The sequence below is a fragment of the Nyctereutes procyonoides genome, unplaced genomic scaffold, assembly GCF_905146905.1.
Source record: "Nyctereutes procyonoides isolate TBG_1078 unplaced genomic scaffold, NYPRO_anot_genome, whole genome shotgun sequence".
Classification (NCBI taxonomy): Eukaryota; Metazoa; Chordata; class Mammalia; order Carnivora; family Canidae; genus Nyctereutes; species Nyctereutes procyonoides.
The window spans coordinates 59,041,085-59,102,032 of NW_026575140.1; the positions used below are offsets into that span (position 1 = coordinate 59,041,085).

The 60,948-nt window shown below is 61.1% G+C and overlaps 3 protein-coding genes across 6 annotated transcripts; 2 read left to right on the forward strand and 1 right to left on the reverse strand.

Annotated features, from left to right (window-relative positions):
• Positions 1–17,072: 17,072 nt before the first annotated feature.
• Positions 17,073–21,769, forward strand: GGT6 (gamma-glutamyltransferase 6). Its single transcript, XM_055307176.1, has 4 exons — positions 17,073–19,228; positions 19,714–19,916; positions 20,005–20,118; positions 20,356–21,769. The coding sequence occupies exons 1-4, from the start codon at positions 19,092–19,094 to the stop codon at positions 21,387–21,389; spliced, it is 1,488 nt and encodes a 495-aa protein (XP_055163151.1). The 5' UTR covers positions 17,073–19,091; the 3' UTR covers positions 21,390–21,769.
• Positions 21,770–23,107: 1,338 nt separating this feature from the next.
• On the forward strand, positions 23,108–34,560 carry MYBBP1A (MYB binding protein 1a). The gene is made up of 26 exons (XM_055305049.1): positions 23,108–23,348; positions 23,541–23,636; positions 24,265–24,348; positions 24,432–24,506; positions 24,606–24,713; positions 25,534–25,709; positions 25,799–25,966; positions 26,089–26,206; positions 27,236–27,531; positions 27,741–27,851; positions 28,202–28,327; positions 28,449–28,616; positions 28,705–28,810; positions 29,582–29,678; positions 29,780–29,931; positions 30,207–30,287; positions 30,361–30,510; positions 30,584–30,760; positions 30,844–31,001; positions 31,642–31,879; positions 31,990–32,115; positions 32,200–32,268; positions 32,548–32,661; positions 32,837–32,938; positions 33,390–33,514; positions 33,682–34,560. The coding sequence occupies exons 1-26, from the start codon at positions 23,142–23,144 to the stop codon at positions 34,238–34,240; spliced, it is 3,987 nt and encodes a 1,328-aa protein (XP_055161024.1). The 5' UTR covers positions 23,108–23,141; the 3' UTR covers positions 34,241–34,560.
• Positions 34,450–60,619, reverse strand: SPNS2 (SPNS lysolipid transporter 2, sphingosine-1-phosphate). Of its 4 annotated transcripts, none has more exons than XR_008661841.1 (14): positions 60,194–60,619; positions 49,695–49,760; positions 44,243–44,365; positions 42,740–42,876; positions 40,215–40,366; positions 40,006–40,072; positions 38,729–38,871; positions 38,465–38,617; positions 38,191–38,380; positions 37,825–37,890; positions 36,557–36,655; positions 36,326–36,489; positions 35,947–36,107; positions 34,450–35,585 (listed from the first exon to the last, which is right to left on the reverse strand). XR_008661841.1 is itself a non-coding variant. In XM_055305050.1 (14 exons), the coding sequence occupies exons 1-13, from the start codon at positions 60,552–60,554 to the stop codon at positions 35,951–35,953; spliced, it is 1,764 nt and encodes a 587-aa protein (XP_055161025.1). In that variant the 5' UTR covers positions 60,555–60,591; the 3' UTR covers positions 34,450–35,585; positions 35,947–35,950. The 4 variants fall into 4 exon arrangements, 2 of the variants coding, with proteins under 2 accessions (XP_055161025.1, XP_055161026.1); XM_055305050.1 differs by having other exon boundaries at positions 35,947–35,993; positions 60,194–60,591; XR_008661840.1 differs by lacking the exon at positions 44,243–44,365 and having other exon boundaries at positions 60,194–60,590.
• Positions 60,620–60,948: the final 329 nt, after the last annotated feature.

Consider the following 60,948-nt stretch of genomic DNA (forward strand, 5'->3'; position numbering starts at 1 on the left):
CTCTTTTCCCGTCCTGTCTCCATCCTCCAACAGGCAACTTATGTGTGTCTTGAGTAGTGATTCCTGTTTGGGGTGTAGGGCTGGGGGCTCCTGAAAGGGCAGGACCCTGCCTCGTTCATCCTCCTGCCCCCCGCAGTCATGAAAGAAGGGGTTGGAGCTGGACAGAGGGGCACACAGGCCAGTGACTGGACAGAAGCGGACAGAACGGGGACAGAATGGAGGCTAGAAAGACCCCTCCTGTGTGCCCTGAGCCCTGAGCAACGGCCCGGCGTCCCCGGGGTGGGAAGGCAGCAGGGGCAGCCCAGGCCAGGTCTCAGTGACACGGCTGGGTCCTGGGCAGCAGCCAGATCGGTCACCCTCATTCTTTCCAGATCAAAGTTCCCCCAGGGAACATCCTGGAACCTGACACTGGTGCAGGGGCTGAGCCAGCTGGCCATGTTCAGAAGGAGGGCGCAGAGCAGCAGGGCACCTGTCCCCAGCCCCAGGGAGGCCAGGCCACAGCCCAGGGAGGGGCAGACATGCACAGGCACCTGCTCCAGCTCCAGCCCCAGCCTCCCAGAGGGTCCCAGGACTCCAGGCCCCCAAGGTCTCCAGCCCCCCAAGGTCTCCAGCCCCCCAGGACTCCAGGCCCCCAAGGTCTCCAGCCCCCCAGGACTCCAGGCCCCCAGGGTCTTCAGGCCCCCAGGACTCCAGGCCCCCAGGGTCTTCAGGCCCTCAGGACTCCAGGCCCCCAGGGTCTCCAGTCCCCCAGGTCTCCAGGACTCCAGGCCCCCAGGGCCCTGTGACCTCTTGCTTGTCCCAGAGGTTCCCGCCACAGACCCCCACCTCCCAGGCGCACCCTCCCCTCAGCCCTCATGTCTCTGTGTTTCCGGAACAAGGGGCAACTGCAGGGTGGGAGAGCTGTGAGCCATGGCTTCTGGGGTCGAGTGGTTTCCACATTACTCCCCATCGTCCAGTGACAAGGGGAGAGGGCAGAGCCGTGTCTGCTGCCTCCCGGCCTCTGGAGCCCTCAAGCTGCTACGTGTGAGGCACAGGGAGGAGGCAGGCAGAGCTGGCCTAGGGCAGGAGGTCAGGGCCAGGCCCCTTAGCCTGCTCCCGTGTCCTCTATCCTCCATCACTGTGGAATGTCCTGCCACAGTCAGTGTGTGGTTCACACCCCCCCATGTGCAAGTGCATGCTCACACACACTCTCTCACACATGTATGTGCACAGTGCTCTCACACGTACATAAGCACATGCATGCACACACACTCACAAGCATGCACACTGTCGCATGCACACAAATGCACAGTGCTCTCACACATGTGCGCATAAACACATGCACACGCTTTCACCTGCATGCACACACATGCACACAGACACACGTGCACAATGCTCTCACACATGTGTACATTGACACACGTGCACACATGCTCACACAAGTGCACACACATGCACTCTTGCACGCTCACATGCTAAGGAGTGGCTAAGAGCACAGCTCTCTGAATCTCACTCATGGCTTACTACGCTTTGTACCTCAGTTTTCTTGTCTGTAAAATGGCAATTATATCAACAGTACCTGTGGCCTAGGATTGTTATGAGTCATAAACTAATACACATGTGTAATGTCAGGCACTCAGTGAGCACTCACATAGGAGCTAAATAAAACCAGCAAAAATACATCCAGTCTCCGAACTTGAGTCTCAATAAACATGACAACGTGAGTCTACCTTTCTCTTTCTGCCCTAGGTGAGCCGGCCTCCTCACCACCAGGTCCAAACAGTGATGTGAGTAGCTGTGGGTCAAGTCCAGCAGTGGCATGCAGTTCCAGGCGTGCATAACAACCTTCAAGTAATAGAAGGTCCATCTCATGTAGAGACGTCACCTTGCTTGAAACCCTCAGCTCCGGAGCCGAGACATGCGATCTTCAAAAATTAATAATATGAGAGGATATGTTTGTAGACAAGAAACGGAGACCAGTCCTTCAAAGAAAGAGGACAGAAGGCAGAGGCTGGCAGTGTAGGGGTGCTGGGAGGAGATTGGGGCCAGGCGTGCAGGCACTAGGGCTGAGCCAAAGCCCAGCATGTCCACCCTCAGGGCCGTGGTGAGTGGCAAAGCCACACGCCCGTGGTTGGGCCTCAGCAGAGCCACCAGGCTCAGAGGGACTGTCCCAGAGATGCGATGCTCCTGTCAAGTGCAGGCCACAGCACACACGTCTTAGAAGACTGCGGTTGGGAGCCTGGCCAGATGCAGACCGAGCAGAGGCCATGGGCAGGTGGCCCTGGGTTTTGCAGAACCTCCGGAAAACCTCATAAGCAGGGACCGCAGAGCACTGGTGAGGCAAACAAATCTAGGGAATGTAAGGGCTGCTCACTGAGAAACTGGAGTCTTAGAGCAATTTGGAGAGCACTTTATTTTTTTTAAGATTTTCTTTATTGGAGAGACAGAGAGAGCACAGAAGGAGGAGCAGAGGGAGAGGAAGACACAGGCTCCCCAAGGAGCAGGGAGCCCCATGCGGGGCGAGATCCCAGCTCAGCGTCAAAGAGCAAGAAGAAACAACCCGGTTCTGACAACAGGAAGCAAAAGTGTGACGTCCGGGGTGTGCAGTGTGACACCACCACTAGAGCACTGTTTCCAAAGGTGGGGCCGTGCACACAGCAGTGCTGACTGAATAGCACTGGCAAGCAGGCTGTGTTTTCAGGCATCACCTAAGGGGAAAACAAACGTGGGACCTGGGAGGGAGCAGCACGCAGGCGAAGGTCCCAGCCGCGGTCACCCGAGCATGGGGCTCCTGCCCAGGCAGTGCCAGAGGGGGACCAGATGGCCTTGTCTGCGGGAAAGCTGCGATTTTCAAGACGGCCAGCCCTGACCACCCCCATCCCTCCAGCCCCTGCAGGCCCCCCACTCACTCTCATCACTCCCCTGGTCCCATTCGTCTAAGTGCGTCCCAGCCCTGCGTGTGACCTCCACCCCACCCAGCAGAATCTCTCAGCCACCCCTGCTCCAGGCCCCATGATTCAGTCAAATCTGTGTGGGTCAGGAGCTGTTTTCCCTCTGCGCTTGTAAAAGTTGGGAATTGAGATAGACAAAGCCTGCGATGCTTAAACAGATGTGACAGGATACGAGAATAGGATTGGTCTTGGCCCTGTGCTAAGTCCCAGGACAGCGGGTGCCAGGGACTCCCACACACCTGCTGGCACGAGGGCAGCCCACCGAAGCTGGATCCCCATGGAGGTGCTTGAAACCAGGTTCCTGACCCTGAGCTGACCCTCCGCCCCACCCCTTAGGCTTACAAAAGAGGTTCAAGAGGCTGTAGAGGCATTAGGAAGAATTAGAGATGAGTCCTTGTGAGTCCCACCCCAGCAGAGGGGACTGGGTGCAGGCATGCTTGGCCCTCGCCCTCATCCCGGGAAGCAGTTTCACTGGGATCATGGGGAAAGTCAGGATATTATTCCAGGAGTGGGAGAAAATGGAGAGAACTGGAAGATTGGTGTCCGGCTCATGCCTCAGTCATCCAAGGAGGAGGACGTCCTATCCTGCCCTCCAAGGATTATGGGCCTCAGGCCCTGCCCTCCTACTGTAAGCAAATAGGTGGCTGCAGGGATGGAGGGAGCACAGAAAACATTCTTTTTTTTTTAAGATTTTATTTATTTATTTATTTATTTTTTAAGATTTTATTTCTTTATCCATGAGAGACACAGAGAGAAAGAGGCAGAGACACAGGCAGAGGGAGAAGCAGACTCCCTACAGGGAGCCCGATGTGGGATTCGATCCAGGGACCCCGGGATCATGCCCTGAAATACATTCTTTGAGAGGGAACAACGGGCAGCACAGATGTCATGTGCAAGGCCTGCCCTGAAGCTGGTGGAGGGGATGGGGTGCCTAGAGCCCCCAGCCCCACGAAGCTGAGGCAGCTCAAATTCTCAGGGCCAAGGGCCAAGAAGGAAGGAGACTCAGAGAAAGAGCTCCAGGTGTCTGCAGAGCATCTCCTGGAGGTTTGCTAAGAACGGCCAGGCTTGTACACGAGAGCAAAGAACCACTGTGAAATAGCAGGCCCAGCAACCTACAGAGCCCACGCGGGAGCTCAGACAGTCCCTGCTTCCACCAGTCAGGATGGACAGACCTTGCAGGGTTGGACAGACTTCACAGAACACCAGGCCCCCAGGGAGAGCCATCGAAAGGGTCATGCATTTCAGCAGAATGAGAGGCAATCCACAGGATGGAAGAAAATATTTGCAAGCCACATACTTGTAATAAGGGGCTAATATCCAAAATACATGAGGATTTCAGTATCAAAGAAACAAGCCAATTAAAAACAGACAAAGAGGGGATCCCTGGGTGGTTCAGTGGTTTAGCGCCTGCCTTCAGTCCAGGGCGTGGTCCTGGAGTCCCGGGATCAAGTCCCACATCGGGCTCCCGGCATGAGGCCTGCTTCTCCCTCTGCCTGTGTCTCTGCCTCTCTCTGTGTATCTCTCATGAATAGGAAAAAAAAAAAAAAAGAATAAAGGTCACCTTAACAAAGCTTCAGGGGCACCTGGGTGGCTCAGCTGCCAGAGTCTGCCTTTGGCTCAGGGCGTGACCCCGGGGCCTGGGATCATCAAGTCCCATATGGGGCTCCCCATGGGGAGCCTGCTTCTCCCTCTGCCTGTGTCTCTGCCTCTCTCTCTGGGTCTCTCATGAATAAATCAATAAAATACTAAAAAAAAAAAAAAAAAAAAAAAGAATGGAGTTACAGAGAATGGATGCTTTTGGCAGGCCCCGCCTGATTCTTTGAACTAATCTATAAAATGAAATTCAGGGGATCCCTGGGTGGCTCAGCTGTTTAGCACCTGCCTTTGGCCCAGGGCGTGATCCTGGAGTCCCGGGATCCAGTCCCACGTCGGGCTCCCTGCATGGAGCCTGCTTCTCCCTCTGCCTATGTCTCTGCCTTTCTCTCTCTCTTATGAATAAATAAAATATTTTTTAAAAAATGAAATGCATAAATCCCCCCAAGACACGAAGTGTCAAAATTCACTTCAAAAAGAATAGCTGATCCTTCTTAAAAGAAATCTCCAGAGCAGCCCGGGTGGCTCAGCGGTTTAGTGCTGTCTTTTTGGTCCAGGGCATAATCCTGGAGACCAGGGATCAAGTCCCATGTCCAGTTCCCACCATGGAGCCTGGTTCTCCTTCTGCCTCTCTCTCTCTCTCTCTCTCTCTCTCTCTCTCTCTCTCTCTCTCATGAATAAATAATCTTTAAAACAAAAAAACAAAAAAGAAATCTCCAGGCACCAATTACTTCACTAATGGAGTCTACCAAATATTTAAGAAAGAAATGTTAAAAATATATATATTTTTTTAAATGAAGGAAATTTTCAAAGGACAGGACCTGCTCCTGGCCTGGTTTTTTCCTGGCACTCAGAGTAGATAAGAACATCACAACAGAACTTGAGCAAATTGAATCCAGGTAACACACAACGAGATAATGCATCGTGACCATCAGGGGTTTCCGTCACAAATGCAAACTTAGTTTAGCATTTGAACATTAAGCAATATAATCCCAATTAACAGTGCAAACCAGAAGAACTATAGGATTAGCTCAATAGATGCAGAAAAATCATCTGAAAAAATGCAACATCCACTAATGATCAAGTTTTTTTTTTTAAAGACCTTTTAGTAAATAAACTAGGGACAGAAAGGAACTTCCTTAATCTTACAAAAAGCAGCCAGGGTAAACCTACAATGAACATCGTTCTTGACCATAAAAGGCTGACTGGGTCTCCTCAAAGATTAGGGGATTGGCATATCTTGTCTCACCTCTTCAATTCAAACTTGTGCTGGAGTTTCAGCCCATGCAATAGACAAGAAACAGAAGGTGTGCATGCCAGATACCAAGAAAACCCTTTGTTCACAAGACATGGGTGTGCATGGAGAAAATCTTAAGTAATCAAAAAAAAAAAAAACTACTGTAATCAATGAACTTTGTGAGGTCTCAGGATACAATGATCAAGGTCAATCCACAAAAATCAATTAGATTTCTCTACCTGAGCAAGACATGAGTAGGACACTGGGATTTTTAAAAATCCCGTTTACGATAGTATTTACAATAGCAGAAAGCCCAGTACCATTCAGGATTGCAGAGCACTTAAAAATGCCCAAGGAGGGATCCCTGGGTGGCGCAGCGGTTTGGCGCCTGCCTTTGGCCCAGGGTGCGATCCTGGAGACTCAGGATCGAGTCTCACGTCGGGCTCCCGGTGCATGGAGCCTGCTTCTCCCTCTGCCTGTGTCTCTGCCTCTCTCTCTCTCTCTCTGTGACTATCATAAATAAATAAAAATTAAAAAAATATTTTAAAAAAATGCCCAAGGATATATTTAACAAAACATACACCAGACCTGTATGCAGACAACCGCAAAATATTCCAATATCCTAAATAAATGGAGATATACGAGTCTTCACAAATTACAAGAATCAATATTACTGTTGATTAACTTCACTATGGGTCTGCAGAGCATCACCACCCCAATCAAAGTTACTGTCCCCATGCGGGACTCGGGACTCGATCCTAGGACCCCCGGGTTATGACCTGGGCGGAAGGCAGAGCTTTTAAGATTTATTTACTTATTTATCTTAGAAAAACAGGGCAGCCCGGGTGACTCAGCGGTTTAGCGCTGACAACTTCAGCCCAGGTTGTGATCCTGGAGACCCAGGATAGAGTCCCACATCGGGCTCTCTGCATGGAGCCTGCTTCTCCCTCTGCCTGTGTCTCTGCTTGTCTCTGTGTGTCTCTCATGAATAAATAAATAAATAATCTTTTTAAAAAAGAGAGAGAGAGGGATCCCTGGGTGGCGCAGCGGTTTGGCGCCTGCCTTTGGCCCAGGGCGCAATCCTGGAGACCCGGGATCAAATCCCACGTCGGGCTCCCGGTGTATGGAGCCTGCTTCTCCCTCTGCCTGTGTCTCTGCCTCTCTCTCTGTGTGTGACTATCATAAATAATAAATAAATAAATAAAAATTAAAATATATATATATATATAAAATAAAATAAAAAATAAAACGTAAAAAAAAAAAGAGAGAGAGAGGGGATCCCTGGGTGGCTCAGCGGTTCAGCGCCTGCCTTTGGCCCAGGGTGTGATCCCGGAGTCCCGGGATCAAGTCCCGCATGGGGCTCCCTGCGTGGAGCCTGCTTCCCCCTCTGCCTGTGTCTCTGCCTCTCTCTCTCTCTCTCTCTCTCTCTGTCCATCATGAATAAATAAATAAAATCTTAAAAAAAAAAGAGAGAGAGAGAGAGCACGCGAGCAGTGGGAGGACGACCCGAGGGAGGGGGAGAAGCAGACTCCCTGCTAAGCCCCACACAGGACGTGGGGCTCCATCCCAGAACCCTGAGACCATGACTTGGGCCGAAATCAAGAATCAGATGCTCAACTGAGTGAGTCCCCAGGTGCCCTGGCCAAGAGTTCTTAGGTAACAAAATCAAAATGATAAATAGAACTTAATAAAAAATAAAAAGTTCTAGGGGTGCCTGGGTGGCTTAGCCAGCTAAGTGGTCAACTCTTGATTTCAGCTCAGGTCATGATTTCAGGATCATGAGATTGATCCCAAGTCGGGCTCCATGCTCAGTGGTTAGTCGGCTTGGGAATCTCCATCTCCCTCTTCCCCTCCCCCTGCTCAAATGCTCGCTCTCTCTCTCTCTCTCTCAAATAGATAAAATCTTAAAAATAAATAAATACAAAGTTTTGATCTGCAAAAGAGGCCATTAAAATATGGAAAGACAAGCCACAGACTGGTGGGGGGGGGAACGTTTGCAAAACAGGTTAGTTCATTTACTTAGACTTGAATCTAGAGTGTACTGTACAAGGAATTCTTAAAACTTAATCTTACCTGATTTTTTTTTAAATCAATAGATTTGAACAGATACTTCACCAAAGAAGATATTTGAATGGAAAATAAGCAAATGGGGACGCCTGGGTGGCTCAGTGGTGGAGCATCTGCCTTTGGCTCAAGGAGTGATCCTGGAGTCCCAGGATAGAGTCCCGGATCGGGCTCCCTGCAGAGGGCCTGTTTCTCCCTCTGCCTGTGTCTCTGCCTCTCTCTGTGTCTCTATGAATAAATAAATAAAATCTTAAAAAAAAAAAAAAGAACACAGAGCAACTGGAATTCTCATTCATGTCTGGTGGGAATGCAAAATGGTGCCAGGACTTTGGAAGGTAGATGGGTAGGTCTTCCTGAGTCAGCCCTACACTATGTGGCCCAGAAATCTCACTCTTGGCTATTCACTTAAGACAGATGAAAACGTGTGTTCGCACAAAGATTTGTGCACAAATGTTAATAGCAGCTATGTTCACAGCAATAAAACACCAAAAACAACCCAATCTCCACTGGTGAGCAAATAAATTGTCCTCTATAGATGCAACGAACACTGCTCATCAACAAAAAAAGAAAAAATACAAAATACATGCAACAACATGGATGCCTTTCCAAGGCTTAACTCCACATGGAAGGAGTCAGATGTGAATTATGATATATTTTAAGATCCCATCCTGATCTGTAAATCCTCAAAACAGGAGCCCTTTGGAAAAGACAGACGCATGAGGGCCAGAGGTAAACAGTGAGACTGAGAGGGAAAAGGAGACTTTCAGGGAGATAAAAATGTTCTTTGTCTTGATTGTGGTGTGGGTAAACGGCTGTACGTGTTAAATTTGGTGAATATCACTTTATATACATTATACCTTAAAAAATATCTGATTTTTAAGAGGGAATGCACGGCAGACCTGCTGGCCAGCGGCGGTTTTGAGAGCACTGTGGTGACAGCTCACTGCATGGGAAGCTGACACCCCTAAACCTATGGGGGGAGGGCCTGCCTCCCCCGGGACAGGTGCACACACAGGACCCAGGGTGCCCCTGAAGCCTGCCCGCGCGCGCCCCCTGGCGGGAAGTGACACCCTGACAGCCGGAGCGCTGGAGTGGAGGTGGCGGGGGAGCGCAGGGGGCAGGGCCAGCGGTGTCCCCAGCAGGCCCAGAACAGATCCAGAAGGCGCAAGGGAGAGGATTTTTTTTTTAATTTTTTATTTATTTATGATAGTCACACAGAGAGAGAGAGAGGCAGAGACACAGGCAGAGGGAGAAGCAGGCTCCATGCACCGGGAGCCCGACGTGGGATTCGATCCCTAGGCTCCAGGATCGCACCCTGGGTCAAAGGCAGGCGCCAAACCGCTGCGCTACCCGGGGATCCCAAGGGAGAGGATTTTAACCTTGAACAAACTTTTACGTTTTGTTTTGTTTTGTTTTGAAATCTATCCAACGTAGAAAGTGCTGCGTGAGCCGTTGTCAAGTGTATGACCTGGGGACCTGGGGGCACTGAGTACCCTTACGGGGCTGCGCATCGGTCCCGGAAACTCCCCCGGAAAGTCCCTGCCGGCAGCCCCGCCCAACCGCTCGGGACTCCCCATACCCCTCCTTGCCTCTGGGACCCCCTGGCTTGATGGAGCTCTGCCCTGCCAGCCAGCCCATGTGCCCAGAGGAGGTGCCCATGCACACCCGATAAATGTGTCTGTGGGAGCATAAACGTAAGCAGCAGTTCTTTGGGGCACTCGCTTGCAGAGACACTGATTCAGTTGGTGTTTGATGGGGGTGGACAGGGGAGACCAGGATAGCAGTATCTTAAAGCTTTGATGGAGTGTGAAGAACGAAGGTGAATGGGAGTTTGAATCGCTGAATCCCACACCCAAAACTAGCACACACCATATGTTAACTGACTGGAACTTAAAGACTTTTTAAAAAATGGACAGGGGCCACCTGGTGGCTCAGTGGGTTAAGCGTCTGACTCTTGACTTTGGCTCAGGTCATGATCCTGGGGTCATGGGATGGAGCCCAGCACAGAGCCCACTTAAGATTCGCTCTCTCTCCCTCTGCTCCCCTGTAGGCACGTGCACACATGCACCCTCTCTCTAAAAAAATGGGGGGTGGGGGATCCCTGGGTGGCTCAGTGGTTTAGCGCCACCTTTGGCCCAGGGCGCCATCCTGCAGTCCCGGGATCCAGTCCCGCGTAGGGCTCCCTGCATGGAACCTGCTTCTCCCTCTGCCTGTGTCTCTGCCTCTCTCTCTCTCTCTATGTCTATCATGAATGAATGAATGAATGAATGAATGAATGAATGAATAAATAAATAAATATCTTTTTTAAAAATGGGGGGTGGCTCAGTGGTTGAGTGTCTGCCTTCAGCTTAGGGCGTGACCCTGGGGTTCTGGGATCGAGTCCCACATTGGGCTCCCCACAGGGAGCCTGCTTCTCCCACTGCCTGTGTCTCTGCCTCTCTCTCTGGGTCTCTCATGAATAAATAAGTAAAACCTTTAAAAAAATTTTTTTTTAATTGAGAGTGATTCCTGTTGCAAAAATCACTAGAGCCCTAGATAGGGCAGCTGTTATCAACCGTGGCTACACGTTGAAAACACCTGGGAAGCTTTATACACACTGATTATCACCAACCTAAAGATTCTGATTTAATTATTTGGTCAGCTTCAGTATTAGGAGTTTAAGGTTGCCAGACTCTAAGGTGATTCTAACGTGTGTCTAAGGCCAAGAGGATGAAGGAATGAATCTGCAGTCCTATCCCAGGTGACTCAGCACCCCCTGTGAGTGTGTGCACCAGCGTGGGTGGTTGATGGGTGTGAATGACCCCGACCACTAGAGTATCACAGGACTGAAGCCCTAAAGTGGTGAGGAAGTAACTGCTTCCTGGACCCAATTCCAATGGGGAGGGGCTCCCCCACCCCCTCCCCGCCCAGCAGGCCTCTGGCACCAGCCAGCTCTCCAGCCCTCAACTGTGTCTGTGGAGGTAGGGTCAGAGTCCACAGGGTAAGGGCTCCATCCTACAGGCCCTCACCCCTGCGTCTGACCCCAAGAGGAAGTCAGCTGTTACCCATTCTTCTGACCAAATGGCTCCGAATTGGAGGTTCCCATGACCGCATCCCCAGGTTGATGCGTCAGTGGGAGCGGATCACAGGCCTCATCCTCGGGTTATTATAGGAGGACACGACTTGGGAGCAGTGGGTGGAGAGATGCCCAGGACGAGGTGCAGGGAAGGGGCAGCGCCGCCACACCCTCCCCAGGGCCCGGCCAGCACCCCCCGGGCTCACTCTGTCCTTCTTGGCTCCTACTGAGGCTTCATTACTCAGACACGATTGATGATTGATTAAACCATTGGTCGCAGGTGATTGATTCGACCTCCTGCCCCCTGTCGGTACCCAGAGGTCAGGAGGCAGACCGGGGGTGGTTCTCCTGCCACCAGCCCCCTTACTGGAGTCCCAGTGCCACCTTGCTAACAAACAAAAGACACTTTTGGGGTCTCTGTACCAGGATTTAGGACATTCTGGGGGTTCAGGAGCTCGGTATGAAAATAGGATAACGAAAGACACATTTCTGATATAAGTCACACAGCCGCAGGCAGGAGCTCCTGTCTGTGGAGGGCCCGCCGTGGACCTGCCCCGGCCTCAGTGTTTGCAACATACATCCTCCCTTGACTCACACATTGGTTCTGGGAGGACAGATGTTGCCGCTCTAGTTTTGTATAAGTGGAGTCAAGGCTCCCTCCAGCCGTGCATGCAGTGAGTCAGCAGCACACAGCGAACCAGTTCCAGGGTCTGCAAACCGGCGCCACTCCCAAGCCCTGCGGAACCCCACCCTCCTTGCGCCACCCCAGCCTGTCTAGTGTCTAACTGGAGCTTGGCTGACAGGCACCTGTGGGGCATCGGGGGCAGTGCCATTTGGGCCCAGGGCTTTGGGACGAGGAAGACACAGAAGGGAAGTTTCCCCAGGATTCGATCGGGGGAAGTCTTGGTCCCAAAGAGCTCATCAGGCTCTGTCTGGCTCCAGGAGCAGAGAGATGTGTGTTCACAGGGGCCAAGGAATCACATCAGCTGAGCAAAGGGAGCCAGTGCTAGGAGCCCAGGGCCAGGCCAAGGCCACTGCAGAACATGGGGACACCACAGATGCAGCGGTCCTGACTGCCTTCCCACTGGGATTGTAACCGCCCCTGAGTTTATGAAACAAGAGCACGTGGTCTCTGTGAACCCCCCCTCCACACACACGCGCACACACACATACCCTTGGCAAAATACAAAGGTGGTGGTCCTCTGCTGGTGTCTCTATTCAGTTGGTTGCTTTTCAATCGGAGGAATCAGAAACCCCAGAGACCAGCTTAAAGCAAGCTGACAGGAAACGAGAGGCAGGGAACTGGAGGCAGCAGGTCAATGTGATTCTTTGTAGGTCAGCGCTACTGCACATGTGGTTCCAGGTCTCCTGGGACTTAAAAAGCCGATTCCCAGCCGTAACCCAGCCCCTCCGGGTCAGAACTCCAGGAATGATGTTCTGATTTCACAAACTCCCAGAGTGGCTCCAATGCTCCCAAAGGTAGAGAATGCCCCACCTTTAGGGGATGAGGCAAGAGAAAGGGCACCAGACGATTTTTGAGTGTTGTTCCAGTGCAGAGAATACTCAAGCTTCAAAAATAAATAAATAAATAAAATCTTCATTTTGAGATAAAATATCCCTGCAGAGAAGTGCATGTGTCATACACACACAGCTGGATATATTTCCACGATCCCACGTTTGGGGACCAGCGTCCCAGAGGCCCCCTCTGCCTCCCCGGATCACCAACTGACTTTGAGGCACACAGAAGGTGCCCTTCCCCGCCGGGCCCTGGCCCTCGTCTCTGTCTGTGAGAGGCTACCTGCATCCCTGCGCTCACCTGAGATGCCCCTGACTCCCAGCTGCAGAGCATCTGCAGGGGCGACCAGAAGGGGTGAGGGGAGAGACCCCACAGGCTGTGGCGCTGATGTCAGTGGCAGGTGTGCATGTCTGTTGGCTGCATCCCTAGGACAGAGCTGCTACTCAGGCGTTGTTAAGAAGGAACCAGTGGGGAGTCAGTGAAGCTGCAGAGGGGGCCACCAGTGGGAGCACAGGGTCCTGGGGAAGAGCCAGGTGGGGGCGCGGGGTGGGGGAGATGGCTATGCGCCCTCGGGCAGGAGAGTGTTGTGCCCAAGATCCGGAATCCAAGAAACCGCCAAAGAGCCGACACCGATGCAATCACACGAGGGTTTATTTATAAGCTCGAGCCTGGGCCCAAGTATACCCGACGCAGCGGAGCAGGGACTTGGACCCAGACTCCAGCTTGTAAATAAACCCTCGTGTGTTTGCATTGGTGTCGGCTCCTTGGCGGTTTCTCGGATTCGCGATCTTGGGCACAACATTTGGGGGCTTGTCCGGGATCCAAGAAACCTCCAGGACCCCATCCAGAGGGTTTCACGCGTGGTGAGTGCACTCAACTATTTCCACCTTTTGCACGCATATTTTCTGAGAGCTCTGAACTGTACTGTACCTGTAGGAATTCCAATCTGTATTGGGTCGGCTTTGGCTTAGGTGGACGCGCTGGCGGGCCGTCGACTGGGGGTCTTGAGGAGACGTCCCTTGCCCCTGCCTGGAGGACGGGGTCCTCATCTGTATAGAGGACGGGGTCCTCATCTGTAAGGAGGACAGAGGTCCTCATCTGTATAGAGGACGGGGTCCTCATCTGTAAGGAGGGACGGCTGCCAGCCCTTCAGGTTACTTTCTGTTTTGTTTCCGCGGCCGCACGGAACGTTTGTCTGTTACCGTTTCTTGTTAACCATTTGCACGTTTGTCTGTGTTACTATGTCCTTGCTAACTGTTTGTGCATTTGTCTCTGTTGTTGTGTCCTTGTTAATCGTCTCTACTGTCTGTGTCTTGGTGTGGATTTGGGACATAATGGGGGAGACAGAAACCACTCCCCTATCTCTTATGCTCTCTCACTTCTCGGATATTAGGGAAAGAGCTTGTATTCTGAGCATAGACATATGGAGAAAGAGGTTCCAAATTTATTGCATATCAGAATGGCCAACCTTTGGCATGGGATGGCCCAGAGAAGGAACTTTTCACCTACCTATTATCTTACAGGTTAAGGCCGTGGTCTTCAGGGACAAACCGGACGGCCACTCTGACCAGGTGCCCTACATCCTGATCTGGCAGGACATGATCGAGAATCCCCCTCCTTGGCTAAAACCATTTTTACCCCCCAAAGCAGGACCCACAGAGATTCTAGCCCTGCAGAAAGCCAAAAAGGAGACCAACTCTATGCCTGAAGCACCCCTTCATCCAGTCTTCCAGGATTCCTCCCCAGAGGACCTGATTCACCCACCACCCTACTGGGCATCCCTCCCTGCTTCTGCTCCTCCATTGGAGGCATCAGGAGCTGCAGAAGGGGCACCACCCCTCCCTGACGAGGGAGTCCCTGTGCGCGGGCCAGCAGCAGGGACACGTGGTCGGACCCACCGGATGGCCCCACCTCCGAATGTAGGGCCAACTGATTCCACCACCCTTCCTCTCTGAGCCATGGGGCCCCCCGATGAGACTGGCGAACAGCTAATGTTATATTGGCCGTTCTTCACCAGTGATTTATATAATTGGAAAACCCAAAATGCAAAGTTCTCTGATAATCCGAGAGGTCTAATCAGGCTTTTAGATACTGTTCTCTTTACCCACCAGCCTACTTGGGAGGAGTGCCAACAGCTTTTGCAGGTTCTCTTCACCACCGAGGAAAGAGAATGAATTCAGGTGGAAGCCCGGAAGTCTGTCCTGGGAGAGGACAGACAGCCGACTCAAAACCCAGACCTCATAAATGCTGCCTTTCCTTTATCCCGCCCTGGGACTACAACTCAGCTGAAGGTAAGGAGAGACTCTGGGTCTACCGCCAGACTCTAATGGCAGGTCTCAAGGCTGCCGTGCACAAGCCGACCAATCTGGCCAAGGTATATGGTGTAAGACAGGGCAAGGATGAGAGTCCAGCAGCCTTCTTAGAGAGAGTCATAGAGGCTTTTAGACAGTACACCCCTATGAACCCAGAAGCCCCAGAAACAAAGGCCGCAATTATCATGGCTTTTGTTAACCAGGCTGCTCCGGATATTAAAAAGAAATTGCAATGAGTAGAGAGACTGGGAGAGAAGAGCTTGCAGGACTTAGTGATAGTGGCAGAACGAGTCTATAATAATAGAGAAAGTCTGGAAGAACAACAAACCAAACTAAGTGACCGGCAGACCCGAAATCTGGCCAAGATCCTGCTGGCCACAACCATGGACGACCCACAGGAAAGACAGAGGCACCTCAAGAAGCTGGCTTCAGGGACAGTTAAGGAGGATGGCCCTGGTCCCCCTTGGGAACGCCCTAAGATGAACAAAAACCAATGTGCCTATTGCAAAGAGGAGGGCCATTGGGTAAAAAACTGCCCTAACAAAAGATCTAAGGCCCTTGCCAAGATCTTAGAAATGGAGGACCAGGATGATTAGGAAAGCCAGGGTTTGGCATCCCTCCCCGAGCCCAGGGTAACTCTTAAAGTGGAGGGGCAACCTGTTGAATTCCTAGTGGACACTGGGGCACGACATTCAGTTTTATTACAACCCCAAGGAAAATTGGCAAACAAAACATCATGGGTGCAAGGGGCCACGGGCACCAAACAATACTCATGGACTACCCAAAGAACTGTGGATCTCGGCACGGGCCGGGTAACCCACTCCTTCATGGTCATCCCTGAGTGTCCCTACCCGTTGTTAGGTCGGGATTTGCTCACCAAGATGGGGGCGCAAATTTGCTTCCACCTCGAAGGAGCAAAAGTCCTAAACAAGAAGGGCACCCGATTCAGGTGCTTGTCCTGAGTTTAGAAGACAAATATTGTCTCCACCAAATGCCCTCAGCCCCAATGACTGACATTGACCGTTGGCCGCGGGAATTTCCCCAAGCGTGGGCAGAAACTGGGGGAATCGGGCTGGCCCAACATCCAACGGCCATATACATAGAACTAAAGCCGGGGGCAGACCCTGTCAGGGCCCGCCAATACCCCATGCCTCTGGTAGCACGAAAGGGAATCACACCCCACATACGGCGACTACTGGACTCGGGCATATTAAGGCCTTGCCAATCGGCATGGAACACTCCCTTGCTGCTGGTTCAGAAACCGCACTCTAACGATTACAGGCCAGTCCAGGACTTGAGGGAAGTCAACCGGCGAGTAGAGGATATGCACCCTATGGTCCAAACCCATACACCCTCCTCTCCACCCTGCCTCCAGACAAAACTTGATATACAGTATTAGATTTAAAAGATGCCTTTTTCAGCCTGCCTTTAGCACCCAGGAGCCAAGACCTCTTCACCTTTGAATGGATGGACCCTGAGAAAGGCATCAATGGCCAGCTGTCTGGCAGAGCCACTGGCAGCCGGAATGTCGGCTCAATGGGCAGAACTGATCCCACTGGTCAAGGCGCTGACCATGGGGGAAGGTAAATGAATAAACATCTACCCCGACAGCAGGTACGCCTTTGCCACCGCTCACATCCATGGAGGCCTTTACAGGGAGAGAGGGCTTCTAACAGCAGAGGGAAAGACTGTTAAAAGCAAAATGGAGATTCTTGAACTCCTAAAGGCCCTCTGGCTGCCCAAGGCCCTAGGCATCATCTGTTGTCTGGGGCACCAAAAGGCAGACACGCCAGTAGCCAGGGGAAACCGGCTAGCCGATTTAAAAGCAAAAGAGGCAGCCCTTCTGGTGACCCAGGTCTTAGCTACCACTCTACCCGGAACCGGGGGCACCGACCCTGCCTGACACCCCCAACTATACTGATGCTGACTTACACTGGATCAAACGCTAGCCTATGACCCAGTGCTTGCGTGGCTGGTGGAGGGCCGCAGACTCCAGCATCATCTTGCCAGAGGAACTAGGACGGCGAGTCCTATCCCAAATGCATCGGAGTACTCACATGGGCACGAGGAAGATGGAAGACCTCATACGACATGCAAAGATCACTATTAAAGACTCTCGAGGAAAGATCGAATAGATTGTGGCACGCTGCCACGCATGCCAATTAACAGATGCCTCTGCCCGTGGATTTAACCCAGGCACCCAGCTCCAAGGGGACCGCCCAGGAGCCTACTGGGAAGTGGACTTCACTGAGGTAAAACCTGGAAAATACGGGTATAGGTATTTACTAGTGTTTGTAGATACTTTTTCAGGATGGACAGAGGCATTTCCCACCAAACATGAAATGGCACAGACCGTGACCAAGAAACTGCTGGAAGACATCTTACGAGGTATGGTTTTCCTGTTAGGATCAGATCAGATAACAGCCCAGGATTCATCTCTAAGGTAACACGGGGAGTGGCCCTAGTACTTGGGGCAGATTGGAAATGACATTGTACATATATGTCCCAGAGCTCAGGACAGGTAGAGAGGATGAACAGAACATTAAAGGAGACCTTAACTAAATTAGCCCTGGAGACTGGCGGGGACTGGGTGACTCTCCTCCCCTTCACCCAATACAGGGTGAGGAACTCCCCATATAAGATGGGACTGACTCCCTACAAAATCATGTTCTGTCTTCCTCCACCTGTTATCCCCAATTTAAAACCTGAGGTGCTTGCTGAATTTGATGATCACCAACTTCTTTTCTCCCTCCAAATGTTACAATGAACCCATGAGCAGGTGTGGCCTAAGCTGAGGGCCCTCTATGAGACTGGGCCACCCCCGGACCCCCATCGATAGCGGCCAGGTGACTGGGTGTACGTGCGGAGATACCAACACCGGACACTTCAACCTCGCTGGAAGGGACCTTACACCGTGATCCCGACCACTCCCACCCCTCTCCAGGTCGACGGGATTACTCCCTGGGTCCACTACACCCACGTCCGGCCGGCCAGCTGACCCACACACCGTTCTCACGGACTTTGTTCCAGAATGGAAAAGCCAACCGGACAAGGACAATCCCCTAAAGCTAAGACTGCGCCGTTCTCACTTATTTCCCACCTCCAAGACTCCCTAGTCCTAGGTTGTCCTTCAAAATAGAAAGGGATTAGACTTAGTCTTCTTACAACAAAGGGTGGGGGGGTTATGTGCTGCCTTAACTGTAAATAAGAGCAAGAACAGCAACAAGGTTGGTGAGAATCCTGGTTTAATCATTCCCCTGGCTCACTCTGAGAGCAACCTGGACCCATGATTGGGTCCTGTATAGGATCCTCTGAAAAAGGAGGGAATGTGGGACTCAGGAAATTTAACAAAATCCCCTACCCCTGGACAAGCAGAGCAGGACTGACTCTATTTTGGGCTGCACCCCCCCTTGTGCTGACTGCTTATTACTTAGGGCACTGCCCCGCCCTAGTCAAAGACCAGGGCACACCCTAACCCGAAATCCAGTTCAGTGGACCAGCACGACTGTGCGACTTTCTGCGTATCCCATTGGCCACTGGCTCCTATAAAGCTGCTACACCTCTTAGTCTCGGGGTCCAAGTCCCTGCTCCGCTGCGTCAGGTACACTTGGACCCAAGCTCGAGCTTGTAAATAAACCCTCGTGTGTTTGCGTCGGTGTCGGCTCCTTGGCGGTTTCTCGGATTCGCCATCTTGGGCACAAGAGAGCACACAGGGGGGGTGGCCTTGACCCGGCCACGGGAGGCGGGGACATGTCTGGGAGTCAGGATGTGAGGCTGGCAAGATGGCGGTGCGCCGTGATCACGGGGGACAGGTCAGCACAGGTGTGTAGGGAGCAGAGGGCCCCCCCCCACCCCTGTGTGTCCACGTTTGGGCCCCCGGAGGCCTGCAGTGCCACCTGCTGGACAGGAGCCCCACGACGACACCCCAGGGAGTCCCACCCTGCAGGCTGCTCCCAGAGAAGGCCCTGGCTGCCCACACCAGTGCCGAGTCGCATGCTGAGCCTGACCCACACCACACTGTGTCCCCAACGGGCAGAGGGATCCAGGGGCGATCCGCGAAGCTCAGGGGGCCGCGGGGGTCCCGGCCTGGTCTCAGGCCTGCGGTGCCTCCCCGAGGCTGGGCTCCTCCCACCCCTCCGGGCTGCACGCCCTCCCGAGCCCCCAGCCCCGTGAGCCCCTAGGCCCCATGCCCTGATGGGGCAATCGCTCGCAGCCGCCCTGGCCCTGCGCTCTGCCCAGACCTGTTCTAGATTCCACACCACCTTTCCCCGGGGCTGCTTCCACCTCCCCACCCCCCACCCACCGCCCAGTGCAGGCGAGGCGAGGCCGGGACTCAGTGGGGGAGGCTGACCAGCAGGAGAGCTGGCGTGAGCACCGCGGGGTCATGGAACCCGCCGCAGGGCCTGTGCTCTACCAAAAGCTGGCGCTCTGGGATCCAAGTTTGGGATCTGAGGAGGAGGAGGAGACAGAGACGTTGGAGCTGGTCATTCCCAATTCCTGGAGCCCCCAGGACTCCTTGAGGTGAGTCAAGGACCAGCCTGGGCACCTGGCAACTCAGGCCCAAGGCCAGCGTGTCCCCCCTTCTGGAGCCCCAAAGGTGGGGGTGGGGGCAGGCCCCCCATGCTTGGCTGGGCTCCAGGAACGTTCGGGGTGAACGGGGAAAGGCTGGGAGGTACAGGAGGCACCTGCTCAGCAAGTTGGAGCCCGGCAACACCTGGCAGGGCTCACTCGTCCCACCAGCCAAGCCCACAGGACTCACGCCGGCCTGGCCCAAGCCTGCCTCTCCAGCGTCCTCCTCAGAGATGCCCACCCCAGCAGCCCTGCTCCCCCAAACCCCTCCCGGGCACCATGTCCTGTCTGCACTGTGCCAGGAGGACCTTCTCCTTGGCCGGCTTGAACTCCTCTCCCAAGTTAGACCAAAACTTTTGGGAAATATTCCCAGGGTTCTCTTGGGATTCTTGGCTGTCCCCGACCCCAACCTCAGCTCAGGACACCTGTCTCGGCAGGAGAAAGGTTGACAGGCTGCCCGGGGCCTGGGCTCGCCTAGTCGCTGCTCTGCTGCTGCTGGCCGTTGGCCTCTCACTGGCCGCCAGGCAACTCCATGCCAGGGGCGACCCCACAGGAAGCCCGGGCTCAGGAGCAGCCCCGCCCAGTGGGCACTCCCACACCCCCGGCGTGTACCACCGCGGTGCCACCATCAGCCCTGCAGGTCAGTGCCGGGAGGTGCTGGGGAAGGGACGGTGGGGGGGCCCTGGCTGCGGACCCTCCCCACCCAACACCGTCTCCTTCTGTTGCAGCCATGTGCTCCCACCTGGGCCGAGAGCTGCTTGCCGCGGGTGGCAACGTGGTGGACGCCGGAGTGGGAGCAGCTCTGTGTCTGGCAGTGGTGCACCCTCACGCCACGGGGCTAGGTCAGTGACCCTCCACCCCAGGCCTGCTCGGTGCCCGGGAACTCGGGCCCCAAGCTCAAGGCCGGTTGGTGGCAGGACCCAGGAGAGTTAGGAGCCTCCACTCTGGGCTGTGGCCCCTGTTCCAAGGTCCGAGGGATCATGACCCCAGGCCTGGTTAACGACCCCTGTCTCCAGCCCAGGCAGTGACTCCCGACCCCCGTGTCACCGAGTCCTGTGTGACCCCTTTCTCCCCTGCAGGTGCCATGTTCTGGGGTCTCTTCCATAACGGCACCTCGGGCAGATCGACCGCCCTGACGTCGGGCCCAGCCCGGACCCTGGCCCCGGGCCTGGGGCTGCCGTCTGCTCTGCAGACTCTGCGCTTGCTGCACATGCACTTCGGCCACCTGCCCTGGCCACAGCTGCTGGCTGGCCCCAGCACGCTGGCTCAGGAGGGCTTCCTGGTAGACACGGCCCTGGCTGGGGCTCTGGCCGCGCAGGGCACAGAGGGCCTCTGTCCGCTGCTATGCCACAGTGACGGGACGCCCCTGGGCCCTGGGGCCCGAGCCACCAACCCAAGCCTGGCGGCTGTGCTACACAGGGCAGCACTGGCCCCCACCCCAGACCTCGCCGGGGAGGCCCTACTGAGGCCACTACTCAGAGACCTGGGGCTGCAGGCACCCTCCGTGGGGCCCACACCCTCCCTGGAGCCGGCACTGCAGCTGGCTGTGCCCCAGGGTGTCCTGTCCACCACCCGCAGCCCCTCTGCTGGCCCAGAGCTGCTGGCCATGTTGCAGGCAGCCCTGCATTCTGGAAGGCCCCCTCCCGACCTCTGCCCACCACTCCCACAAACTCCTGTGACCCCTGTGGGCAGTGTCCTGGCCACCATAGACAGCACTGGCTCCATGCTCCTTCTAATCTCCTCACTCAACAGCTCCTTTGGCTCTGGACACCTGTCCCCAAGCACTGGGGTTCTACTTAGTGATCTGGTGGCTGCACCTGCCACTAGTGCCTGGGCCTGCCCCCTTGTCCTTCACAGCAGCTTGGATGACACAGATGCTGATGTGCTGGGGCTGGTGGCTTCAGGAGCTCCTGATGTGGCCAGGGTCACAACTCGTGCCCTGCTTGGTCACCTGGCTGGGTCCCAAAACCAGGCCCAGCACTGGCAGCACCAGGGACCAACACAGAACACTAGCATTTGCGGCCAAGGGATCCTGCTCCAGGTGGCCGCTCATGCAGAGCACGCCCACGTCTCCAGCATCCCCAGTGGCTGCTGCACCTTCCAGGGCTTCTAAGCAGGAGGCAGTGTGTAGCAGTGAGGGTGGGGTGGGGGTTCTCAGGTCTGCAGGCCCGGCAGGGATGACGTGCATGCAGAGTGTGCACAAATTATGTGCTCACAGCCTCTGACCTGGTCACCAATCTGGACTCCAGATCTGGGTCTTTTTTCGCTTAAGGATACTGAGGGTAATGGGGTAAGAGCACCAGGCCGCAGCGTCAGCCCTCAGTTCAGATCCAGCTCTGAGAAGGACAGGTAGAAGGGTGCCAAGCTTGTGCCTTGGCCGCAGGCCCCATGGGAGGGGCAGGAAGACCTCTCTGGCCTCCTCTTCAGGACACCCACCCTCTGCTGACCTCTGTCAGCTGATCTGGAAACAAAATAAATATCAAATCTCCTGGATGCCTGTGCCAATTCTGCTTCCCAGGTTCCCAGGTGCCTGCCGTGGCTTCCCCCTCGGGCAGCACAGCAGAGCCCTGGCTAGGGTCCAGAGGCTTGCCCCTGCCCCGCTCAACCCTCTGCCTCCTGGGGCGGCGTCTACACAAGGTACACGTTTTCATATCCCGAAAGCAGCAGAGCAAGGAAGGGGTTGAGAGGAGGGATAGGAGGTGAGGTTGTGGGATCTAAGGAGGGGGGTATTGACCCTGACATGGCCCGCCCCCTCATCCCCCAGGGCTGGGGTCCCTAGGGCTGCTACCCTCCAGAGACTGCATCTCTAGTGCAGGCACAGGGGGGCCCACCTGGCTCCTCCCTGCCCTCGCAGAAGTTCCCTCTGATTCCATGGACCTTTTTTCTTTTTTTTTTTAAAGATGTTTGTTTATCCATGAGAGACATAGAAAGAGGCAGAGACACAGGCAGAGGGGGAGGCAGGCTCTGTGTAGGGAGCCTGATGTGGGACTGGATCCTGGGACTTCAGGGTCACGCCCTGAGCTAAGCGGTGCCTCTGTCTACCTGGCTGGGTTAGCCCTGTCTCTTCTTCCCTACACCAGCTCTGAAGTCTAAGTCGCTGGACTGACCTATTACTTTGCTCCACCCCTGCCCGCCAGTACCCATTGGGTAGATCCTCCCCCTGCAATCCTACAATCCTCTCCCCAAGTGGCCGAGGAATAAGCTTTCAAGAATGTAAACAGCATCAAGGCTTGCAATCCCTCCGAGGACTTTGTAGCCGCGCTCAGATTAAAACCCCAGCGGGGGGGGGGGGGGTGCCTGGAGGGCTCGGTGGGGTAAGGATCCGGCTCTCGGTCTCGGCTCAGGTCCTGATCTCAGCGCAGGTGGTGGGATCGAGCCCCGCATCAGGCTCTCTGCCCATCGGGGAGTCCGCCTGAAGCTCTCTCCGCCTCTGCCCTCCCCCTGCTCGCTCGCTCGCTCGCTCGCTCGCTGTAGAATAAGTAAGTCTTGGAATCAGTCAACCCTGGGCAGCCCCTGGTGCACGCCCGGCGGCCCAGCGGTGTGGCGCCGCCTGCAGCCCGCAGCCCGCAGCCCGGGCGTGATCCTGGGGGCCCGGGATCGAGTCCCGCGTCGGGCTCCCGCACGGAGCCAGCTCTCCCTCCGCCTGTGTCTCTGCCTCTCACTCAATCTCTGCCTCGGTCATGAATAAGTAGATAAAATCTTTAAATAAAAAATAAATCAATCCGCCCCGCGCGGACCGCGCGGCCCGCCCCGCCCCGCCCGCCCGCCCGCCGCCCGCCAGGCGGGCCTCGCCCCCGGGTACCCAGTGCGCAGGCGCCGCGACCTGACCCGGAAGAGGCCGCGCCGGGCCCACGTGGTCGGGAGCATGGCGGAGACGGAGAGCCGCGCGGCCGCGGAGCCTGGGAGCCCCGGGGGGGCGGCCGACAGCGGCGCCCGGCCCGCCGATCGTGAGGGCCTGCTGAAGCAGAGCCGCGAGTTCTTGGACTTCTTCTGGGACATCGCGAAGCCGGAGCAGGAGACGCGGCTGGCGGCCACGGAGCACCTGCTGGAGTATCTGCGCGCGAGGCCACAGGTGCGGCGGCGGCGGCGGCGGCGGCGGCGGCCGCGGAGGAGGGCGGGGGAGGCGGAGGGGCGGGGGGCCGGGGCCGCGGAGGAGGGCGGGGGGGTGCACGGGGCGGGGGGCCGAGGGGCCCGGGGCGGCGGCGGGGGGCCCCGGGCCAGCGCGGCACGACCGTTCTGACCGCTGCACGCGCTTGCTGGGCAGGGGTCCGAGATGAAGTACGCCCTGAAGCGCCTCGTCACCGGGCTCGGGGCCGGCCGGGAGACTGCCCGGCCCTGCTACAGTGTGGCCCTGGCACAGGTGAGGAGGCGGCTCCTGGAAGGGGCCCAGCGGTGCAGGTCGGAGCAGCGGGGACAAGGGAGAAGCTGGGGGGGTGCTCGTCTCAGCAGCATGCGGAGCCGGTGGTCCGGGCGTTGGTGGCATCCGAGCCGAAGCTGGCGTCCCCGCAGGCCTGCCGCCCGCAGAGAAGTGCAGGCGGTGGAGGGGAGGGCGAGCTGGTTTCCTGCTTGGGCCCAGGGGTTGGCTGGTCTCAGAGGTGCATTTAGGGGGTATTGTGAGCTCCGGGGTGGGTTGCTTTGTATTTTCAGGGATCAGGGCTTTTTCTCTTCCAGGGGTAACTCCGCTGGGTATAGGCCACCCCTGAGGCACGAGGGCATGTGGGAGGGCATGTGGGAGGCCGTTACAGACCCAGTCCCTCAGGAACCCCCTGTGGGCAGCTCAGAGCAGGCGGTGGAGGTAGAGTGGGTGGGCATGAGCCAGGGAGGCTAGATTGGGCTGAGCAGCAGCGTTTCACACCAGCGCTGCTCGGGCAAGGGCAGTTTCAAGGGGCACCAGGGCCTCTGGGTACTAGTTGGAGGGAGCCGTGGGAGGAGGCTGGACCTCCGCCCTGAGCCCCTCTCGCCCTCCTGCTCCCCCCTCAACCCCACAGCTGTTACAGTCTTTTGAAGACATCCCCTTGTGCAGCGTCTTGCAGCAGATACAGGAGAAGCATGACCTGCAGAAAGCGAAGAAGGTGAGAGCTAGTGGCTTTAGATCGGCAGCCCCAGAGTGGGGTTACTCAGGCCCTTTTTATCTCAGCCTGAAATCCTTCTTTAGGCCATAATGAGACCTGCTCTTTTTGCAAACCTGTTTGGGGTGCTCGCCCTCTTTCAATCAGGCAGGCTAGTGAAGGTAAGCGCTTTGGGGGTAAGGGTACGTGGAGGGGCTTGGGAGTGCTGGGGGTCCGTGGCATGCTCTGCTTATATATCCTCTCCCCACTGTGGGCACCAGGACTCAGAGGCCCTGATGAAGGCGGTAAAGCTGCTGCAGATCCTTGCCCAGCACCACAACCACTTGCAGGAACAGCCTCAGAAGGCCCTGGTGGACATACTGTCTGAGGTATGGGCTTAACAGCCACAGGACCTCTGGCATCGCTCCCGATGTGGAAACACTGAAGAGAGCAGAGGAAGACAGATGTTCTAGGGAGAGCTATGTCGTAGATAGGTGTTCAGTCTAACGTACTTGGAGCAGTATTTCAACACAAAGTTAGTGTAAAAACGTGCAGAGTGTCTTTATGTTCTTTTCACATCAGGTTTCTAGAGTCTGTTGTGTGTTTTGTACCTAATAGCACATTTCCAGTCAGGTTAGCACGTTCCAAGAGCTCAGCGTTTGCCACATTGGACAATATGATCCTAGAATAGCACCTAATATGTGGCAAATACATTAAATGTGTTGTTTTGGATGGAGAGGAACCCCCCAGGACTCCTTGCCCTGCTTGGGAAATGGAGGTGTGCTCGTATCTAGAACCCTTTGCTCTTGAGGAAGAGGCAAGGACTGGCATAGCCCTGGCCCCAGAGCTAGAAGGACCTGAATCCAAGTCCTAGCTCTCCATTTACCTCCTGTAAGAAATGAGCCACTCCTGAAAAAAAAAACCGAGAGGAATAATTTTAAAAGTAGCTAGTTAGCACCAGCAGGTAGTTACTAGAATCCTGGGACTGGGGGGTGGGGGAGGTTGAGCTTTTCAGCCTGTACCATGTAACGATCCTGATGCTTGCCAGGGTGGATTGTGGCTATCCCACCCCAGACTGGCACTGTCGGGACCTCATGGGACCCTAGGCAGATGGAACAGCCCGTGGGGCTTACATGGCAGGAGAGGTGACACAGGGTGCTGGGGGAGCTGCTGCCGCCACCCCCACTCCAACCTGTGTCCCCGCCCCAGGTCCCGGAAGCCGTGTTGCAGGAGATCCTGCCAAAAGTCCTCAAGGCGGACTTAAATTCGGTGCTGGGCTCCCCTGAGCACCTGGAGCTCTTCCTCTTGGCCCAGCAGAAGGTGCCTGAGAAGCTGAAGGAGCTGATAGGACCCGTCAACTTGTTCTCAGATGAGAACATCCCCAGGTGTGAGGGATGTGGGAGGATGGGCTCCCCTAGGGACCCTGTTGTCTGGTTGGCCGGTGCCCCCTGAGTTCCCTCCATCCCTTCCCTAGACTGGTGAACGTCCTGAAGACGGCGGCTGCCTCTGTGAAGAAGGAGCGCAAGCTGCCCACTGTGGCCCTGGACCTGCTCCGCCTGGCGCTTCAGGAGGGCAGGTTCCCATGGTTCTGGAAGGAAGTCGTGGAGCAGGGGCTGCTGAAGAAGCAGTTCTGGCCAGCCAGGTGCGTGTGGCGCTTGTCCTCTGCACACCCCCTTTCCTGTTCGGTGGTGGGGTGGGCTCGGGGCCCCAGACACCACTTGGTGTGGCCCAGGCTCTGACCAGGCTCTGCTGCACACCCCTCAGCTACCTTTGTTTCCGCCTGCTGGGCACTGCCCTGCCCCTGCTGTCCAAGGAGCAGCTGCCACTGGTGATGCAGGGGGACCTGATCCGGCATTTTGGGGAGCACATGGTCACTGCTAAGGTGGGTATCCCCCCTCCCCCAGCAGCCCAGCACTGCCAGGAGGGGCAGGCCACCCCTTGGGTCAGCTTCTCGAGAAGGTTGCTCTTTGCTGCAGCATCCTGGTCTTCCTACCTCGGTGGTCCTGCTGGGGAACTGGTTGTCCCTTCCACCTGGTGGTAGTTTAGCCAGGTCAGACCTTCCCCGTCCCCAGCTGGTGTCAGTGGGGAGAGTCATCTTGGTCCCTGACATACTGAGCACTGTGCATGGCCCCATGCTACACTGCACGCTGGATGGGAGAATCAGGTGCTGGTTAGGAGTTCAGAGTAGAGAGCCAGGCTGACTCCCCCGGCCTGGGCCTGCCGCCTCTGTTGCGACTGGTGTCTTCCTTAGGTGCTGTGAATGTGATAGGGTTAGAGCCCCTAGAGCGCTCATGGCTTCCCCGGTGCCCAGGAAGTACTCCTGGGGGGCTGTCCTCACCTCCCATCCCCACAGCGGGTTTCTGTTCTGTGTGGAGTGGGGCAGGGAGGCCAGATCGGCGGCTCCATGTCCCAGATGCACCACCTGGAACTCCATGACCCTGAAAAGTTAGTGGCCGGCTTTTTCTGTGCCACGCTTTCTTTATCTGTGAGATGCCACAAGGGGCCCAGTGTGAAGGGTTGTCATGAACGTGAAACCCGCCACCACCCAAAGCCTCGTGGCTGTGGTGCCCCCGTGGGCAGTGCTGGGTGCTGAGCCCCATAGCGCTATAGCCAGGTGCTTGAGATGTGGGGTTTGAACCTGGTCAGAGTATAGAACAGCCCGTCTGCACCCTGCTCCGCTGCTCCTCCGTCCTGGGCCTAGAAAGCACCCTGTCAGATACAGCAGGTGGGGGTGGGCGGAGGGCCACGTGGGGCAGGAGCAGGTGGATGGCGTCGGGGTCACGGCTTGGCTCAGCCTGGCTGCGTACAGGGCTTGGGCTTCCCAGGCCTCAGTCTCATCTGTTGGGGAGAGGCTGGCAGGGCTGTGGGCCTCCTGGCTGGTGACCCCAATGTTGGGCCTGACTCCTCGCAGCTCCCAAACCAGTTCAAGTTTGCTCCGGAGATGAACGAGTACTTGAGTGCCTTCCTGGAAGGCTGCCGGGATGACCCCGAGCGGCAGCTGGCTGTGGTGGTGGCCTTCACGTGCGTCACCAACCAGGGCCTCCCTGTCCTGCCTACGTTCTGGAGGGTCGTGCGATCCCTGAGTGCCCCTGCCCTCAAGGGCTACGTGGCCTGGCTGCGGGACATGTTTCTCCAGCCTGACCTGGACTCCCTGGTGGACTTCAGCACCAACAGCCAGAAGAAAGCCCAGGATGCCTCGCTGCACGTGTGAGTGGCCAAGTGGAGCCGGGAGAGCTCAGCCCTCCTTCCTGCGGGGCCTGGGCAGGGCAAGGGAAGGGCAGGGGAGCCCCTGAACTCAGACAGGGCCTGGGTTTCCTCATGTGCTCCTGCACTGTGGTCGGAGGAGCTAGTGTCTGTCTCCAGGGTGGGGGGCAGAGAACCTGAGTGGCTCCCGTAACCTGGCTCCCACCCACCAGGCCTGAGCGTGCTGTGCTGCGGCTGCGGAAGTGGGTCATCCTTCGCCTGGTCAGCATGGTGGACGCTTTGCATGCAGAGAAGGAGGAGGATGTGATTGAGGAGGTGGCCAGGTAGGGCAGGCTCTGCCCCCCGCACCCCACGGGGGACAAGAATGGGCCTTTTGTCTGGTCCTAGACCTGCTGTGGTCTCCCTGGAGCCAGAAGCCTGGGGGCTGGGTCACCACTGGAGGGCCACTCGTACCCCTTGCGGGGGCCCCCAACACTGGCCTCCTGTCTCAGGGGGTCTCCTGCAGCCCTCACCATGGTTCCAGGAGGGGGCAGCCCTTGTGTGCAGAGCCTGTTTGTGCAGGCTGGAGATGAGACTTGGGAAACGTTCCTTGTGCCGCTACTGGCCCTGGGCGCTGGGTGGTACCCTCCTGGGAGGGGGCTGCGGCCATCCCTGGCTCTCCCACCCTCTCCAGGTTTTGTTTCTTCCACTCGTTCTTCGAAACAAAGAAGCCTACATCCCAGATTCCAGAGACCGAACAGCGGTTCTCCTTCCCTCTGGAGAGCCGGACCCGGGAGGTGGTCAGCAGTGCCTTCTTCAGGTGAGCTGCGGGCAGGCTGGGTGGAGGGCTTCTTGGCTTGGAGAACACAGAGGCCTAGTGAGCTCCAGCAGGTCAGGGTGCGGGCGGCCTAGCCTGTGACCCCAGCCCCATCCTTGCCCAGCCTGCTGCAGACCCTCAGCACGCAGTTCAGGCAGGCGCCAGAGCCCACCCAGGACCAGCCACCCTGGACCCACCGATTGGTACAGTTCGCGGACTCGCTGTTGAACCGCAGCCGCAATGTGACTCCCCTGACGCCCTTCAGCTCGCAGCAGCGCCAGGCTTGGGACCAGTAAGGGGCTGTGGTTGCCAATGGGGAGGTGGGACACCTGAGGTCCAGTGGGGGATGGTGGCCTGAGAGCATGCCCATGTCACCCCAGGATGCTGCAGACGCTGAAGGAGCTGGACGCCTGCCCCCCAGAGGCCAAGGCCAAGGCCAGTGCTTTCCAGCACCTGCTCTTCCTGGTGGGCGTCTACTTGTTCAAGGTACGGGGGTAAGTGGGGTGGAGGCTGTGCAAGTCGTGTGGCGCAGAATAACCACACAGTTGCTGCCTGGGATTCACGCTGGGGTCAGACTCCCTGCCCCACAAAGGCCCCCAGACTTGCCTTCCTAAGCGGAGGTGGCGGGTGTGCAGGAGAAAGTATGGCCTGTGGGGAGGGGCCTGCTGTGGGCAGTCATGGCACATGGGGCACTTTCAGGGCACTTCTGTCCGCTGTCAGCTGAGGAGTGAGGGCCTGACATCCTGTCCTGGAACCTCACCCACCAGAAGCCAAGTGGCAGGTTGGGGTGAGCGGGTGTGCCTGGGGCTCTGCGCCCCAAGGTCGTGTCCTGTGTGCTGGTGCCAGCCCGTCCCATGGCAGCATCTCCAGATGTCTTCCCCCGCTGGGCTCCTCTGCAGTGCCAGAGGCCACGCAGGCGGTGCAGGTGCCCCAGTCCCCGGTGGAGACTGTGGTCTGGGCTCACCCCAGCAAGATGGCGCAAAACTGGATTTGAGTTCGTTCAAAGTAACGAGTGCTGGGGGTCCAAGCCCCTGACCCAGCTGGTCTTGTCACCCCAGGTGGTGGTGGGGACGTTGGGCTCCAGGCCCTGTGGCCCCATGTGGTACAAAAGCCGCGGCCCCCGGGGTCCTCTGCCCTGGGTGTGAGGGACCTGGGCCTTGTGCCTCCCCCCACTGTGCCCGCCTTACTGGCCCCTCCCCTGGCTCAGCAAGGCTGGGGGTGGGGCCGGCCTCTGACCTGGTCCTCACCCTCCCACAGTCCCCTGTGGAGAGTTGCGATCTTCTGGGTGACATCCAGACCTGCATCAAGAAAAGCCTAGGGGAGAAGACGCGCCGGACTCGCTCCAAGGCTGCCAGTGGGTCACAGCCCTGGGGTGGGGGCAGGGCACATCCTGGGCCCCTGTGGACGTGGAATGGGGTGTGGGGACCTGCCCAGGCTCAGCTGTCCCACCTGCAGACCCCCAGGAGCCACCGTGGGTGGAGGTGCTGGTGGAGATCCTGCTGGCCCTCCTGGCCCAGCCCAGCCACCTGATGCGCCAGGTGGCCCGGACCGTGTTCAGCCACATCTGCTCACACCTGACGCCACGTGCTCTGCAGCTGATCTTGGATGTGAGTTGGGTCTTTGGGGAGATGGGGACTGGATGGGACTCTCCCAGTCCTGTGGCTGCCTCATCACCGTGACCCGCAGAGCGGGTAGGGGCCTCCGAGCCCAGACCACTGCTGTGCAGGTGGTCCCCCGGGGGCCACAGGGGTCTCAGTGTGGCCTCCTCTCCCAGGCTCCATTTCCTCCTTGAGAGGAGCTTTTTGGCCCAGACTGGACAGGGCCCGGTCAGGGGAGGGGGAAGAGTGCGCTACAGACATGTTGGCCATTGGGGAACCTGCAGGTGCTGAACCCTGAGCAGAGCCCAGAGGAGGACAACGTGGTGGTCACGGATGATTCCGAGAAGCAGCTGGAGAGCGAGGGGGTACGTGTTGGGCACAGTGGGGCAGGCGGATATGTGGTGGGCGACAGGCGGTGCAATACAATGGCTCCTGCAGGACAAGAGCTCAGAGAGTGAGGACGACAAACACTCGGCCAGCGAGGAGGACAGCGATGAGGAGGACAGTGACGAGGAGGACCGGGACAGGGATGTGGACCAGGGCTTCCGGGAGCAGCTCATGGCAGTGCTACAGGCGGGGAAGGCCCTGGTGAGCCACGGGCTGGGGCGGGAGGGCCTGCGTCCACACCAACGGCCAGCCGCTCAGCGGGCCTCTTCCTCAGGGCACAGTGGACGGTGAGGATGATGATGACGACGAGCTGGGGGATGAGGCCATGATGGCCCTGGACCAGAGCCTTGCCAGCCTCTTCGCCGAGCAGAAGCTGCGCATCCAGGCCCGGAGGGATGAGAAGAACAAGCTACGGAAGGAGAAGGTGCTCCGGCGAGACTTCCAGATTCGGGTGAGCCAGAGAGCTGCCAGCACCACCGTGTCCCCCCTCCCATGCACACCCCACACCTGCTGACCTGCCTGTGCTGGCCACAGGCTTTGGACCTGATCGAGGTGCTGGTGACCAAGCAGCCCGAGAACCCACTGGTCCTGGAGCTGCTGGAGCCCCTGCTGGACATCATCCGGCGTAGCATGCGCAGCAGCAGCTCCAAGCAGGAGCAGGACCTCTTGCACAAGACTGCCCGCATCTTCACGTGAGTGCGGTCTGCGACCCGGGCCCCTGGGCTCCCCACGATCCGGCGGGTGTGCCTCTTGCACTTGGCCCAGGCTCCTTGCCAGCCCCCCTACCGTGGTTCTGGGATGGGGATGGAGGGGGGCACCTGAGCCAGTGATGAGGTACCTGGGAGAGCCATCATGCTCCTCAGGCCCTGGGGGCACAGGTGGGGCAGAGGGTTGTATCTCAGTGGGGACGGGCCAGACGCAGAGGTGTCAGCAGGAGCTCTGGTGGGGGGTGGGCAGCAGGAAAGAGGACACAGGTGGGGAGGGCAGACTTGCTTTCTTGAGTGCTGACGTGGCCCAGGGACGGGAGATGCCAGTGTAGGTTACAGGCAAGAGTAGAGTCGGTCACCACACCCCCCACCTGTGTCCTGTCCAACATCTGTCAGGGTTGAGTTTGCTGTGTGACTGAGCACATGCCCTGAGCATGCAGACTGGCCTCAGGGCCCGGAGCCCGCTGTTCCACAGGAGTCTGGTGCACCCAGGACACGTGGACCACACTTCCCCAGGGAGGGGGTTCTGCTCTGGGTCACCCTCATCTGGCCTGTAGGCTGGCTTTGTGCAGTGGGGAGGGTGACGCAGGGGAGTGTGACCAGCTGTCCCCTGATGGCCCCATAGACACCACCTGTGCCGCTCCCGGCACTACTGCCACGACGTGGGCCGCTGCGTGGGGCCTCTGTACGCCCAGGTGGAGCGGCTGGTGGAGCAGGCTGGCCGCCAGGCCGATACTGCCATTTCTCTCTACTACTTCAATGCGGCCCTCTACCTGCTGCGCGTCCTCAAGGGTAATGCCACCGACCCCGCCTGCAAGACCCAGAAGAAGGAGAAAGCTGGCCCCAAGCCCAGGGCCCCGGAGGTGAGCAGCCCTACCCATGCCTGGGGGCGAGTGGCGGCCCAGGAGAGAGCCCCCCCCACCCCACAGGGCCCCCCGCCCCGGCCTCACGTGGGCGCTCTCCCGTGGCCCAGGCTACTGGCGGCTTGGATCTAAGCCTTGTGACCCCAGTCTACTCGTCTGCGCTGACTTCTTTCCTGACCAAGCGCAACAGTCCGCTCACAATCCCCATGTTCCTCAGCCTCTTCTCTCGGCACCCGGTGAGTGGGGGTCTGCCCACCCCCGTGGCCCCCATGCCCCTGCCTGGCCTAGGTCCCCACTCACTGCCACGCCATCCCTCCCAGGTGCTCTGTAAGAGCCTGCTCCCTGTCGTGATCCAGCATGTGAGCGGCCCGGCGCGACCCCGCCACCAGGTAGGGATGTCCCCGATCCCGGCCAGGGGTCTGTGCCCTGGCGAGGGCAGAGCCATCCCTGCCCCTCAGACCTGCTGTCCCCAGGCCAGGGTGGGGGCCTTGGGGGCTGGTGAGGCTGGAGGGCGGTGGCACTGGGCAGATGGCAGGGCTGGGCGCTGACACAGCTGCACCTGCCCGAGGAGACTGGTGCACCCAGAGCTGCAGCTCCCGGGGCCCATGGGCCTGTCTATGGCTCTGTGAGCTTTGGGGCCATGCACTGAGGGCCCCTCCCTCCCCCAGGCCCAAGCCTGCATGCTGCTCCAGAAGGCCTTGCCTACACGGGAGCTGCGGCTGTGCTTTGAGGACCCCGAGTGGGAGCAGCTTGTTGGCCAGATCTTGGCCAAGGTCACGGAGGTGAGGGCTGTGGGGTCCCTGCCCGCGTTTCCCACCCACAGTGGGTCTCTGGGACAGACCCTGCTCCTTGGCTAGGATTGGGCTGACACCCCTCCCCCCAGACGTGCCTCTCTCGGGGCTCCATGGGGTAGTGGGCAGCCCTGCAGAGCGACTCAGTCAGGTGTCTCCTCCCCAGAACCTGCGGACGCTGGGCGAGGCGCAGGCCAAATCGGAGCAGCAGAAGGAGCTGTCCTCCCTGGGGCTGCTCAACACCCTGTTCAGGACAGTCCATCAGGAGGTGGGTCCCCGGTGACCACCCTCCATGGAAGGATGGGGAGGTCCGGGCCGCGGGTTTCCAGGGGCGGGGGGGTGGAGTTGGGCAATGCCTGGGCATCCTCGGGGAGGACTGGTCAGAGCCCCCGTGCAGGGTGCCACGGGGAGGAGATGCCTGGTCCAGGGCCGCATAGAGCAGCCCCCAAGTTTTGGGAGGGAGCCAGGGAGTCGGGGGGGGCGGTCTTGGAATTAACACCTCCCATGTGCACAGAGAGAATTTGGAGCAGGGAGAGGCCTGAGTGGGGAGCAAGAAGGGATTGGGGGCTCTTCCCTACAGCGTGAGGGGGACGGGATGCTCAGGCAGGAGGGGCAGCCAGGGGTGCACGAGGGGCAGGGGTGGCAGGATGGGGACCCAGAGCCAGGCGGAGGCCCTGCCTCCTATTAGGGTTTCAGCCACAGTGTCCCCTGTCCTGCAGAAGCTGACCGTGGACCTGACCGCTGTGCGGGCCGTACTGCAGGGCAGGCAGCTGGGAGAGCACTCAGCGGGCTCCAGCCGCCTCCACGATCTCTATTGGCAGGCCATGAAGGCGCTTGGCGTGCAGTGCGTCCTGGGGGCTGGGGGGGATGCTGGGGGGGACCCTTAGGACAGGGGAGACCATGGGGGCACCGGGGAGACCCTGGGGGGGGCTGTGGACAGCCTGGTCCCATGGGAGCAGAGGGGTGGCCTGTCCCCACTGGACGCCTTCTTACCCATGGGCTTTCCTCCAGGCGCCCCAAATCGGGGAAGAAGGATGCCAAGGAAGCCCCCAGTGCTACGGAGACCCCGGTCAGCACCAAGAGGAAGAAGAAGGGGTTTTTGCCAGAGACCAAGAAGCGCAAGAAGCGTAAGTCGGAGGGTGCAGTGCCAGAGGAGGATGCCAAGCCCGCAGCCTCCGCCGGAAACCAGCCCCCTAGCACAGGCAAGAAGAGGAGACACAAGAGGAAGGCCCGGGCGCCAGCCCAGGCCCCAGAGAGTGGGACGCCTGCCCCCAAGGGGCCAGCCCCAGACCCCAGCACCACAAGCCCTGGCACCCCTGCCAAGACCCCGAAGCCGCAGAAGAAAAAGCGGAAGCTGTCCCAGGTGAATGGAGCCACCCCTGTGTCCCCCGTGCCATCATCAGGCAAAAAGCCTCAGAAGGATGTGCCTGAGAAGGGGGTGTCTGGCAAGTCGCCGCAATCTGCGCTGCCACGGAAGAAGGCCAGGCTGTCTCTGGCCAGCAGGAGCCCCAGCCTCCTCCAGGGCACGGCCAAGAGAAAGAAGGCTCTCAGGAAGGCCAGGAAGCCCTGAGCGTAGGTGGCCCCTGGCCCAGAGACCCCCGTGTGCAGCACGCATCCTCCACAGGCCCCCTGCAGGGTAGCAGCACCCAGCCCCGGAGTGAGTGCTCCCGCCATCCACTTGCCCCCAGGACTCCAGGAAGGGGCAAGGGCCCATGTCCCCCACCCCTGGGCTGCTCTGTCCCGGGAGCCAGCGCTCCGCGATTTAAGTAGGTTTATTCCTTCGTTTACAAGAGGAATATATTTGGCTTCTCTCTTAAGATTCTGAGATTCACAATCAGCAGCTCTAAAAAATAAAGGAGCAGTTTGGCTTCCGGAAGGAAGAGGAGACAACACCTGGACCTGGTTCTTGTACAACAAGAATACATTGCTGGGGCCCCAGTGGAGGCCGGGGTGGGGTCCCCCTTGCAGGCGCCCCAGAGCTCAGAGAGGAGCAAATGTCCCGCCAGCGTGCACATGGAAGCTGCGCCAGCCACTAACCGTGGGGAGTGTCTGGTCTGCCCTGGACTCCTGCCAGCCACCTTGATTCCAGCCGGTGGGGGGAGGGGGCGCAGGGCACTGAGGGGCGGGGGAGTGCATGGGAGCACCACAGCCCTGTGGAGCATAGCCTTGACCTCGGGTTCGACCCCTGGCCTTTGGCAGGACAGGAAGCATCGTGGGGTGGCTGCTTCCTCTGGTCATGAGGATGCTGGCGGCAGCTGCCCTGCGGCTTCTGGGAATAGTCACCTGGGCCCTGCCATGGTTAGGGCCCCACTGGGGGTGGGGGGGAGGGGGCGTTGCCACCAGGGCCTTCACCCCTGGTGATGTCAGTTCCCCCGCAGGCGGAGAGCCAGTCCAGACAGCGGCCTAGCATCCGCGGGGACAAGTGTCCTGAGGGAAGTGGTGCACAACCCGGTAGGGCTGAGTCTACCCCAGGGTCAGAGGCCAGGACCTGAGGCCCAGACCCCTCCAGTCCAGGAGCTGCAGGTCTTCAGAGCTGCCATGTGGGAAAGTCCAGCTGTCCGGCCCCACGGCCTGGGGAGGCTGGAGGCTTGCCCAGGGCCCCATCAGGTGGCGACAGGCTGGGCGTGCCCCACACACCCACTGGGGGCTGCCTTTGCCATAGGTGCCAGGCACCCTGCAGTCTGGCCCTGGGGCTGGGTGTCTGTCTGACTGTGTGGCTCCCACACACACAGCCTTCCACGCAGGGCGAGGCCACGACCTGGTGCAGCCACGGCCACTGCACAGGCCCAGACCAGAGAGGGTGGGTGCCTGGCCTCGGGTCCCACAAGTGGCTTTGAGACTGCCCCACAGGGCTGGGATGCCGTGAGATGCCTCCCGAGTAGGACAGTGAGGGTTCCTCGCCGGCCCATAGGCACCTAGAGAGAGGGGCCAGGTCATTGGTGGGGGGGGGGCAGTCCCACTCCCGCTGACTCCCCTTCCTCCTGCTGTTAGCAGAACTGGGCCTTTCTCTGTGCCCTGGGGGTGTTGGCCCTGGGGTGGTGACCTTGGGTCCTGCACTGCTGGGAAGTGCAGCCCCTGGAGGCCAGGCCCAGGGGAAAGTGCATAGCCTGCAGGGGGGTTCCTGCCCATCCAGCCATTCTGAGGTAGAGGGATCCTGCCAAACCTGGGGCTGATGGGAGCTGCCTAGGCAAGGAGGTGCCTCGGAGAGGCTGCTCCCACTTCCAGAAGGTTCCCCAGGACCCCTTCCCTCCCGTGGCTGGGCCTGCCTGCACTCACGGCCTCAGACTTTGATGGAGGCGGGCGGCATCACCATCTGGTTCACCCTGGGGGAGAGACGGGCGGGGGTCAAGGTGGCGGATCAGCGGCGGCCTGGCCCGGGCACTGATCTGGCGCATCGCATCTCGGGGGCCGGCTGGCCGGACGTGCAGGGCAGGGACCTCGTCAGCCCCAGGGGAAGGTGGGAGAGCCCAGGGGTGGGAGAGGAGAGACAGGAGCGGAGAGCAGATGAGAAGAGTCAGAGCCCCAGAGGCTGGGCTGCCCGCGAGGCCCCGCCCAGCATCACCCCCCCCCACCAGCAGCTGATGGCAGGGCCCCCGCCCCCCGCCAGCTGATGGCGTGGCCCCCCGGCTCCCGCAGGCCGTGCCCGCCCACTCACTGCTGCTCGGCCTTGGCGCGGTCGCCCAGGAAGAAGAGGGCCGTGGCCAGGAAGAACATGCCGCCCAGGACCACCACGAAGGGGCAGAGCATGAGGGCGTAGCCCAGGCTCAGGAACTCCCAGAGTGGGGAGTCCTTGGTGCTCTGGCGGATCAGGTCCGAGATCTGCGAGGGCGGGGCCGCGTCAGGGGGCGCCTCCCGCAGCCTCCCCACCTGGCTCGCCCATACTCACAAAGCCGATGAGGTAGGGGCTCCCCGCGTCCCCCAGCAGGTGAGAGGTGAAGCTCTGCAGGGCGACGGCTGTGGCCCTTCGCGTGGGGATGACCACGTACTGTGTGCAAGAGGCAGGAGGTCAGAGGGCACAGGGCACAGGGCACAGCCCCAGCCTCGCCCTGGGGTCAGCTCGCCCCTGCAGCCCCTGTACCCGGACTCCCCAGCGCCGGGGTGGGGTGGGGAGCCCATCTGCGGTCTCGGGAACCCGAGGCCCTGCACACAGGTAACACCTGGGCGACGGCGCCGGCACTGGGACCCCCGACCCGAGGATCACGCTGGTTCCCCTCTGCGAGAGCCCTGGGAGACAGAGGCTGGCCTGCAGGGGACAGCCTCCCTCCCTCCCCACCAGCCAGGAGCACCGGAGGGCCCCATGGGCCCCCCACCCCCACCCCACAGGGCTGGGGGCAGGGCAGCACGATCTGCCGGGATTGTGTGCTCCTGTTTCCAGCCATGGTTGGTCACATGGCTGTGATACTTCCTAAAATGGGACACGATTTCCCTGAGACCAGCAGCTGGGGTTGCCCCTGGAGGACACGACCTCACTGTGTCCTTCCCTCTGCCGAGGGCTGTGCAGCCCCTTCTTCCTGCCCCTACACCCCTTCTTCCTGCCACGGGCCTGCCCCCTCAGCTACACACCTCCTCAATGTGCAGGAAGCTCAGGTGGGGCAGGCGGAACTCCTGGAGAAGGAGCCCAGGCAAGACCCCAACTCCAGGCCCACTCTGACCTGGCGTGTCCCAAGCCCAAGTGACAAGCCCACCCGGGGGCGCCCACACTCCCCACTCCTCCTGCCCCAACGGGGAGGGTCCCCAAGCCCTCCCCCTGCACACTGCTGGCTGCCAGTCATCAGGACCATGAACCCCCACCCATCCTTCCACGACTAAGATGGCTCTTTGTCCCCGGCTGGCCCCACCACGGGCTCGCAGGGCTCGCAGGCAGGTGCACCCGGCCCAGCGAGCTAGGGGGAGGAGCTGACAGGCGGCAACCCCCACCACCACCCCCGCCCCCAAGGCCAGCCTGGCACCACCAGCCTCCCAGCCAAGCTGAGCCTACAGACATCCCACTCCTACCCCACACTATGCCCAGGCCTCTTGGCTGCAGGCCCCGCAGCCTGGTCTCCCATAGCCTGGTCCCCCGCAGCCTGATGCCCCACAGCCTGGTCCCACACAGCCTGGTCCCACACGACCTGTGAGACCTGGTTGAGTACACGGGGACCCTGGCTTCCTCACCATAAGGATGTCTGCCGTGATGGCCCAATTAGAAAACAGCAGCGTCTCCCCAACAAAGATGCAGATCTGCCCAGGAGAGAGTGGAGCATCCAGTCAGGGACCTCACGAGGCTGCCGGCAGGGAGCCCCTCACCTGCCACCACCTCCTGGAGCCTGCACTCCTGGCACACAGGTGCAAAGGGATTGCAGACAGACAGGCGGATGGAGGAGCCTGGACAGAGCAAGGGTGGGCAGGGGAGAGGCCTCCCCATGGGATGTCAGACTGTACTTCCTAGGTCAGAGGCCAACCCGCCACCGCGGGTTTGCCCTCCCTGCTCACAGGTGCACCCTCCCCCCTCACAGGCACCCCCCCCCCCCCCGCACTCACGTAGGCGCCCACGATGCTACTCTTGGCAGCCACGAAAATGAGGCAGATGAAGATGGCAGAGCCCAGCATGCCCACGGCGCACACCAGCGGGTCAGCCCGCTGAGTCCGCAGGCGGCACCAGCGTGTGGCTCCTGCCCCCGTGACCACGCCCAGGAAGCCAGTAAAGCAGGTGATGGCTCCGAAGATGAGGCTGTGTGGGGACGGGGCACCAGCATGGGTGGGGGCTGGGCTCCCGCAGACACCCCTCACCGCCCCCGCCCTTGCCGGGCCCCACCTGTCCCTGGCCCCGCACGGCGGGCTGCTGCAGGTCTCCGCCGACTTCTGCACGACCTGCGCGCGGTGCAGGTACAGGGGGATCCACATGCCCAGGGCCCCTGTGGCGAAGGACACGGCCGACGTGGCCAAGGAGGAGAAGACGTAGCTGCGGCTGGGGAGACGCGGGGGCAGGGATGCTGAGCCGGGGACCACCCGCAGGAGCCCCCACCCCGCCCCAGGCTCAGGGTCCCCAGCCCCCCGGGCCTTTCCTAGTGACACTCACTTGCGGATCAGGGCCTTCATGTCACGGAGCCACGAGGTGCGCACCTTCAGCTGCCCCCCCAGCTGGTCTGCAGGGCCCCTCCTCGTGGCTGGGACCAGGATGAGGATGAGCGTTCCTGTGATCATGCCCACGATGGGGGACACCTGGGGGCAGGGGTGCAGCTGGGAGCCCAGGGCCCGCGGCTCCATCTCACCATGGGGCCCTGGGAGCTCCCCACCAACTATCAGGGGCAGGGGGTGCAGGGGGGAGCAGGGGCAGGATGGAAGGGGTGGACGAAGTCTGAGGAAGGGTCAGAATGCTTGGTGAATTAATGATGGAAAATCAGAAAAATGGATGATGGACGGAGAGAGAGAAAGACAAGCAAAGGGATAGACTCTGGGGGCATGATGAGGACAGGGAGCCAGAGACCAGCCCTGCCCACCCACACCCGTGGGGGTGTGATGGTGGGGGCTAGGGGCTAGGCCTACGGGTCTGGGGTGGCCTGGGGGCCTAGGAGAAGGGCTAGGGGGGCCTGGGGGGCTGAGGGAGAGGCTGGGGGCTCTGGGAGGGCCCAGAGTGCTGGGGGAGGCCCTAGGGGGTTTGGTGGGGGTCTGAGTCCTGGGGGGGTCTGGTGGCCTAGGGGAAGGGCTGGGGGGCTCTGGGAGGGCCTGAGTGCTAGGGGAGGGCCTGGGTCCTGGGGTACTGGGGTTAGGCCCTGGGGGGCTGAGGGAGGCCCCAGGGGCCTGGTGGACACGAAGCTCCCACTGGTGATGGGGGTGGGGTTGTCGCTAGGGAAGGGCCCAGGCGCTTTTCCCCCGTGTGCAGCCCAAAGCCAGGAACAGAACCTCCTGACAGCCCCCCCCACCGCGCCGCAGAGCAGGGAGGTCGGTCCCCACCCCCACGAGCCCATGGAGGGAGTTCCTCTCCACACCCCCCCATCAAGAAATTCCACGGAGGCTGCTTCCTTCCTGCTTTTGAGGAAAAAACACTTTGTCTTCAGCTTCCGCTCGTCCGCGAGACTGGGGATCTCTGCTTCCTCTGATTGCGGCATCCTGGGGCCTCGGCAGACCGGCCTGACCCCCCACCCCAGGACAGGAAGGGGCCCCAGACCCTGGGACCCCCGCACACGGGCCGGAGCAGACGCAGGGCCTCCTGACACCTGACACGTGGGAGGTGTCCCCCAACTGATGGCCGCTGGATACCTGGGCCCCCCCCCCGACACCCCTGGGACACACATGAGGGGGTCTGGCCTCCGAGGTGGATGGCCTGGGGCCCAGGGCGGGCTGGGGGGTCCTTACCCGCAGGGCCCAGTGCCAATCTCCGGCTGCCTGCTTGACGCTGGAGCCTGTGATGTAGCCCAGGCCGCTGCAGAGGACACGGGGTCAGGCACAGGTGACGGAGCTCTTGGGGGGGGCCCACCATGGCTCCAAGGCCAGCCACCGCATGCTCGAGCGCCAGCCTCGGGTGAGGTGGGGGGGATGTCTGCAGGGACCTCACCCGACCTCACCTGCCCAGCGGGATGGCAAAGTAAAACACGGAAAGCATGAGCGTGCGTGTGTTCTTGGTGAAGAGGTCGCCGATGATGGTGGGCGCGATGGTGGAGTAGCTGGCCTCGCCGATGCCCACCAGCCCCCGCGACAGCACCAGCAGCCAGAAGTGCTGTGGGAGGGTGGAGCTCGTGGGCCTCGCTCTGGCCCCCGCGGGCCAGGGGTGGCGGTGGTCCTGGCTGGACTTCCCGACCCCGCAGTGTGTCCAAGGGGAAGCCCCCCGCCCCACCACATCAAGCGGCCGAGGCCGGCTGAGGGGGAAGGGCGGGCCGTGCCAGCTGCAGGGTCGACCCCCTGCTGCCTGAGGCCTGAGAACCCAGCCTGGTCATCTTTCCCGGCCCCACCCTGACCACCCATCCGGCCAATGTCGCCCACACGTGGCCCTCCCCCGGGGTCTCTGTCTGCCCATCTCCGGCCTGGCCGCCCCCCACCTGCGCCAGACCTGCCCTCCATCCCCTCTCTGGGGTCCGCTGCCCACACACGGCCTTTGCCTGCTTGGCTGTTGGGCTGTCCATGTGTCTTGATTCCCGTTGGCTGTCTGCGGATCGTGGGTACCCGTCCTCCCGACACCCACGACCAGCGCTGTGGGTCCCCCTCCTGCCCCCGCCGCCCCGTGCAGGGAGCTCAGACATGGTTCTTTGTGTGGCTTTAATCCCATGCTGCCCCACTGGGTGAACTTCCCTGGCAGCCCCGGGTCACCGCCCTGCCCAGGACAGCCCGCTGCTCCCCACAACAAAGGCGCTGTTCCCTCACACGCAGCCCGCTCCGCTCCAGGGCGCGCAGTCCTCTGTCCCTGTCCGGGCCGCCTCCCCAAACCCGCTGCGCCAGGCGTTCTCCTCCTGCACACACACACACGGACGCTGTGCACACTTTCCAAACACAGACATGCAGGGCACCCATTGGCGCCCCCTCGCTCCCAGCCTCAGTCTCGGTCTGGGGCCCAGTGGGCCAGTCCGTGCACATGTCCTTCACGCTCTCAGGGCCCCATCCCGCGGCGCCCACACCCCGTCTGACCAGGGTGTCCCGGCCCCCCCATTAGGTCATCATGTGTGCCGCCCCATGTGCCTGGGCCACCGTGTGTCTGTTGGGGTCGCGGAGGGACCCGTGGGGTCCTGCAGCACCCGCCCGACAGACACAGACCCGTGATGCTGGGCACCTGCAGTCTGAGGCGCAGCCCAGTGGGATGTGAGCAGGGACCTCACTGCCACCACCGCCACATGTGGCATCTCCCAAGGATGGCGGGACCAGTGCTGGGTCCTCCCAGAGGGTCTGCACCTGCTGCCTGGGCTCTGCAACTGATCTACTGTGTCCACGTGTCTAGACGTCGCTTTGTCCCCAGCTCTCCCTGTCTGGAGCCCTTGGGCAGCCAGGCTGCTCTCCCGTCTGTGTCCATGTCCCCTGGAATCGCCTCTGCCCCAGGAGCAAGACCCACTCTCCACAGCATTCGAGGCTTTCCATCACCTGCCGGCCTTCCCGGCTCAAATGCCACCTCCTCCCAGAAGCCTTCCCTGACCCCACAGATTTCAGGACCCTACTGTGTGTTCAGTGAGGACCCATGGCTCGGTGCCCCTCCCAGAGGCTGGGTGCATTGGGGGCTCCCATCCCTTCTTCCCGCACCCAGCTTGGGTGCCGCTGAGGACAGGGCAGCGTCTCCTCCTCCCTCTGTGTCCGGGCACAGCAGCCACCACCTGCCTATGCTTCCTCTGCTTGAATGCTGCTACGGACAAGGAACTCACTACCCCCCAGAGCAACATTTCTCCCTTGTGGACAAAAGAATGGAAATCGTCACTGAGGGGGACACTTGACGGGATGAGCACTGGGTGTTATTCTGTATGTTGGTAAATTGAACACCAATAAAAATTAATTTATAAAAAAATAAATAAAAATACAATGAACTGAAAAAAAAAAAAAGAATGGAAATCGTGATGTGTGGGATACCACCTGGCCCTGGCAGCTCAGCCATCTGTCACCACAAAGCTCCTGGCTGACCAGGGTTCCAGACATCCTATAGATGGAGAAACAGAGGCCCTGGGATCCTGAGGCTGAACAGACCACAGAGTCGGGACCTTCAGGGTCAGACCGTGGCAGCCGAGTGATAAACGCCTTCCTTACACCAAGACCTCGGGCACTGGCCAGACCCTCAGAGGGCTGCTGGATGAGGAGCAGACTGTGGGCGGCACAGAGAGGGGCAGTGACACCCCCACCCCACAAGGGCTGCACAGCATGGTGACGCAGAGCTGGGACCAGCACCCGCCAGCCAGCTCCTGATGGAACGGGGTCTCTCAGACGCAGCTCAGCCAGTGGGGGGCCCTCCCGTTCACAGGGCCAGGACCCCATGCCCCACTGCCCTGGGCAGACACCATCTGGGGCTGGAGCGAACAGGCCCAGAAGCCCAGGCTGCAGGACAACTGGTCAACGGGGGCGGCCAGCCCAGCAGGGACAGGGCCAGACACTGTGGTGGGGGGTGCAGGGGCACAGACCTCACCTGCTGGGGGATGAAGGAGCTGGAGAAGGTGACAGCCGACCAGAAGAAGATGCCGCAGCTGAGGATCACCTTCCTGTTGAAGCGGTCACCCAGGTAGCCAAAGATGGGGGCTGCCACCATAAAGCTGCAGATGAACACTGTGCGGGAGAGGAGAGCGTGACAGGGGGCAGGTATCCGTGGCACCAGGGGCCCCACCGTCCAGCCTGAGGCCTGGGGACCCCAATATCCAGCCCCAGGAGCCCCCCGCCCCGCAGCAGTCAGGAGACGAGACCTGCTCCCTCAGGTCCCACAGGAAGCCGAAGTCTGTGGGGCAGTGACCCTGTCTGATTCCAAGTGTGAGTCCCTGCCACCTCATCCACCTGGGGAAGGGGCTTCAAAGAGGGAAAGCAGCCTCCCCAGGGCCACACAGCAAATCAGGGCCCCTCTGGCCTGGAGCCCCTGTCCCCCCCATCCCCCCATCCCCCCTGACACCGGCAGACACGGTCTTTGCCCACTCATCCATCCACACCACAAAACAGAAACCCCTGCCCTCCTGGGAAGGACAACCACGATAAAGTGGAGACCATGGTACGTCAGACAGTGAGGAGCACTGAGGAGGGTAACGGGGTGGAAACAGGAGACAGGAAATGTGTGCCTGACGCAAAGCAGACCTGAGGATTCCAGGTACAAGGGTCAGAAAGGGTGACATTTCAGCAGAGACCTGGAGGAGATGAGACAAATCGCGCAAATGTGGCAAGAACGGCAAGTGCCAAGGCCCTGGGGCAGGAGTACGGTCTACATATTTGAAAAAGAGCAAAGAGGCCAGAGTGGCTGGTGAGGAAGGACAGAAGGGGACGGGACGGAGGGGGGCAGGTTGGATAGGCAGCACCTCACAGCACGCCGTGGTGGCTGTGGGTCCTGTGGCTGGGAAGGAAAACAGTGGGACGCTGGGCAGGGCCCTGGCACGACCTGGTTTCCTTCTAGAACAAAAGCGTCAGCGCCATGGGAGATCACTGCCAGTGGTGAGTGGGGCCCTGGGGGTCAGGGGGCAGGCAGCTCCCTGCCCTTCCCGCATCCCCCATAAGGCCACCGCACAGCTGATGGGCAGATGGCCCAGGTGGCCAGGGGTTCGGGCGGTGACCTCAGGGCTCCATCAGACAGAGTGCAGACCCAGTGCATAGGGTGCGGGGAGGGGGGGCAGGGGGCGGGGCAGGGGGATGGGGAGGAAGATGGGCAGGGCGGAGGGAGGGAGGGAGGGGCAAGAGGGTGGGAAGGAGAGACTGGCAGGGTGTGGGTGCGTGCTGTCAGGGGGCACCGGGGCAGAGCTGGCATGACCCTGCACAGGGCCCTCCCGCCCACCAGCCAGCCTCAGCCTCCCTGCCTGGAGCCGGGTCACAGGCTGGGTCCTGTGGACGCAGGTGTGCACCACGCAGGGGTGAGGTGGGGATGCGTGCACATGGCCCACACGGGCGGTGGTGCAAGGTGTGTACTGAGATGCCGATACCGACGTGACATGGTCCTCACCTTGAGGCTCGCGCGACCTTCCTGGATGCCGCTCAGTGGCTGCGTGTGTGATGTAAGCACAGAAGTAGCGCAAGGAGGGGGCGCCCGGCAGACGGTGACAACTGACCCATGCCCAGGTCAAGCCTGCGGACCCCACAGACGGCACTTCCAGCTGGGCCACCGCCCAGCCCCCCCAGCACCCCCTCCCCGGCCCAGATTGGAGCGGATGTGGCCTCCACAGGGCCCACGGTGTGAGTGAAGAGAAAGCTGTGTTCCCTCTGTGCCTGTGCCTGCCTGCAGGCCACCCTGGGGGAAGGAGGCAGAGAGGCTTCCTGGAGGCGGTGATGTCAGCGCTGGCGTTGAAGGGTATGTAGGAGTTTACCGGGATGATGCTACTTAAACCTGGGACTGTGAATCACATCTACACAGGCAAGGGGGCCCCCGATGGTTAGGGAGGCACAGTGCTTACAGTCACCAAGGACACTAACCATCAGGTCCCAGCACACACCCTGGATGTAAGTGTGGGTCACCTCCCTGCTGTGCACTACCCTCTTCCTCCCACAGAGAAACACAGAGGCCACAAGGACAGAGGTCACATGGCTGCGAGGGGCAGGGGCTGGCCAGGCCAGTTTACACCCCAATCTAACCTGGGGTCCTAGCACTCGATCCCACTACAGACTGCAGGGCAGGGACAGGGGCGCCCGGCTGACGGGACCACTCAGGGCATGCTCGGGACAGCAGGGAGGTGGGCCGGGACTGTGGACGGGACGGCATGTCCACGCTCCCCCCCAGGACAGGCCAAGGGAACAGCTGGCTCTACCCAGCGTAGGCCACTCTGGGGTGTCCCCAGCACCCCAGGTGCTGCAGAGGCACCTGGATGGCAAGTAGGGGTGCAGGTGCAGCCTGTCCCCTCCGCCCACCTGAGCATCCAGGGACCTCACCATGACATCCCACAGAGAGCTGGGCACCACAGAGAGTGGTGGAAATCTCCCCACGGCCCTCCTGACCCGGACACCTGGGGCCTTCCCCCTGGGGGACGGGGTGTCCAGGGCCTGGACAGACAGCAATCAGTCCATCTTCACAGCCCCCTCCCCTCTGCTCATGGTGGACGGCAGAGGGAGAACCTGCCCGGGCCCTGGGGAGGCACAGCCTGACACGGATGCTGTCCCTGGCGGGGATGTACCCCATAGCTGGCCAGCAGGCCACGGTGCTGGGAAGGAAGAGGCCAGGCTGCAGGCTTCCTCGACCTCAGGATGGGCGGCCTTCCCAGCCATTCCCGCACGAGGACATCCCGTGGTCCTGGAGCATAGGGAAGCCCTTGTTAGGGCATGTGGCTGAGCCCACAGGACAAGGACAATGGGTGGGGTGGGCAGGGGGATGACCTTGGGAACCCCTGGGGGAGTGGGGGGTGGGGGCTGCAGGCCAAGCGCAGCCTGGGAGGGACTGCCCCAACTCCGGGCCCAGGACCACCCCATGGAGGGTGCTGCACCCGCTGACCCTGCCTGCCGGGCTGCACTTGACCTTGCAAGCCCCAGAAGGTGGTCCTGGGGCTGGAGCCGCTGAGGTCTGAGCTGGGGGTCCCGGCCTCCCCCTCCCACCACCCTTGAGCTCAGGTCCAGCCCCGACCTTAGCCTCAGCTGAACCGGGGCTAGTGGACCTGTCATTTGGGGAGACTTGCTGTCCTCTGTCACCTGTGGGCAGGGAGGGTCACTGGGGCCGGCCGTGCCCACAGGGCATGGACGATGGGGGACCCAGCACTGCCCTGTGTCCACAGCTGGGTGTCCATGGTGCTCAGACGTCCCACAGGAACACAGGGAACCACCCGTCCCGCCCCCACTCAAGGCCAAAGTGCCAGGCAGTCCTGCAGGCCTCACAGGGTCGGGTTCTGGGCGTCCCTGGGACAGGAGGGCTGGGCCGGACACATGGGGACGGAGCGAGGCCAGGACACTGCCGTCTGGTTTCAGTCTGAGCTGGCTCTTCCTCTGTCCCCATCCCCGCCCTGGATCGGCCTCGTGACGGCACCAACCACAGCCCTGCGCTGTCCCCCTACCCTCACCCGCCGCCACCCATGGCCCCACACGGGGCATCCCCATGCGTGCCTCTTGAGGGGCCCGCCTGCTCCGGAGCCTTCTCTGGCCCCCGGACCCTGAAGTGGACGCGTGTGCAGCACGTGTGGCATGTACTGCCTGCCGCCCACCTCCCCGCCCACTGTGTCCCCCAGGGTCTTCTGATTTGCTAATTTTCTCTCCGACTGGGTCTGAGTGTCATGGGTCAGCACACACCCCTGCGAGTGCGGGGTTCAGGTGTGTTTAGGGAGCTCCCCGTGCTCTTGGCGCTGGGCCACTCTCGGGGGGTGCACTCTCTCTGTGGAAACCATGCACACGGTGGCGAAGCCCCCAGGGCAGACTCACAGGTACCTGCTCAGGGACGGCTTCTCCGCGTTCCCCATCGGTGGGCATCCTCCCCAGGGGCTCTGCTCACAGTGGGGTAGCAGCACGTCCCACACGGGCCCCGGGGCCATCGAACCCGAGGGAGCAGCTCCAGACCTGCCTCCACCAAGCCCTAAGTGCGGAAGGGCCCAGAAACCCTCCACGCTCTGCACAGACCCCGCACCAGAGCAGGGATGGACAACAGAAAAGCTGCCGCTGGCCTGCAGTGCAGCTGGACACAGAGAGCGGGCCCTGGGTTCTGGGAGGAAACTGAGTCACCCAGGCGAAGCCAGAGGCCAAGGCTGCACCGGGCCGACCCTCAGGGCAGAAACCCCAGAGCCCCTGCGCCTGGCGGTGAGGGCCACGTTTGAGCCGACCGAGTGGCAGCTCTGGAGTGGCATGGCACTGTTCTCTCTCCTTTTTATGTATACTTAAAATTTTTCATCGTAAAATGTTTATAGTAAAAATACTGTAACCAATGCCCGTGATGGAGAGTGGTCCCCAGGTGCCCCACACCGCTTGGCTCTGACACCCGCTCCCCATCCTGCTTCTCTGTTCGGTTCTCCAAACCGGCACCTGGGAATCCCCCACCTTGGCTTTCCAGCTCAGCTACATGGGCGACATCTCCCTGGCACATTTTACCCGCTGGGGGCAGGGGAAAGAGGGCTCCCCATGTCCACTCCCACAGACGGCCGGACGTCCCTACCCTGAGCAGGCTCTAACCCACCCTTCGGAGCCCCACACAAACGTCCGCTCCTCGGGGAAGCCTTCTCCACCTGCGGCCAACAGAGACTGGCACCGTGTCCCTGGGTCCCTACGCGGGGGGCCTGGGCAGGGCCTGGGCATGTGTTCCGCCTCTACTGAGTGAGGGAATCATGGGAACATGGGGTAGGGCCCAGCCCTGGGCTCTGTGGCAGCTCCCGCTGGCTGTGGGGTACAGCCAGCTCCTGGTTTCCCAAAATCTCGAGTGCCCAGCACGGTGATTCCACCACGGGCATGGGCAGAGGCCGGGCCCTGCATCTGCGGGGACTTGGGGCCCAGCTTGGAGCTGGCAGTGAAGGGGATGGCCAAAGGCAGGCCCTCCCCCCAGTTGGTGCACAAGATTGGGTCCCAGGAGAGCAATGGGGGCAGGTCTGGACCTGACCCTCACCCTCCGCCACCCCCACCCTGTCTCTGGGTGCAACTCCCCCCCACCAGACGCACAGACACCCAGCTCTCCACCCAGCCCTTTGATCTGGGCAAACCACAGCACCTGGCTGGCGCCCTCCACCTGGCTCCCACCTTATCAGGGGCTTGGGGAAGAGACAGGTGCCTGGGGCCCCAGCCAATTAGGTGATTGCCTCATTGGCCACTGAGTCACATCAGGTCTAGCTTGCCTAGCGTTTTGGCTCCGGCAGCCAAAGGGGTGAGGACTCTCAGCCCAGCTATGCCCAGGGTGGGTGCTAGAGGAAGGCCACAGGGGAGGCATCTCTGAGAGACTAAGGCACCAGGTACTGGGACACTGGTTGGAGGCTTCCTGTATCACCTCCCCAAGCCAGGAGGATGGTCCCCAGAGGCCCAATCCCAGGCCCCAAGTCAGTTTCTGTCTCGACCTCTGTCCCCTTGTCTGGGGAGTAAAGCTGTGCACAGAGAGTCTGGTAGGAAGGACCAGACCCAACGATGCCACTGGGTGTTGTGTCCACCTCTGGCCAGGTCACCAGGGGTCGGGGGGCGGCCACAGCTTCTGTCTCTCAGCCAGGAAGATGGCCGGGGACTCAAGTGCAGCAGCAGGACTGTCCGTGGAGGCTCACTGGCCCTGACCTCCCGGGGTGGGTGGTGCAGGAACCTGGGCAGATCTGGCACCCTGCCTGTCGTCAGCAAGGCCAGGAGTGGGTGAGACTCAGTGCATCCCCGCCCCCCCCCCGATTCAGGGGGCACAGAGTGGGGGTGCTGGGAGGCTGGGCTCTGTCCTGCCCTCCCCTGCCACCCCCCACCCCATGGTCCAGCTGTGAGGGCAGTTCCCGTGTGCTCCGAGCCCAGGAGGCTAGAGGCGCCTGTCCTGGGTGGGGTGATGTGGGCAGAGGCAGGGATGGGCCACCCTGGGGGCTGGACCACAAGCCTCACCCCTGCCCCAGCTCACCCTGTCTCTGAGCCCCAGAGACCTTGTCTGGGAAAGCAGCCCAGGCTGCAGGCCTGACCGAGGGGTGAGCTCAGAGGCCGAGGAGGCTGGTGGCTGGCACTGTGCTCCCTGGAATGCCACCCAGACAGGTCAGGCAGGTTCCTGGACAGAGCAGTCCCCTTCCACCCCTCCCTCTGGGGAGAGCTCGGCAGGGGAAGGGGCTCACTCTCTGGAATGCAGACCACGCACTTCCTCCCACACATCTGACCAGGCCTCGAGGCCTCATGACCCAGTGGACGCCGGGGCGAGAAGGAATTGGTGCCAAGGGAACCGGGCCCTCAGCCACAGAGCGAGTTGGGGGCTGTGGGGCGGATCAGCCTGGCGTGGGGAGCACAAGGAGAGATGGGCCCAGGTCAGGGTCGACAGGCTGGGACCCCTGCTCACACCTGCCATACGGCCTCAGCTCAGGGGGCTCAGGACCCCAGGCCTAGCCTACCCCCTACCTCCTCGGCCCCCGCCCTAGGTTCAGAACGGCTGTGGGGCTGAACAAGGGGGTTTCCTGCCCTGACATCTCTGAGAGGATTCCCAGCCTGATGGCGATGGGAGGAATAGTGTGGGGGGGTTGCTATGGAGATGGGGTCACCGAGGCGCTGCCAACAGCACCCTGTGCACTCCAAGCACTCCCCCCGCCAGTCTTGGGGTAGAGCCTAGACCCACAGGCAGGGTCAGCTCTGGGGCCTGGACTTCTGGCCAGCCTCCTATGTGCCCCCCACCCCCCAAGGCTGTTACTGGGCAGCTCAAGGGGACATGGCGGCCTGGGGAGGTCACATCCTTGAGGACCCACAGCACAAGGTCATGAGGTCGGACACGAAGCACACGTTCTTCCCAGTGGGTCAGGTCCAGGGGCGCTCAGCAGGCGTGGAGGGGCCTGGGTGGGGGGCCTCACCTGACTGCAGCAAACCAGCGCCTCGATCCTTGACCCCAAAGTGCTGCTGGATGTCCAGAAGGACGCCTGGGAGGAAAGACAGAGGCTGCTTACGTGGGTGCCTGCCCAGCCACCCCCACCCTCCTGCCTCGGAGACCCCAGCCCCAGCCCGGCCTCCTTCCAGCGGCAAGCCCCCTGGCCTGGCTGACAGAGCACCACCCGCCCAGTGTGCCTGGGCCACCTGCTACCCTGACCCAGCCAGGCCTCCTGTGCCCACCCCAGAGTCCTGCCTGTCATTTGGGCACTGCGGGGGCCTGAGTATACGTATAGTCACTTGGTCCCCTGTGGTCACTCAGTCCCCCATGGTCACTCAGTCCTCCCGTGGTCACTTGGTTCCCCGTGACCCCAGCCCACCCTGGGCCCTGCCCTCGGGGGCACCACAAGGCCCAGAGAGTGGACTGCAGCCCTGAGCCCTGCAAGGGAGCCTTCCAGCCCAGGAGGGGGCAGAGGGTCATAAGCAGTGTTACACCTACTCACCCCTGTGCATGCACAGGTACACGGGTGCCATGCTCACCAGCCAACCTTGGACACTGACAGGCTCGTGGAGGGACGGCCACCCCTGGAGGCCATGCCCGCCCCTCTCCCAGGTCCCTCAACTCTGCTGACCTGCTGGGACTTTGCATGTGTGTGTGGGGGGGGCAGGACTCAGGGCGTGAGGGACACCTGAAGTCAGACCCCTGGGCCCTGCCTCTCCCAGAGCATGACCAGGGCTCCCAGCATGGCCCACAGGCACCAGGGCCCTACCTCCACCCACTCAAGGGTAGCAGGGCTCCCCGACCTCGACCACCAACCATCTGCCCCCAGAAGGGATGAGGAGGAAGGAGTGGCAGAGGGGGCTAGGCCCCAGAAGTCCCTGCACAGGGGACAGAGGGGGGAAAGGACCTGCCTTCACGGCCTGGAGCTCCTCATGATGGCGAGGTGACCCCAGGAGCCCGGGACTGTTACCCCCGGACATGCAGGGAAACTGAGGCACGACAGTCTGTGCCCACCCAGGTCACGCAGCAGGGAAGGGGGGAGCGGCCCCGCCCAAGGCTCCCCAGGGCCTGACCCACCTCTGTGCAGCAGGATCCGCAGAATTATCGTAATGAAGAGGCTGCTGAGGCCCGTTAACAAGTTAATAACTGGATGGCCACGGAGGGTGGGGGGCAGGGCCCCCACGGGGGACTGCATAGACTGCACCCTGGCCACCCTGGGGATCCCCCCCCGCCGCATACACCACCAGCCCCACAGCCCGAGGCCCCCACACCCCTCCGCTCACACCCCAGGGTCTCCTCCAACGGGGAGGGTGGCAGGTGACCCCACTTCTAGGACACCTCCCGCCCCCCACACCATGCCCCCGACATCCGCCCAGGAGGCTGGGCTTCGTCCAGAGGCTCCTGCAAAACGGGAGTCAGGTGCCTCCTCCTTCGGGAAACCCTCCCTGGCTTCTGCCCCTCCCATCGCCCTCAATATGTCAGGGGCCCCCACGCTCCCCCCGTCCACCGTCGGGGTCATGGTGGACACTGGCCACGGCAGGGGTCATGAGTTCTACGGGGATGACACGCGTGAGGCTCGGTGGATGGATTTCCATCCCTGCCCCGACGTCTGCCCTGCGCAGCGGCCCAAGGTGACCCAGTGGACCAGGCCCAGCACCTAGATGAGGTCTCCCACCCCGCACACACCTGACCGTGTGGCCCCAGCCCAGGCCCTGCCCACAGGTGGATGGCTGAGTAGATGCTGCGTGCCCCCCATAGCAGGTGGAGCCACAGCAGATCGCGGTGGGTCGTCTCCAGGACCCAGGGCAGAGGCTGTTGCCCGGCAGGTGTGGTTACAGAGGGGTGCAGCGGGGAGGGGGCAGGAGGGGGCAGGAGTGTCGCCCCCCCACCCTGGGTGCCTGTCCACATCTAACAGGGCCATGAGTCTGCAGTCACCATAGGCCAGCGCTGGGCAGCCCGGCAGGTCACAGTGGTCCCCGTGAACCCACTGCCTCCCCAGGGGGCACACCGTAGCCCTGACGGCACATGATCCGCCCCAGAGCCTTTGGTGACCGGTGCTCGCCTGTGCCTCCAGGAAACCTCCCCTGACCTCCTCAGACCCATTTTTCCCACATCCGGATAGATGTCCCAAGAACGGCTGAGCCAACCAGACCCCGAGGCAAAGGATGCTTGGGATGCACCTACCCCAGCACCCTGGGGGCCTGCGCCCACAGCCCGAGCTGCAGGATGCGCCTTCCCCAGACACTGGGGCCATCAGGCCGTTCTCCCTCCAACCAGCCAGGAAGGGGCTGGGGCCGCAGGCAGCGGTGACCCACTGGCCGCTGGCTTGGGAAGCATGTGTCACAGCCGCTCACGGCGTCTCGGGTTTTCCTCTGGGCTCCCGCCCGGCTCGGCCCACGTGCCCCTCCCTTCTTCCCACCGCAGCCTTATTTTTAGCCTCTTTCCTGGAGGCTGAGGTTTGGTGGGCCACAGGACGGGCCTCCCACCCAGAGTGGCCTCCCAGGCGTGCACACCGGCCATGGCGGCCGTCCCGCCGCTCCGACCCTCAGCCGCGTCCTGTTCCCTGGGCCAAGGAAACACTGTGGATGTGCTCACCAGCTGACCCCAGTTATACCCCTCCCCGGCCCCTCTTGTCCAAGGCCCATGGCCCCGCTGTGTCCTGGGGATCCTGCGGCGCCCCTGGCTTGGCCTCATCTGCCCCCTGAACACCAGCCCTCAGGTGGGCTCTTTGCTCCCGCCCTCACCCCTCTCGTCCTGACCTGTTCCCCCTGACCTCTCCTATCCTCACCCCTCCCATCTTCACCTCTCCTGTCCTCACCTCTCCATCCTCACCCCTCCCGTCCTGACCTCTCCTCCCCATTGCTCCCCTCAAACCACCCCCGCTGCAGCTTAGCCCTATAGATTTGCTACCCGCTCAGGGTCCTAGCCCCCTGACAGCTCTCATCACACCACTCAGGCCAGGGTCGCCCCTCCTGAGGCCCCTCTGCAGCCTGACCTCTTGGACACCGATCTCCTGTGTCCCAGGCTGGGGCTCAGAGTCACCAGAGCCGGTGTCAGCAATGCTCCCAACAACAATGCTCCCTGGATGAGCTTGCTGAGTGTGACCATGGCCATACCCCCAAACGAAGCCCAGATGTGCAGCTTGGAGGCCTCCATGCCCAGCTCTGCACAACTGCCCATCTAGGCTGAGGCCCCAGGAGTAACAATGTTGCGGCCTGGCTGGTCCAAGGCCCCTGGGACGGGCATGTCCCCACCTGCAGGCCCCCAAGTTCCTCCTCTGTGGCTCTTGGTGAAGAGGGGCCTGTAACCCGGAGAGCTGGTTGCTCACAACACTCCTGAGGCCCCCACTCCACCCCTGCTAGGCCCTCATGACCTCGGAGAAGCCATGTCCACCTGCTGATAGGGTACAGGCCTCACTAAGACCAAGGGGACACTCACACCGGCCTGGGGGCACGGCCCAGCCTCAGATGTGACCTGAGGCTTCTCCCTGCCCCATCAGCCGGGCAAGGCACCCCCCAAACACAGGCGTCATCACCCCATGCGCACCCTGCCTCCTTCAGAGCAGCATGGCCTCCAAAGCAAGACCATCTGGGCTCTGATCCTGGCTCCTCCACGTGCCCTGCTGGGTGACCTTGGGTAAGTGACTGGACCTCTCTGTGCTCATGTCCTCCTGTGTCTGTGTCCTAACTTTAAGCCCTGCTTCCTGTGCTTGTGAGGTCTGAATGGGTTAATCTGCATAAAGTGCTTAGCAGGCAGGTAATCAATAACTGGTGGGTCCCACAGCCACGGCCAGGGCATTACGCATGCTCCTACCTCCCCGGGCTTTATGTCCACACCGTGGGGCTGCACCAACGGGGCCCAGGGACGACAGGGACAGGCCTGCCTGGCCATGGTGCGTCTGGGTCTGAGGGACGGGGTCCTCCGCGAGGCCTCAGAGACTGCCTGCCCTGGAGGAGTCACCCCTGCCCCTCGCTCAGCCACAGCTCCCACCCTGGTAATTACAGGAGCCTGAGGGCCCGGCTCTGCTGACCGGGCTCTGGATGGCGAGGGCTAGCAGCCACAGCCCGGCCCCACTGGCACCGCCTCCCCACCTACGGGCACCCGCCACAGCCTGGGGATAAGCTGAGTGACCTCCAGGAGCCCCGGGTCCCTCCTGGGCACCTCAGATTGACCTCTGGGAGCTGCCCAGGGTCCCCGCCTCTCAGTCACAGTCATCAGACAAGCACCCGTGTACACCCACCCCTGCTGCACCTGGCAGCAGGTCATGTCACCTGGCAGATCCAGATTGTTAAGGTTACAGAGGATGAGGGTGAGGCCCTGTATCTTCTCCTGAGGACCTAGACTCCCAGCTTGTACCCCAAAGAGCACCCCCTCCCTGCAGGTTGGAGAGAGGAGCACCCCCAGGCCCTCGGGCTCAGAGCCCCCCCCCCCCTGCAAGTCTCTGTGCCCAGAGTGGGCGGGGATGGGCAGCCTGGCCTCTGCCCACGGCTCTAGTCTATCATTTGGGGCCGGCTTTCCTGGAACCAGACTCGGCCTCAGTAATTTGGGGGCTCTGGACAGACACTCCTTCCCCAACGTGCCCCCCAGGTCCCCCCCCCCCGGCACTGGTCCTGCCCTGGCCTCGCTTGGGACTTCCCCTGGACCCCCAGGCTACCCTTATCATGACCTGCAGACCTAGGATGAGTCCGGGGCACAGGGGAGTGATAAGACCTCAGAGCAGCAGGGCCTGACCCCTGGATACACAGCCCTCTCCCCCTGAGCTGGCTCCCGCTCCTGCCCCCGTAGGGGGCAGATGGACACTCAGGCTGACGTGAAGAGGCCTGTGTCCCCCCACTCACCCAGCAAAGCCCTGGCCTGGCTGCTGACACAGCGAGTGACCACGGAAGTCTGCCACTCCCAGCACGGTGCTGGACAGTCTGCGAGGCCTGGGCAAGCTCCCTGCCCCCCGGGACCCCGTCTGTGGACCTTGCAGTGGAGGGACCCTGAGTCCACGTGGAGCTACCCATTCACGGGGTGCCCAGCCTCACCTGGCCTCCAAGCTCTGGCAGACGCCTCCTCCCGCTGCCTGCCTCAGCCACCAGCTGCCAGGACAGGGCCAGGGCCAGGCCCAGTGTGAGGACACCAAGTGGATGCTTCACACCGCCCCGCAGCATGGCCTGGCATCAGACCCACGGAGGACACCAGGCAGTAGCTGCAGCAGGCTGCTGACCCTATAGGGGCCATTCTGCCCAGTGTGGGGTGAAGGGACCCGCCCTCAGGGCTCAGGCTGAGGGCTGGGCCGGTGGGCCCACGCGGACCATGTCTCCCATCTCCCTCCCCCAGCCTGCTGTGTGCCCGGCCCCAGCAAGCGTCATGAGAACCTACCAGTGCCTCTTGGCCCTGAAGGTTGGTCAGGGTCAGGCAGGGCTGGGTCAAGCCAGCTGGGCCACTGAGCAGCTCAGCGAAGGTGATGCCTGGGCCAGTCCCCCACGCGTCTGGGGGAGGATGAGACTAGGCCCACAGAGCAGGGGGAGGCTCCCTGGAGGGATGGCCAGGTGACACCCACTGAGGACTGGCAGGGGACACTGTGGCTGGCCGCCTGGCCCAGCATCCTGAGGAAGGGGCCACAGGCAGCACTGGAGCGCAGCAGACAGGGGTTCCTGACACTGCAGGCCACACACTCCCGGAGAGCAGGGTCCCAACCATGGCGAGGGAGGAACAAGACCATCAATTGTGCATTCAGGGCCCAGAGAGGTCAGGATCTGCCTCAGGTGACACAGCACAGTCTGGCACAGCCAGGAACAGGGCGGGCAGTGGGAAGCACGCTCAGGGTCCGGTACGGCCCTCTCTGCCTCGCTCCCATCCCTCCTGCCCGCAGGCCTTCAGGCCCCCACACCCAGGCAGAAACAAAGGCCGCTTCCTGCCGGGAATGAGGAATGATGGGAGCTCCTCCTCTCTGAGCTGCTGGGTCCAGGATGTAACTAACTGGCAGCCTCCCGCCCCTCACAGAAGGGTAAACTAAGGCACAAGCCACCCCTAAGGCCCTGGGTCCCAGACCAAGGTGGCACATTTCAAGGCCAGCAGCACGGCTGGGAAAGTTCCTCAGGGGCGGCCGCTGGCCCTGCAGGCCGCCTGGCTGCTCACCTGGGCGCTGGCTGACACACAGGCACTCTGGAATGTGGCCCTGGGACACCCGCCTGCCCAGAACTCAGGCATCGCTGACGTGGCCATGGCAGTGGCTGGGGCAGGACCTCTAGCAGTGACCAGGCCAGCTAAGGGGCAGGGCTTTGTGGGGTAGGGGTATGTGACTACCCTCCCTGAGAAGACAGCCCCCAAGCTGGGAGCCTGACCTACTTCCACCCCAGGTGACCCCAGAACAGGCTTCTGCCTCCCCATCTGCCAGCTTGAACAGCCTCATCAGGCATACCTGACCCCAGTCCAGGAGGCCCCATACCAGCTCTGGGATGCGGGGTGCCGGGAGGGGACCCTGTCCTGAGCTCCCCTCTGACACCAGACCAGGAGCCCCTGCCCCAGCTCAGGGGTGCAGGGATGCTGCGAGGGGACCCTATCCTGCCCAACCTATGATCCCCCTGTGCTCTGCTCTCCCAGGCTGTGTTAGTGAGCAGTTGCCATGGACACCGGTCTCACTTCTTTGGCAGGAAGGGCTCCCCCAGGGCAGGGCTGTGCCTCTCCTCACCTCCCCTCACCGGCCCCCACCTTGGCCAAGTCCAAGTGCCCCCTCCATCTGCCACGGGCCGGATAAAAGGAAAAGAACACCGGCTCCCAGGAAGACATAGGTACCCCCGACCCAGGGAGGGGTCTCAGCCCTTGAGGGCCATTCCCCGCCTCTGCCAACAAGGCCTACGCCAGCCTCTCCTGCTGGGCCCGGCACCAGGAGCAGCACGATGCCACCTACACCCGCGGTTCTGCTTCCAGTTTACAGATATTACAGATGGAGGAGTGGGAGCTGGGGGCAGAGGCACCACTGGGGGCGAGTCCCCGAGACCCTGGCCGAGGTGCTCCCCCATCCTCCTGAGCTGGCAGCCTGGGCTGGGATCCAGGTGCTGCATGGGTGGCTGCCCAGTGGCGGTGGCCATGGGGGTGGGACCCCCGTGCCCCGGGGGAGCTCCAGCTGCCTCCGTGCAACTGAGCTGAAGTCCCTGCAAGGTGCTCGGGGGGAGCTCCTGCCCCAGCCAGAAGCAGGGGTCTGCGTGCCCACCTCAGTGGACAGACCACGGCCCAGGTGGGGTGGGGCTCTGCTCTCCTCTGCTCTCCTCTGCTCCCTGCTGCCCGGGGAGCTTGAAGGGTGCCTGTGTCCTCATCCGTACAAGGCAATGGAGAGAAGCATCTAGATTGGTTTCTGGGCTGCTGCAATTTCATCCAATTGAAGACATGCTGCGGGAGCCAGGCCCAGCCCTCCTCACCTGCTTCTGAGGCCTGCTGCCCTCAGGGGGTTCTCATGGGGAGGAGGGGAGGCCCTAATTAGCTGGGAATGCTGGGCAGAGGCAGAAGCTACCTCATTCCATCCTGGGAACTCCAGGTGCTGGCAGCGAAGGGAGGGGTTCTCAGAGGAACCTGCAAGTGACATGGGAAGGGCCCCCGGCCAGGCCCAGCCTATGCAGAGGTATGGAGGGGAAGGCAGCTGATACCAAACAGCTGTCCTGGGGTCTGCCCATCCCAGGCGCCTGCGAACACCCCCCACGTCCCCTGCTACACCAGGAGGCGGAGAGGAGTAAGTGGTAACCCCAGAGGGTGCAAGTGACACTCCCAAGGTCACCCAGCCAAGAAGTTGGAAAGCCTGACTCCAATGCCGGCATCCAGCACCAGGTCTGTGCTGTCTACTGCAGTGACCCCGCCACCGTGACTGTGGCTGCCGCCGCCTGAAATGTGGCTTGGCCCCCCAGACGTAAGCTGTAACTGCAGAGCTTGCGCCGGGGTTCAGAAGACCGAATGAAAGACAAGAGCAACACAGCCCGTCAACAGCCTTTATGTTTGATCACATGTCGAGTTAGTTCAATATATTGGGTTGAGTGAGGTATATTAATTCATTTCACTTATTTCTTTTCACTTTTCCAATGCGGCCCCTAGAAATATTTAAGTTATACATGTGGCCTGCATGATACTCTTTTCGGCCAGAGCTTGTCTACACCACAGAGAGAAAGGGATGGGGTGGATTTAAAGAAAGAGAATGAACTCCTCTTGATCTTGGATGAGGGAGCCAAGGCCACCCAGCAAGGGCCTCAGGGGCCAGGTGGGTAGCCACCCGGGGTGGGGCTGCATCCCCCCCTCCTGAGTCCCTGCCCCTCCGGCCAGCAACAGGTGGACTCGGTCTGAGGATGACCACTCCCCTGCCCTCCCTGCCATCCTCCAAACACACCAAGCTGTAGTCGTTGTCATGGAGACGGTACATCTTCCTAAAAGCTGAACTTGGGTGCAGGGGCGTGGGGGAGCCTGCCACAAAATAGAGGGAGAGGGAGCCAGGCTTATCCGGAGAGGAAATCTGCGTGTGGGGGAGGGGCAGGGCTTGGGCCTGGGCTTGGCCTCCCGGAGGGATGCACAGCCCGGCTGCTGTTTGCACAGGGCCTTCCGGGCCTTCCTCCCTGCCACCCCAACGCCCCTCCCAGCCACCACCTCCATCCCCACTTGCCGATTTACTCAAAATCTCATATCTCATGCTCCCATGCGGACTCTGCGACCCAAGGAGGTCTGGGGGCAGATAAGCTCAGGCCTCCCAGAGCCCACCCCTCCCCTCAGTCCCCGGCAGAGTCAGTGTAATGGGGGGGGAGGGATGCAGTCTGGGGCCAGTGTAAGTGCTACAACGCCAGGAGCGGCACCGTTCATGGTCCGACTGAAAGGTGGGGGATCTGTTCCCAGCCCCAGGCTTGCTGGTGGCCCTCCTCTGCACGCCCCAGACCATCCTGGACACAGGCTGCATGGGGCCTCCATCTCATCTGTATACACAAGTCCATTTTGCACTGACCATTCATCCCCAGCACTCTTCTGACTTCTCCCCGTGTTAGGGTGACACCTTGGCTCCCAGGTCGTGGGCAGCATGGCGTGTGCAGGACACGGGCTGCTACCCTTGGGTGGTCCTGAGTGTTCCTGCTCAGCAGACCAGACACAGCCTCCTGGTCACAGCCCAGCTCAGACACTGCTGCCACCGGCCACCGGTACCCATTTCCAACTCCCCGCAGCAGAACACAGAGCCAAGGGGTTTAGAAAGCGGGATGGTGTGGGGGTGGGGGGTGCTCCACTGGAGTTCTTCCCTTCTACTTGACACAAAATCCTGCTCAACAGAGGATGCTGAGACCAGGAGAAGGGAAGGGGACCCAGGTGGCACATGGCTGACCCAGGGTCCTCCTCTTCTCCCAGTAGCTACAAAGTTCTCTTTACAGATTGTCCAAAATTCCTTTTTTTTTTTTTTTTTCAGTTGTTCCAGATTTTGCTAAGCTGTGGTTAGGCAGGTTCTGGGCCAGTGAGCTATGTACAGTCTCTGCTCTCCATGGGAGCCCCCCCCCCCCCGGCCCCCTGCCAGCCTGGCCAGAGGGCTTTTCTCTCAAGGTTACACCTGGAGGCAGCTCAGTCCCCGGAAACGCCCCGCTCCCAGATCCCTGAAAACTGGGGGAGGGGGAGTGAGCCCCCGGAACCCCAGAACCTCAGTCCACTGCCTGGCAAACTGGGACGCAGACCCGAACGCAAGCTGAGACTGGCCCAAGGTCACACACCAGGCAAACGAGCGGCACATCTGGGACTAGAAACCAGCTAGTCAGTCTATCGACCCCTACCCCATCCGCAGGGATGCCCGCACGGGACGAGACGGCCCCTTGGCAGCCCCACGGCCCGAGCCCTACCCCAGGCTCCAAGCGCCAGGGAGCAGGGGGAGGCGTCCTCAGGCCCCGAGCCAGGGCCAGCTGCAAACCGCATCCCGGGTCCCCAGGCGCCGCGGACCCGCCCCGCCCCTCCCTCCGCTCCCGCAGCCCCGAGCCTTTGTCAGCCACGCGCTCACACGGATCCGGCCGCCCGCGCGCACCCGGCTCCCCGCGCACACCCGCAAGGGGCGCGCGCACCCGCCGCTTGCACGCAGGGGAGAGCGGGCGGCGGAGGAAGGAAGGAACTGCCCCGCCGCGGCCCGACACACCGCCTTGGCTGGGGGAAGGGGAAGGGGAAGGGAGGCCTGGGAACCTGAGGCTGGAGCGGGAGGGGCGCGGAGGGGACTGTCGGAGAGCAGGACAACGGATGGGCCGTCAAGGGCTGGCGAGGACGCGCGGGCTACTCCAGGGATGGGGACTCCTCCAAGCCCTGGCCCTGTGGGGCGGAGGGAGTGCAGGGGGCGGTCCCCGGGTTGGGCCCGCGATTCCCCGGGCATCCTTGCCCCGCTGCGTCCGGGCAGAAGGCCCTGAGACCCCGACGGAAGGCTGAATACCGGAGGCCCCGGGACCAGAGGCTTCCCGGGGTTCCTCCAGGCGCGGGGGGGGGGTTCTCGGGCTGGGCGGGGCACCCGCTCACCTGCCACGGTGTACCTGTCCAGGTAGTTGAGCACGTTGCCCAAGCTGAGGATGGCGGCGGCGGCCCCGCGCCCGCGGCCCGAGCTGGCGGGTTTGGGCTGTTGAGCGCCGGGGCCCTTGGCAGCGGCTGCGCAGCCGGGGGCGCCGGGGGGTCCAGACGGGGCCCGCCTCACGCTGCCCGACAGCGTCTGCACCTCGTCGTCGGCCACCGCCGCGCCAGCAGCGCCCACCGCCCGCGCCCCGCAGCAGCCGCCGCCTCCAGCCCCTCGCTGCGCCCCCCGGCGCCGGCGCCGCCGCTCAGCGTCCGCCTCCTCCTCCTCCGCGCCGCCCGCCGCCGCCGAGGCGCATTCCAGGCACATCATGCCTGCCGGGGCGGGGGCCGGGGCCGGGGCCGGGGCGGCGGGGGGCGCGGGGGGCGCGGGGCGCAGCCCAGGAGCCCTCAGTGCGCGCGCGCGCCGCGGAGCCGCCTCTGCACCATCCCGGCCAGCCGTCGGCTCCTGCGCTCCGGCCCGCGATCCGCGCTGCGCCGCCGCCGCTCTGACAGCTGCGGCCCGGCCCGCCCGGCCCGCCCCGCCCCCAGCCGGCGCCCAATCGCGAGCGGCTCAGCCGCGGCCCCGCCCCGCACGTGCTGCCCGGGGCCGCCGACGGGGGCGCAGTGGGTCGCGCGGCCCTGGGGCAGGGGCCGGGACTCCCCCGCTGCCCCCCGCTGCCCCCCGCTGCCCCGGCGCGGAGGGGCTCGGGGCTGGGGGCGCGAGG

What these genes read in the sequence shown, in the direction of transcription:
- GGT6 (XM_055307176.1), top strand. Translation starts at nt 19,092, where the DNA reads ATGGAACCCGCCGCAGGGCCTGTGCTCTACCAAAAGCTGGCGCTCTGG. An exon ending in AGCCCCCAGGACTCCTTGAG is followed by an intron (nt 19,229 to 19,713) that starts GTGAGTCAAGGA and finishes CTGTCTCGGCAG; the next exon opens with GAGAAAGGTTGACAGGCTGC. An exon ending in CCCTCACGCCACGGGGCTAG is followed by an intron (nt 20,119 to 20,355) that starts GTCAGTGACCCT and finishes TCTCCCCTGCAG; the next exon opens with GTGCCATGTTCTGGGGTCTC.
- MYBBP1A (XM_055305049.1), top strand. Translation starts at nt 23,142, where the DNA reads ATGGCGGAGACGGAGAGCCGCGCGGCCGCGGAGCCTGGGAGCCCCGGG. An exon ending in TCAGATGAGAACATCCCCAG is followed by an intron (nt 25,710 to 25,798) that starts GTGTGAGGGATG and finishes TCCCTTCCCTAG; the next exon opens with ACTGGTGAACGTCCTGAAGA. An exon ending in AAGACTGCCCGCATCTTCAC is followed by an intron (nt 31,002 to 31,641) that starts GTGAGTGCGGTC and finishes ATGGCCCCATAG; the next exon opens with ACACCACCTGTGCCGCTCCC.
- SPNS2 (XM_055305050.1), bottom strand. Translation starts at nt 60,554, where the DNA reads ATGATGTGCCTGGAATGCGCCTCGGCGGCGGCGGGCGGCGCGGAGGAG. An exon ending in TTTGCCATCCCGCTGGGCAG is followed by an intron (nt 40,073 to 40,214) that starts GTGAGGTCGGGT and finishes TGTCCTCTGCAG; the next exon opens with CGGCCTGGGCTACATCACAG. An exon ending in ATTGGCACTGGGCCCTGCGG is followed by an intron (nt 38,872 to 40,005) that starts GTAAGGACCCCC and finishes CCCTGCCCCCAG; the next exon opens with GTGTCCCCCATCGTGGGCAT.